Below are 71206 nucleotides of genomic sequence, written 5' to 3'. Positions count from 1 at the left end.
CCAGATACAGTTTACCAACGGATGGGTACAGGACCTTGAAATGCACCGTGTAGAACGAAAGACCATCGTACGAACAAAGGTAAGTTTACCAGTCTCACAAATCGTCGTCATAAATACACATTCGTTAACCGTTTATTAATATAACTTTTGAGCTCAACCGTAATTAATTAGTAGTGGAAATAATTTCTGGTAGCATTACAGAAATGTAGCAGTGACAATAATATTGTATGTTTTAATCGCACTGGACAATTAGTGATACAAAACAACTGTTTTATCCTGTGAATAAAAGTATATGTTTTTGTCAATGTACCATGGTAATAACAGAAGCGAAACACAATATTGTGTCAGGACAATTCACTATTTATGCACAATAAATAAAGGAGCATAGCGCGACAATTTCTGTTCAGCGCCAGACTTGCTTGTAACCTATATCACCAATTATGTTAAGAAAAATGACATATTAACTACTACAAAACTCTGACCTTTGTGGGAATGCTTGGAGCAGACTAACATGTGAGCTGGAGTGTTCTGAGACGTTATATTTGGTATATCCAGACCATCCGTCGGCTCTTACTTCGGAAACATGGCTTAAAAAATTTCTCTTCAATGACATAATCCGATAAAAAAAAAAAGATCTCTTTACCCGTCGGCTTCCCATGGCTGTCATGCGACCGGCTATTGCAGTTAATAATACAACAGCTTCTTGCCATTTTTTGGGTTTCTTTTTATCGCTGTGTAACTGAGTTCAATTGAAAGCCTGCGTGTGCTAGTACCTCTTGCCACAAGTTCCCAGAATCCTTTGCGGTTTTACCCCTGAATGACGTCACATTTTCAATCTTTATCCTGGTGGGCCGGTCTCTAGTCAAAATGCCCGGGCCGATTTTTTGTCCCAGTCCAGCCTTGTACATATGCGTACCGAACCGAAAGCACTGTATCGAACGGTTCAATATCGATACGAGTATAGTTGCACCCCTAATATATAGATATATTCTCTATAGAGAATATAGAGAATTATATATTTTTCTTTAAAGACAGCGTTGTCAAGAGGAAGAGAATGACCTGCCCAGTAGTGATGGGTCGTTCGCGAACGAAATGGCTCTTAGAGCCGGCTCTTTGACGTGAACGACGCGAGCCGGCTCCTTATCGCGAGCCGTCACGTGGGTTTTTTTTTTTTTTCTTTCTCTCAGCCTCTCTCTCGCACTTTTTTTCCGCTTCACTCTGCACGCGAGCCTTGTGCTTTACGCTGGGCAGAGGGGGGAGGGGCGGTAGTTACACTCAGTAGCACAGGAACAGAGCCAGAGAGAGAGAAAGAGAGGCAGGGACAACAACATTAGAAAGGTATAGTAATCATCCACAACTATTTTCGGTTGCAGATGATAAAGGATTGAGAAAGTTTATTCATGCAGGTCCATATGACAGAGAATATGCATGTTCTTTTAGTTTTCATATTATAATTTATATTTAATTGTGTTGTGGTTTGCAGTGTTTTGTGTTCTTTTCACTTTAAATTTGTGAAAGGAAAAAGCTGAAAATTTAAATAGTTAAAACTTGAAATGTGAATAGTTGATTTTTGTATTATATGATTTATTTATTACATTTTATGTGGAGTGAATAAATAAAAGTATATTTACGGTGGCCCCTAGAGACAAAGCACATACAAACTTCAAATCACGTACGAACTCTGAAGCATGTACAAACTCCAAAACACGTACAAACTCCAAAACACGTAAAAACTCCAAAAACACGTAAAAACACGTACAAACTCCGAAGCACGTAAAAACTCAGAAGCATATAAAAACTCAGAAGCACATAAAAACTCAAAACACGTACAAAAGACAACAGAAGTGCTCCAGGATGCTGGGCGCAGTGTTGAGCCTTTGTTATCTTGTGGCTACACAAGCCAGCAAGTACCAACGACCGGATTTGGTGTGTGGTAATAACAGGTAAATGAACTTTTTTTTAAATTATTTGAATATATATATGAGTGCCTGTGTATAAATATACAAACAATACACACATGCTTTCAATTGTGTAATTTAAGTGATCTAGTAGCTCTGCTTTGGAAGTTCAGTTCATGCTAGAAATGTGTTTTGGAGTTTGTACGTGTTTTGTCTCTAGGGGCCACCGCATATATTTATATATAAACATATATAAATAAAACCACTTGTTTTTACGTTAGTAATTCCTTTTGTGCATAATTTTATATTATTGTTAATAATAAATTAATTAAAGCAACAAAACAACCTGAAGAGCCGGTTCGGAGCCGAAAGAGCCGGCTCTTTTTAGTGAGCCGAACCGAAAGAGCCGGATCTCTAAAAAGAGCCGGAAATCCCATCACTACTGCCCAGTTAATAGGAAATATACTTTACTATGATATATAATAAGCTCAAGTTATTCATGTACTTTATTATTAAATATTTAAACAATGAAAAGAATGTTACACATGTAGTATATCTGCATATCTGTGTAAATAAAAAAGAATTATGTCAAGTATAGTAAAGTGGTTTTCATCAGGACAAAATAAAAGCCCTTGCTCTTTTTTTTATTTCAATACAAATTTCTTAAAGAAGGACAAAGAAAAGGAAATAAATAAATAAATACAAAAGATCACACTATTGCCCTTTAATTCGTTTTAAAAACCTGACATCTGTGCAGACCACAACTAGGAAGATAAGCACATCGGATTCAGATTTGATTTAAACTCACATCAGTCAGTCTCTAGAAGTCTAAAAAGTCTGTTTCTACCATTAAACATCCAATATACTCAACTTCCCAGTAGAGCAGGGCGATATGGCCAAAAATATTTATCACGATATATATTTGAAAATTTGCGATAACGATATAACTGACGATATAATTGATGCGAGACAAAATACAACTCCACAACATTACTAGCGCAAAAAGACAACCTTCCATTTATTTTCACTTAAACAAGAAGCTGTTTTTTATGTACATTAAAGCTTTATAAAAATGTAACAGTGCAAATGCAAATTCCTTGCTGAAAGTTTAACCAAAAGGCATTTCCAGTAGAAATGGGCTGACATATACTGAGCATAACCATGTATAATATCCACTGAAGTTAAAAAGAGGTGCTTTGCAACATTAAACTGCATTGTGCAGTACGTATTTTTCGGACCATAAGGTGCACGGGATTATAAGGCACATTAAGCGAAACAAAGCAGTCAGATAAATCAAACTTTATTAAACTCATTCTTCTTGCTTCCTCCACTTCTGTACCATTGATTCATTAATGTTGAATTCTCTGGCAGCTGCTCTATTCCCATGTTGTTGCAGTATATTAATGACTGACCTCATATTGTGGATTGATTATCTCAGTTGTTCTCCTGACTGAAGTTTGGTCCGTTTACAGCATCCTGCCATGCGACTGAATTTGTCTCCAACTATCAGGAACCTTAACGTTAACTTTTATAAGTGGGAAAGTGTTAGTGTTCGTCCTCCAGCTTCACTGTTTATGTTATGCTAACATAGCTGTGTCGCTAGCGATCACGTAGCACATCATTATATACCAGCTAGCCCAACTTCAGTAACCCTACAAACGTCACTGCTGTTTAGTTTCCTGTCTTCATTTATGCTGTAAGTGATAGCAGAGCTGTACGTTTTAATTTTTTCAGAAATCTCTCAGTCAGAACATGCAATATCATGCTTAGGTAACTAGCGAAACTAGCGAGCTAACTTCCGCTAGCTTCCTGCTAACTTCTAACTCCGTTAAATGTAATAAATTTTGTTTTCATGGATGCCTGGAAGTTAAACTTCATAGTTACACCTGGTAAAGCAGCATTGCTGATCGTTTTATTAAAGATGAAAGAATTTAGACAGTTTTTAACTCTCAGTGATGCTGCAGTGTTGTTTGACCTGAAGCATACGGAGTTTAGGACCCAGATTACTCCCAGATTTAAGAGCATCTTAGTCCGACAAATACGACAATAACGACAGCCGCTTGCATGTTCTGCAAAAAAATGTGCTTTGTTGTGTATCTGACGGACAAACACCAAACCAGTTCCACATCACGGAAGTTAAACCATTTTTACAAACCAATTCTGGTTCATCTGTTTCACTCAACAATCGGCCATGTGCGTATGAAAACAAAGGCACTGCGCATGCGCGTTTTACTCATATTCTATCGCGATATTTCATTTTCCTATCGTTGCCTAACATTATACCGGTATTACCGTGAACGGTATAATATGGCCCAGCCCTACTTGCAAGCCTTCGTTGTGTTTCTCAATGTTCCTCAGCTTGCAATCCATTTCTTCCTGTTGTATTTTCTGTTGGTCTTTCTCGTGAAGCAACTCTTTATTTTTGAGCAGTGTTTCCTCAAGAGTTATTTGGAGCATTTTGCATTTTTCCTCCACGCCTTGGAGTTTTCTCTGCATGTCTCTCTGCTCTGTGGACTGTTGTTTCTTGTCTTGGAGGATCTCTTTATTTCTTTTCAGAGCTTCATCAAGAATTACTTGCAAGCCTTCGTTGTGTTTCTCAATGTTCCTCAGCTTGCAATCAATTTCTTCCTTTTGTATTTTCTGTTGGGCTTTCTAGTGAAGCAACTCTTTATTTTTCTGCTGTGTTTCCTCAGAGTTATTTGGAGCATTTTGTATTTTTCTTCCAAGACTTCAAGTTTGCAGTCCATTTCTTTCTTGAGCATTTCCTGTTGCTCTCTCTCTTGGATAAACAATTTCTTTCTGTGCACTGTTTTATCTAACCTTACTTGGAGCCCTCTGTGTTTTTCCTCCATCTCTTCAAGCTTGGAGTCCGTTGTTTTTTGTTTCATTTCCATTTGCTTCTTGTCTTGAAGCAACTGTTGATTTTTGTGCAGAGTTTTATCATGCTTCACCTGCAGCGCTTTGTATTTTTCCTCCATGCCTTGGAGTTTGCTCTGCAGGTCTCTCTGCTCTATGGGCTGTTGTTTCTTGTCTTGGTGAATTTCCTTAAGTTTCTCTAGAGCTTCGTCAAGCTTTTCTTGGAGCTCCTGATTCTTCTTGACCATATTTTCCTCTTTTATGCTCTCTTTTCTCTCCTTTTGGAGCAGATCTTTAATTTTTTCCAAAGCTTCATCAATCTTTTCTAGGAGCTCTTGATTCTTATCCTGGAGAGCCCATTGTTTCTCCTTAATAATACCCTCTTTTTCTTGAAGCTGGTAGGATAATTTTTCTACGTAATTCACCGCTCTTTCTCTCATTTTCTTCCGTCAGGATCTTAATCTTCTCTCTGTTCATGAGATTTTCATTTTGCATTTCTTCCAGTCGCTTTTCCTCTAATTCTACCTGTTAAACTGTTCTATGTGAAAATGTTGGGAAATGAAATATCACAGCTGGAAATCAATGAAAGTCTAAATTCAGAAGAAGTTTTGTCCTTTTCCTCATTAATGCACATCATAGATAACTATGTAATGTGTCTGTTGCACACTTTGTATGTCAGGAATAACCATAAATGTGTTGTCTTACAAACGGCTGCATCAGGTCTTTGCATCCAAAATAAGCGAGGATAACAGAACTCCTGGGAAGCAAAAAGAAAAATCTGGTTCTTGTTTTTAAGACAGTCACCTTTAGTTTCACACTGAGTAATGCTGGATTGTTGCAAACAAACCTTTCCCACTGGGTTTTATACTTCGGAGGCAACACAGAGTAAAGAGAAGCATTGTTATTCCAGTTTAACTTTAGTCTCAGTTTAGTTTTATCCCCTTGTAAATTTGATAAGAGCCAAATTCAGGAAACAAACTCAGTGTGTGGCCAGAAAATGCCATGGTGGCTTACAAACACATGTCACAACAAAATATGAAGCATAAGACATCACACGTTTAACGGAAACAGACGCAGAAGAATTCATCTCTTAAATTACTCACTTTGTTGAACTGGCGTTTGCCCGTGACCACCGGAATTGGTAGAATGGACACAAAGAAAATCAAAGGTAGACAAAAATCCGTCAGGAGGGATCAGAAGAGAGCAACGGTCTGCCAAGCCATTCCCTGTTTCAGAGTTTTGTAGTTTTGTACCTGCTGTCGCTTTAATATTAAACTAACGAGGTTGAAATAGACTCACAGTGGTTTCTGCTTCTTAATTGGACAGATGTATATCCATTAAGTATCCCAGTTCTCCATCACCGTGTCCGATGGGACAAATGAGGTGAATGGCAGAAGATTTTAACAATACCTGGTAGCTTAACACATTTTAAAATTTATTCATGAAGGAGGTCTTGATGCAGATATCTGCTGATTACAACAGAAGCTCTGAAATATTATTTGTCCTTCCTAAAGACTAATTGGGTTTTTAAAATAACTTTGTTCCCATTTTGGCCAAGAAATAAGTCAACAGTCCTTGTGGGTCCAAAGAGGGACCTTTAATCTCAAGTGCAGGGAACAACCTTAAATGGTGCAGAAAACAAGCTGTTGACAGGAATTAAGAAAGAAAAGTTTTCTGATCACTTAAATACTTAGCTTAATTTAAAAAAATTCTTAATGATGTCACTAAATTGAAAGATATGAAAGAAATGTGAAATCTAACAAACTCTACAGCTTTTATAACAGCAAAAAAGTGGCAGGTTCTCGTCCCGGTCACCTCATGCATAAATCTGCCTTGCTAATTCAAACTAATGAGGAGGGTATGAGAAAGACCATCACTGAGTTTGAGCTGAAAGCCACTGATGCAGACACAGAGGTAACACACAGGCTACATACGTTTTCTGCAAATCTTTCACAGCTTTAATTACAGTATGTGCGTGACATCATGACAAGAATCAGGTGTCACCTTCTGTGGCGGGAACTACAACAGAGATGCTTTGAGCACTTCAGAAGGTCTTAAAGTAAAACAAAACAAAAAACTTTTCAAATGTGTAACTGAGGTCAAAATACAGCATTCGAGAACTGATTTCTTCAGCAAGCACACTCATACTTCTTTAATTAATGCGAAACTAAATGAAATGTTGCTCTCCATCCTCTGCTGCATATATTGTAGTGTTAATAATATGTATGAAGTAATTTAAATTAGCTTATTTGCCTTTTTCCTTCTTTAAGCATCTGATTCTCGTTATGAGCTGCACAATAGAAACAGATCATATCTTTGAAGCTTGGTATTTTTGTGAAGTAATTGGCATCATGTTTGGAAACATTCCAAAGTTACCAGTTTAGAAAAGAGCTGGACCTCTGAATGTTTATTTTGAGATCATTACCTAAGTTGGCTAAACTAAGCAGCCAGCTTAAAGGATAATCCAACACTGTTAATCCAATAAATCTGTAATTCTCAGTAAAAACTTGAAAATTAATTTTCTACAGCCTATTGTACAATTTTAGAGAATAAAACTCAAAAGTAATGTTAAGGTTCGCCACTATAGATATTTTGAAGCTGATTCCTGAATTTGAGTTCTCACTATTTTACTGGTTTGTTGGTTGTGCAGAACCAACACTGCTTCTTTATGTAGCTTCATCCTAGGGAGACATTGCAGGCGATATCATTGAGTCGTCCTTCCTTTCCCTGCATTTTCCCTCCTATTACACGACCTTCCTCCAGGCGGAATCCATCGTCTTCAGCGTCATCCAGGCTCCTCGACACGACACCATCGACCGCACCATCAACAGCCAACGCTACCGACAGATCAGCAGCTTCACCATGGATGACATCTACCAGAACCGCATCAGTTACAACCACGACGGCTCCAACTTGCTAAAAGACCGCTTCACCTTCCGTGACCGATAGCACCAACCTGCTCTTCATGGTGGAGGACAACGGAAAAGAGGGGTGTGTGTGTGTGTGTGTGTGGACAGTTTTATTACATTGGGATGATTGAAATGGCAGAGTGAGGGCATCTCTGCAAGAGTGTGCGTGCTCTGACCTTTTGTGAATTTGTGTATTCATGTGCTTCTGTCTTTGTGAGGATAGAAGCTGGGCACTTTTGCAAAGGGCGGGCACCTCCGGAAACAGAGATTGAAAATATTTTTGCAAAGGACATGTTTGGAAGGACAGGCTATTTCTGTAGCATGGAAGGAGCAGCTTTATGTTTGCCGCTCACCACAGGTTGAGCAAAAGAGTGGGTGAAGTTTTGCCTTTTCCCATCCTCCTGTAAGCTTTGATGTTTTTTGCTTTTCTTGCTTCAAATATTCATAAAAAATTAGGATAATTTTCCTTTTGTGTGTCATAGTGAATACTAATAAACCATGTACTACATGTGCATTTTAAAAACTCACATCAATTGGCTGATGGTGTATAATATTAAAAGGAAGTAAAGGCTACTTTTTTATAAGGTATGCAGAAAATGCTTATCTTATCAGGTTAGTGTGGGATCACCGCAGTCATGGTTGGGATATATGGTGTACAGCCGCAGTTAGTGCCAATTTATGTTTCCAAATCAAACCCTTATGACTCCTTAAAATGAAGCCATGGCTTTCTGACTCCCTTCAAGTTCAATCTTTTTTCACTTCTGAGATAGGACTTTTTAATGCCTGAGGATTAGCTATTCCTCAGAGCTGTTGGGACTCACAAATTGGAAACCGCTGCTCCTGAGCTTTCCTTCTAAACTCCCTCACTGGATGACATAAACCACAAAGACTTCTGTATCAGTGTATAAAGAGCCTGCTGTTTCCTTCACTGCATCCAGTTCAGTGTTGCATCGGTGCCCTCTTCTGTTCATCCTGCATCCTTCGTGCTGCTGCAGATAAAACTCTCTTACTGTTGGAAGGTAAAGGAGGGGGAAAAAAAGACTCCTTTACATTTTGCCTTCACAGTGAGAAGGAAAGCTTGACCCCACATTCTTCACTCTGATCATTTCTCCTGAATGACAATGCGTATCTGCTGTATTTTCTGTTGCACGTGTTTACTCAGCTAATTTGCAGTTTAAATCAGCAGTTCTCTCATTATGAGCCTGCTTATGTGCACCTCAACGTTGCAGATGAGGATCAGTGTCAGCCTGATGTTGTAAAATGTTGATCCTCCAGGCTGGAGGATCAACAAACAGCCACTTATTATTGTGGCAACAAGCACAGTAACTAGTTATGCCAAAATCAGGAACACGTTTATCATTACTGGGATTTAGATAGGGTCGTTATTGGTTACTTCTTGTGTTGCGTTCGACTTACCTCGGAAATCAGAACACGGACCTGGGAATGATGTCACACCCGAGTAAACGGCGTTCTGGTTAGGGGATTCCAATATGGCAACGCCCTTGAAAACGGTTATTTTGCTAGCCCTCTACAAAAACAAATTACCAATAAACACATATGCAGCTCATCTGCAGTCTGGGGTTACCTACATCTTCCTACTCGCAAGGCAGAATTTCCGAGTTCCGAGTACAAACGAAAGCACCACGACTGCAGTTTCTGTGTTGGACGTAAAAAGCGCACGTGACGCTGTGACGTAGGCTTAGACCACTGAAGCACTTAATCTACCATCATATTTTATTTATCTACATGGCCTGACTGGAGGAAATATTATTTTGGTTAAATATTGACTATTTATGAGGCTGAAAATACTTATTATTTATTTTATGTTTCTTTGTGAGGCTCAAAATACTTTAAAGTTTGCCCATCATTACTGAACATGATGTCTCCAGTTGGTGCAGTTCAGCTGTTTTCAGTTAAGTTTACGAAGAATGGACAAACCTCACTGTGTTTATGTTGGACCATTTTTGCACTGCATTTTTGCTCTATTTTGATACCTACAGCTCCTAAATGGTCTGAGGCACATTTAATGTTGGCACTGCTAGAAGTATACTTTCTACCCATTTCAATGGCAAAAATAAATATACTTTTCAAAAGTTTCAACACACTGTATGTCGTGTTTTGTCATCCACTGATTCTTCCTAGTGATACTACGTACAATGATTAGATTTATAACACTGCTGCATCAACTCCAAAATGATGTGTTTGCATTTATAGAGCTTTGAAAATACAGGGTGTGAGCTGTGATTGAAATTCAAATTTCCAAAAACTTTATTTATTTAATACAATTTCGTGCCATGCTATTTGAGATAACAGTGTTGTTATTATATTTGAGGCTTTTGCTTTGCACTGAAGTAACAGTACCTTTTATGGACATCTAAGTTCAGAGACGATTCACATTAGCAGTCACTGCATTGTTGCTCTTGCCCTTCATGCATTCATTAGATTGCAGGCTGTTGTGTGTTTTCAGGTGGTTTAGTACGTTTACTGTGTCCGAACAAACTCGATCATGATCTGCTTCTAGAGACAAATTGTTTACCGTCTGCTGTGCCAGACATTTGAATTTTGCTTCGATGGTCTGTTATCTGTAGTTTATCACTGCAGTCAAGCACATTTGGGAAATTTCAAGTTGTGCAGTGCAGGAAGCAGCTGTGACTGACACAGGCAAGCACGTCATCAGGTAGTGACATAGGGAGCACTTCATGTTTGCTTTGTGTTCTGTTGACAGACCAGTATCGATCAATCGATAGTTTTCACGTGATGTGACAGCTACTGGGACATGCCTGCCCGTCCTTTCACTGTGCAGCCATTCTTTTAATCTCTTTCAGTTTAACTTGGCCTAAATGCTATCAAATGCATTAATCAATGTTAGAGCTGCTAGAACAGCGTAGATTATGACACCAACACGTAAGCACATCTCTCCTAACCCCACCTTACAGGTTCAAATCCCACCAATCCCTGCTTCTCAACAGCAACCACGCCTGTCAGTGGCGGCTCATTTAAACTGTAGGAATGATTTAGCTGACATTGGAAAAATACTCGGTTAACTTAATTGATATGGCACGTGTTGCGAAATCAGTTTCACCCCGGTTCTTTTATTCGTCGAGGCATCCAGAGACGGCACCGGAACTCAGTAGTTATTTCACAAAACCTTTGTTCATCTTTATTCATCTTCATTTAAGCATGCACTTCTAGAAGGGAAGACGAGGCCGGTGTGTCCCTCTGCAAAATCTTCACCCCTTTGTTAGTTACAGCCAACTTTATAGAGGCGTCCCCATCATAAAACCCCCCCACAGTGTGCTGCAAACTCTGTGTCTGTGTCTATGTGAGTGCTCGTGTGTGACTGTGTACGCATGTGTGAGTGCACATGAGTGAGTGTGCGTGTGGATGTGTGTACGTGACAGTTAAAACACTGTGGGTGTAGGTGACTCCCTAGAGGTCATAAAACCCATCTCCCTTCCAGACCACAGTTATCCAGTTACAAATGTTGAAACCTTTCACAGTTCAACTGGGGGAGGGGTCTCCTACAATTTACTCCTAAATTCAGTCAGGCCTTTATTACATTGAGGGCAGTGTCAGTGTCTCTAAAATAATTCTACATTCTATGTTAACACATTTCTAAACTCTAAAATAAGCTAAACATTCCTACACACGGCATTAATGTGACAAACTAAAATACCAGAACGTTTCTGGTCCTACACTTTAAATGTCTCAGTCAACAAAACGTAACCTGTAGCACTTAATTTTGTTTTAACCATGAAAAATTTCTTGTTTCTTACATCCCACAGGGCAGCATTATTTACCCATTATTTACCCATCAGGATCAAAAACATACGTAGCTGTTCGCACTTTGAAAACTTTTATCCTGGCAGCAGTGTAAGGTGAGCGATTCTCTACAAAATACCACTAGATGTCACCAAATTGAAACTCTGGGAGACACATCGCCGCTTTCAGGAGTTTTAAATAAAGCTGCCAGGTCAGAAAAGAGATCACAAGTCCCCAAAATTTATAATTTCTCTTCATATCTTTGTTTTTCCTATGATGTTGTACCTGCCAGTGTAGCGAGTCAGTCACATGACTGAAAACTATTAAGAGAACTAGCTCTCTTATTGTGTGTATACAAAATGAAGTGAAATAGTTTGATAAAGATGTTAACAGACTTAAACCTTAATCTTTAAAGTTTTATCATTTTCACAGTCAGAGCTGGGGGGTCACGTTCATGCAAACTGTAAGTGTTAGATCACATCAAGCTCAAAAAAGAATTCATCCCTCTCAAAATAAAACAAACTGAGGTGTCACAGCAGCATACATGCAACATACAACAAAGCAATATATGAGTTATTAATCTTTAACATTAACTAATAATGTTGTTGGTTAAACAGAAGCATCAACTGAGTCTTGATTTCAGTATAGGTGTGGAAAGTTTAGGTGATGCTGACTGGAAACCACAGATATCATGGTTGATAACCGACTATTAGCTCTCTAATCAGTTAGTTTCTAATTCATTTAGTAAAAGTTGTCTGTCTTTACATTTACATTACTATGTGAAAAAGAACATTTAGGCCTGTGTTACATTCTATGGGACTCTTTTGCTCTGTTTGCACATTTCAGAAACAATAAAAATATTGAACCCGCTGGTTTATTTTAACTCTTTTCACCATACTAATATATAATACATATACATGCTAATATGTATAATGCATAAACAATTAAGCATGGACAATATGTAGTTAATAGTAGGACTAGCTGGGGACGGTGGCCCCAAAATCTGCCCAAGGCTCCGCAAAACCTTGGGCTGGCTGCCCTCCAGTACTCTAGGTGGCGCAGAAGTGCAAGCAAATCACTTAAACACTTTTGTCCCTGGACGGCTTCCTTCCACAGCGTGGACGTCAATGACATTCTGAGCTTTCATAAGATTGCTCACTTCTGCTGGATGCGAAGATGTCCTTAACCTTTTTGTTCAGAACATTAACAAGAGATGTCGCAAAGGTAAGGGCATGATTGACGTTTAACTTTAAACTCGTGTTGTTTGTCTCGCTGAGTTAGCCTCCTGCGTTTGTGGGACATCTTCAGTGACTTAACTTTGCTAATTCATTCGCATTTCGTGCATTTCATAGCCACTTGATATCACAGCAGAAGCAAAATTTACTATAAATTTGTATTTACTGTGACCAATGGCATAGAATGGGTCCTCAAATACATAAATGTGGCTGCTTTGTTGAAGTTGTGGTGTGTGCTCCTCTGTGTCTCTAAGGTCAGTGTTGGCCAGCATGTGCAGTCTTTACACACGGGATGTCAGCTGCTGGCAGCAGAGAAAGCCCTCCTCATGAAACTGCGGAAAAGCACCGGCTACACTTTTATTAACTGTAAGAAAGCCCTGGAGAAGTTTGATAATGACGTAGCACAGGTGAGGGCCTCTCGTAATCTGTCAGGTGCTGTTCGGCGTTATGTCTTTGACACTGAGCTGTGGGACTGTTTTCAATGTAATTTGGCAAATGTTCAGGCAGAGACATGGCTGCATGAGCAGGCCCAGAAGGAGGGCTGGAGCAAAGCAAACAAGCTCGAAGGTCGCAAAGCCAAAGAGGGCCTGATCGGCGTGTTTGTGGGGGACAAAGCTGCGGTAATGGTTGAGGTAAGCCCACTGGTGCGGGGATTCATTAGCCATCTCCTCCTAGTTCTTCTCCTTTTTTCTTTTTCTCAACAACTTGGTCTTTTGTCTCTCTGTTTGTTTGTTTGTTTTTGATGCAGGTGAACTGTGAGACAGACTTTGTGGCACGCAATGAGAAGTTCCAGCAGCTGGTTAAGGATGTGACATTTGCCACCTTGGCCCACTTCAGAAATAAAACTCAAAGTCAGTCGGGATATGTAAAGGTAAGGATGCATGCTGAGGCCTGGGAGTAGAAATAAATGTTTATTTTAATTTCATAAATGTTAATGGAAACAGATCATTATTGTGTCACAACTTCACCTACCTCTAAGGTGCATGGAAGTCTAAACTAAAACATGATTTAGCATGTGGCCTTCAGACAAAACATAATAGAGTAGGTATGAACCAGAAAGAATGCACAGCAGTACATCAGCAACAAGGTACATCAACATGCACACCAACCAATGGGGCACCTACAGGGACGAGCATCGCAATTGGTCCTGCAGCTTCAGGCAAACATGAGCTGTGTACAGCCATGACCAAACACTGCTAGTTGTTCATTTAAATTGAATCTGGTGTTTTGAACATCCTGTTATGCCACACCAGTACTTGAACTCTTAAAACTGATTTGTGCAGCAACTTTTTGATACACCAGAGTTTTTAATGTGTCAGTGCTGACAGAGTAACACTTATGACGCGTGCCAGATGAGAATATATTGCAGCTTCCTTCAAGAATGCTTCTGGGAACCTGGGAAACGATGATGATGTTACCCATCTCCTTTATTAGATAGTTCTGTTTCCTCTTGACCAGGTCAACCTGAAGCTGCATAACCATATGTCCCACCAAAGGTGAAATGAAACGCACAGATTACAGAAATTATGGCAGTGCATGCTTTAACAGTGTTATCAGTCGTTCATTGGGTTTGGTAGGTTAAAAGTGCATTACTACTTCAGTGTTTTGGTTTTTTGTTGTTCTTTTTGTTTTTTACTACTTCAGTGTTGCATACTTTTTCTGTGGTCCAACCTTAAATCTTCAATCTAATCAAAATATGAGCTAAAATGTTGTATTTTCTTTAAGAACAATTGTATTTAACAAAAAAAAAAAAAAGAAAATCAACCTCACAGGCCTTTGGCTATACATTTTTTATGCTACCCAGTTATATGCAAAGTATTAGGCTAATGGATGACCCACCTGCCACTGGGACACCAACTTCAATACAAGAGCAGTAAATTTAAGTCAGAGTAATGAGTAGTATTGTAAAGTAACCACATCCCATTACCAGTTTAAATTCCCTTTTTGTATAAATACATTTTATATAAATAGGTAACTGTACATACTTGTGAGTAATTTCAAACTGAATTTGTGTCTGAATTTGTGTGGCCCACCTGCAGAACCTTCATAGCCCACCAGGGGGCTCCCGCCAACACTTTGGGAATCACTGCTCTAGTCACTTAGACACTCCTGAAGAAACGCAAAACTACACATTAGCCTTGTGTAGCAGTCCTTACACTAACAAACTGGCTTTTCTTTCCAGAGTGTCCTGTCAAGCGATGACTTAAGCAAACTCAGCGTGGGTGAAGGAACTTCACTAGCTGATCAGGTGGCTCTCACTATAGGTCAGTACTTTGCCTAAGGGACACTGCTCATTGTAAAGCACTTTTCACACATGGGACATATAACACTGCAGTCTGTTAAAATTATGGTTTTCTGTTATTCAGGCATTTCACTTTTATGCTCACAGCTTAATAGAAATATAAGATGGAGAGAAATGTGGTGCACACTTAAAGTAAACTGCTCAGAAAAATATGTTAAACACATCAGATCTCAATGGGGGGGGGGGGAGAGAGATCATGTTGGATATCTATGTATCTATAAGGATGCCAAATTCTTTGATGGAAAGGAAAATTAGCAGCCTGCAGAGGGCTGAATTTAAAGATGCCCTTGAAATCAAAGTGAAAACATTATGTGGCAGGCTAGTCTGTCTTACAAAGATTTTATTGCAGCAACTCAAAATGGTACTCACTAGTTTGAATGGCTCCCATGTGCTTGTATTGCATGCCTGATAACGTGGGGACATGCTCCTAATTAGGAGTCCTGGGGGATCTCCTCCCAGATCTGGACCACAGCATCACTGAGCACCTGGACAGTCTGAGGTGCAGACTGGTGAGGTTGGATGGACCGAAACATAATGTCCCAGATGTGTTCTATCGAATTTAGATCAGGCGAGTGTGGGGGACGGTCAACTGTATCAAATCTTTCATCCTTCAGGAACTGTCTGCTAACTCTCGCAACATGGCACCGGCCATTTACATGCGCTAGGATGAACCCAGGATCCACTGCTCCAGTGTGGGGTCTGACAATGGGTCCAAGGATTTCAAGGATAGCTAATGGGAGTCAGGGTGGCATTCCTTAGCCATCACTGACCCACCACCAAACCAATCATGCTGAACAATGTTGCAGCCAGCATAACGTTCTCCATGGCTTCAACAGACCCTTTTGCATCCATCACACAAGTCTGTGCTCAGGGGGAACCGTTTCTAATCTTTGAAAAGTACAAGGTGCCAGTGGTGGACCTGCCAATTCTGGTATTGTTTGGCTAATGACAGTTGAGCTCCACAGTACTGGGCAGTGAGCATAGAGCCAGCTAGGGAACGTTGGGTTCTCAGGCCACCCTCATGAAGTCTGTCTCTGATTGCTCAGACACATTAACATTTACACCAGTGGCCCGCTGGAGGTCGTTTTGTAGCTCTGGCAGTGCTCAAGTTCCTTCTTGCACAAAGGAGTGGAGACCGGTCCTGCTGATGGGTTAAAGAACCTTCTGCGGCCCTAGCCAACTCTCCTAGAGTAACTGCTTGTCTCCTGGAATCTCCTCCATGCTCTTGAGGCTGTGCTGCCACGCGGCGGTCCTTCTGGAAATGACACATACGAGTGTACCATCATAGAGGAGCTAAACTACCTGTGTAACCTCTTAGGGTCCAGATATTGCCTCATATGACCATGTTAATTTAATGAACACCAATCAGCTGAAACCGATTAACAACCCCCTCTGCTACTTGACTGACCAGATCAATAATATACTCTGATTAAAAAGTGTAACTTTTTTTGAGCAGTGTATGAAATATTGTAACAATACATTCAGACTTTGGCTGTTAAACTGATGCAGTAGGCTGGAGGTTATTAGGCAGTTAAAGTTTTACAGAAAAGTTGCTAGGCTAGGTTGTTCATTCAAGTGTAAAGCTGACATGTTTAGATGCTGTCAGATTGTCAGGAAGGAGTGCATGCTGTTTGGTTTGAAACAAAATGTAAATAAATAGAAATATAATCGGAACAAAATTTGAAATTGTCAAGTTTTTGAATTGTTGCTTAATAGCATGAAAATGAACAGTCTGTTGCAGCAGGCTTTGGTTTTATATCGGTGCCTCTTGCTCCTCAGGTCGCCTTGGTGAGAACATGTCTTTGAAGCGGGCAGTGACGGTGGGCATCCCTGCTGAGTGGAAAATTGGTTCATATGTACACGGCGGCATCAGCACCCAGACAGAGGTAGCCATGGGCCGTTATGGAGCCCTGGTCGTATTTCAGGGTGGAAAGGAAGGAGAGCAGGAAATGCTAGGTCGTAAACTGGGACAGCATATAGTGGGAGAGTCGCCTTTGTCTCTGGGTAACATGGATGACCTGCCCTGTGGCGAAAGTGAGACACGCCTGCTGCCTCAGACCTTCCTGGCAGACCCCAGCAGGACTGTGGCACAGTTCCTCAGAGGTCAGCAGGCTCGAGTGCTAGACTTTGTCCGATTTCAATGCGGCGAGACGACTGAAGACGCAGAATGAAGAGAGGGAAATTGTACATCCAGCTGAATTTGACATGTCTTCATTTCATGTGTGAATATAATTCAGGTTTTTGTGTACTCTGTAAGACTGAGGCATCACAGTCACACAGCATCATGAATTTGAAAGAGTGTGCGCCCGCAAACACTGGTACCTGATGAAATGACCAATCCAACATTAAAATCTTTTTCCTGAAAAACCTGTCTTAGTATTTCATTTTATACACTATTTGCATTTTAACACATAAATATACTTTTTTTTTTTTTTTAAATGAAAAGGTTTAGTGGTAATTATTTTCTTTCTTTATATATGACGAACCTCTTGCTTTGTAACCTAACTGAACTTACCATCCATCCATCTTCCGCTTATCTGGGGCCAGGTCGCGGGGGCAGCAGCCTAAGCAGAGAAGCCCAGACCTCTCTCTCTCCCCAGCCACCTCCTCCAGCTTGTCCTGGGGAACACCATGGCATTCCTAGACCAGCCAAGAGAGATTATCTCCAGCATGTCCTGGGTCTGCCCCAGGGCCTCCTCCTGATGGGACATGCCTGGAACACCTTACCCAGCAGCCATCCTTGTGAGATGCTCGAACCACCTCAAATGGCTCCTTTCAATGTGCAGGAGCAGTAGCTCTACTCTGAGCCCCTCCCGGATGGCTGAACTTGCTCTAAGGGAGAGGCCAGCCACCCTTCAGAGAAAGCTCATTTTCACCGCTTGTATCTGTGATCCCGTTCCTGACAAATTGCCCAACCTGTTATGCATCCTCATTGCAAAGAACAACATTTTTAGCAAAACCACTTTAAACCTTATCACTAAATTAGGTTAATTTATATAGTACCAAATCAAAACAACATTCATCTCAAGGTGCTTTATACTGCAAGTTAAAGCCAGTACAGTATTGTGGAGAAAACCCTAACAAACAACCCCCTTACGAGCAAGCACGTGAAGACGGTGGGAAGGAAGAACTCACTTTTGACAGGAATAAACACCTCAAGCAGAACCAGGCTGAGGGAGGGCAGCCAACTGCGACTGGTTGGGGATTGAGAGAAGAGAGAGTATCAGATGATGGGGCCAAACAGACTGAAGAAAATAAAATAAAAAAATTTATGATATGCTTCAGTGAAGAAGTGCTCTGTGCACACAGTATATCAAATGCCTCATCAAAAACAAGCCTAGATCACCCTATAAATCATGTCAAAGTCATTTTATTGTGGTCCACATGCATCCCACAATGATCTTAAGTGGGTTGCACCAGTAAAACTACATGATGAATTTGCAAAACTGGGGGGAAAAGCTCTGGCAGTTCAAAATATAAAGTTTTTATTAATTTACAGAAACGTTTACAGAGGTTCCTGTTAATAGAAAAAGCTATACATTCGTTAAGTGCTGTTGCTTCAATAAAAATAGAACTGAGGAATTTCACCCATTTGATAACCTATTGTCAGGGTAAGCAGATGCAATGTAGGCACAAAGCTGTCAAGCTGCCTGATTATTGGCTCCTCACTGAGCCCGGGATTAAAAAGTAGGCGGTGTTAGGTTAAGTCTAAAGGACAGCGTCATCTGTCACAGGTTTATACCATTAATGTGTGGCGATAGCAGGACTCAACGATGGGAATTCCCCGTTAAAAATATTCGATATTACAGCGTTCATGCAGTAGCTGTGCTTTACATTTCTGTGTTAATGTGTCGCATCTTATTTTTTCAGAAAACCGGAAGGGGGTGTGTAGCACGCGTGCAGGTTATGGCTCTGCAGCACCGTGCTGCACCACAAACGAGCTGCAACCCTGCAACTATGCGAGAAATGCAGCTGTTAAATGGAGGCATGTGATTGGCTGTTGCTGCCAAAGCAACGGTGACATCACCGGGGATGTACCACGCAGGAGCCGTTTGAGTCCTCGGAGCTCAGAGGAGGTCCAGCAGCTTGAGCCATCTGTCATCTAAACCCTCTAAAAAAAACAAACATGGTAAGTCAAAGATTCCCGCAGAAAATTTTATGGAAATATCGGCATTTTGCTGTATTTATGGAAAATGATTTTACCATCTCATAATCCAGCCCAGGTAACGCTAAATGCGAATCTGCTAGCCTGCTTCACTCACTCGAGCCTTTAGCTCCGAGCCGTTTCTTGCCTGTAATTGATGGCATTGCGGGATTAAGTCATCTGTAAATCTCACTGAAGTCTCTGTCGTTTTGTCTCATCTAACTGTTTCTCCTCTCTCTCTCTGAACTGTGCCTCAACCAGTCCGACCTAACGGAGGACCAGATCATGGGTGAGTCTCATTATGAAAAGGTGTTAAAGGGGTTTATTATCCATAACATTCATCGGGTTAATGTAACCAGTACATATTTAGAAAAAAAAGAAGAAAGCTCTGACTTCTGGCCCTGTACTTGAGTAGGATCGCTGCAGGTAAATGAGAACTGCAATGTGAAAGTGAGCTAAATTTAACTCACCTCACTGAATGGCATTCACTGTGGGAAACCTGAAGGCGCCTCACGACTCAAACTGGACAAGCGTTTAACTCTGAGTTCATCACTAGTGCTAACCTGCAAAACAGGACTTGGGTGAAACATGTTGATTTGTTTGCATGCTTGAGCTTTTTAAATGTGTGATATGCTAGCAGACACAATAACGACTCACATTTTTGTGGTGTAGGTGTGTCAAACGGCACTGAAACACAGTTTACATTGTTTGCTATGGTACGTTTGCTTTGTAGTGGTTTTTTTTTTGTTTTTTAACAGAACAGAAATGCTTTTCATGCTTTTGTAATTTTGTGCTGCACACTGACCACTGACAGTGAGGAGAGGACTTGGTTTATGTGAAGCGTGTCAGTTTTTGATTCCAGTGGAAAAAACTACATTGTGTATTTTATAGTAATGAAATGCTGTGTATTATTTTTACTGTAAGAGCACCATTGATTGCGAACAAGTATTTACAGCCGTGAGAATTTTATTGGCCCACTTGCTAACCTCTTGCTTTTTTGAAATGAAATGCACAGAAGCTGCTAGCGTTTACTGTCAAAACAACGTATGAAAAATCACGTTTTCCTTCCTACATACAGGGTATCAATAAAGCTTTAGTGCACACGTCATTACCTGTGTCATGAAGGCCTGTCTGTAATTTTTGGGAACCTAACATGCTCTGCCGCTGAACTGGAGTTCTGCATTTGCTTTCCTTCTCACTAGAGTTTAAAGAGGCCTTCCTTTTGTTTGACCGGACGGGCGAGGGGAAGATCACCTACAGCCAGTGTGGCGATGTTATCAGAGCTCTGGGACAGAACCCAGTCAATGCTGAAGTACTCAAAGTCCTGGGAAACCCCAAGCTGGAAGGCTAGTGTCTGATTCACTACTCACAACAAAAGCAGATGACTATCACCGCAGCATTAGTTTGTTTTGGTTAAGAGTGTGGTCAGGTGTACAATTACAAGGTCTCGTTATAACCGCCGCAAAGTAGTACAGGTGATAAGTCACTGCTTAGTGGCTTACTTTGTCAGTGTAACTTGTAAGAGTCACACCTGAACTAAAACACATGTCTGACTAAATTTACTGCTGTGTGCAAACTGAGTTTTGATCATAATAACAATGTGCACAAAACATTATTTATCTGATGCTACTGTTGGCTGTTCCCTTGCCCAAAGGGTCACCACAGCAGGTCCAAAGAAAGTGGCAGCAGAAAAAACATAGCTCTGAATGCAGATGAACAGGTTATTTGTGTCAGCCTTAAATATCATCTCCCACATCCATGTGACTGAACTCTGAATCATCACCATGAATGGGCAAGAAACAAAAGCCTCACAGAAAAACATCACAAAATTCTACTAAATTCAACCCAAAAACTCACATTATCTCAAACGTATTCACTTATTCACCTTCACCATTGAAGGCTCACTGTTGTTTGTCCCCCTGCAGAGATGAACACCAAGATGCTGGATTTTGAGCAGTTCCTGCCCATGTATCAGGCCATTGCTAAGAACAAGGACCAGTGCTCCTTTGATGACATTGTTGAAGGCCTGCGCGTCTTTGACAAGGAGGGAAATGGCACAGTGATGGGAGCTGAGCTGCGTCATGTCCTCACCACATTAGGTAAGACCTGCAGAATACATGAAGTATTAGTCACGATCTATAAATCACAGTTGGCCTGCGTTCAAGTAGTTATCTGTGTAAAGGCTGTGCTTTCTGCTTCTTTCAAATGTCTATTTCTTAATTCTGTGCTTCAGTGCTAATATGTTCTTCTTTATCTTCTAGGTGAAAAGATGACAGAAGAAGAGGTGGAGACTCTTTTAGCGGGACATGAAGACGCCAATGGCTGCATTAACTACGAAGGTAGATCATTGTGCATAAAAACCTTCTTAACAACAAATAAGAATCTCCAAAAGTTTATTCTGTTCATCTGGCCGTAGCGTTTTCAGTGGGAGAAACGTTTCGTCACTCATCCAAGTGACTTAATCAGTGACAAATAACAAATAAGAACCAGTTTATATGAGGAAAAATAACACTACTGCCATTGATTTTTACCCCTGAGCTGTAAAAGGCTGATGGGGTATTGTCATTACCCCGCTGGGCAGGCAGGCGGCATGGACCAGTGGCAGAACTAGGGTGACACATCCCTCTTCAGTGAAGTATGTGAAAATCCCCTATGCATAAATGGAGTCAACAAAATGTCCACAAAAACACAATTATGGGGGGGCAGCTTTTAAGGACATAAAAGTTTCCCCCCTTGCGTGGACACCCAAGTTTGTGAATTCGGTAACGTAATAATAAGGCGACATAGAATTTTGAAATTATACCATAGGTTCATCAATTAAAAATCTTAGATGAAATCAAATCTCAAAGTCAAGTTCAAGTTTCAGTAGCTTTTGTAAATTTCTCACACGTAGCACAGGAGATCGTTTTACAGAGTGTTTGGTTTAGATGTGCTGTGGTGCCAGCTACACATATTTACCTGCTTTATTGTCACATAATCTTAGTGGGACTTTGCGCAGCCTTGTGTCGGGCTAAAAACTGTGTGATATTCATTTCATCAGAGTTGGACATTTGAGTTCTCAGTTGCAGCTTTGTTGGGTATTGCCTAAAATAGATTTCAGGCTGCATTGGATGAATGTAGGGCCGCTGTACACAGTGTTTTTCTGTCTACGGAGGCCCTGAGTCAAACACACTGCAACACTGAAATGCCAGCAGGCAGAATTGGGAAGAGGGGATGCACAAGTGAGAAGCTAGAAGTAAACGGCTAATGGTGTTATATGAATCATAAAAGACATTGCATATTCTGCATATTGTTAATGTCTCCCCAGACACAGTTCTGTCTTGTTTTGTGCACTTTTGCAGTGTTTTTCTGTTTGCTGGTGTTTTCTTAAGTTGCAGTGTTTGACCTCTGAGCCACCGTAGCTGTGCGACTGCCTCATGCTCACTGACTCCTGTCTCATCGCTTTTGTCCATCATATAATATCTGGTTGAACAGAGGGTAGTGAATTAACTTTTTTTTTTTGTTTTTAATTTTTGTTTTAATGAATTGTGATGTTAGTCTGTAGATATTGAGCACTGATGGTGTTCTCTGACCTTTAACCTTTCTCTCCTGCGGTGCTCCTCAGCCCCACCTAAATGTGGCCTGCATGTAGCATCCTTGCACACCTTAAGGCTGCTCCCATGTTTAACGCTAACGATTTTGAGAGGGGGGAAAAGGATTTCAGGGTGAACCAAGTGTAAACATGAGCTAAAATGCGGCAAGCAGACACGAATTGTTTATTTAAATTTGTCTGCAGAACTCAAACATTTCTACCACACTTTTTTTTCCTTCCCTAGCTGTTTGCCTTTTTTCATAAATCTAATTATTCTAAATAAATTCAGGCTTTTGATCCTATTTGCTGATATGGCTGTTTAGGAAATGGCTTATACCCGACTTTATGTCTGTACTCTGAAATGCTGATTTTTCTCCATCACTCTCCACACAGAGCTCGTCCGGATGGTGCTGAGCGGTTGAGAACTTCCGAGGACCACTTCCGGATTATTTTCTCTGTTGTCTTGCCCTTCTATCCATGTCATCCCTTCCCCAATAAGTCTGTTTTGTTTCTGTGACATTTTTGTGCCTTTTCTGTCAAATGTGAAGAGACACTTTCACCTCAATTTCCAAACATTCACCTGCAGGCACAATCAGTAGTATTATCCCCCCGGATTGTTTAACTTTTGTCATCTTTATCTGTCTTGTCAGTTTTCTTGTGAATGGAAATAATAATGGGATTTCTGAAAGTTTGAAATAAAAATGCTGTTTTACAAAGTGTCATCAGGCCTGTGAGTCTGGTTAAAGTCGCATTACAAGCATGATGAAAAATATTTCACAATCATTTAAGTGGATATCAGATGATTTGTGTGTCGTGTCCTGAACTATATGAATTAGTGATGTTAGGTTTACACATTGAGCAAAAATAAAAATCAGTTGGAGATAATTGTCTGATTAGCTAATTAGATACATCCAAATAAAGAGCATCAGCCAGGCGATGCCTCCTCGAGGTCCACCAGGATATACTGTGCAGTCGTTCATCATCAGATACTTTAAGTTAGTAAGTCAACAAACCACTCTGAACAATGTCTCCTCTTCACATCTTTATTTTTTCCCAAACATTTTGTAATTAAAACCAGTTTTGACATTTTTTTTAATACAAACTGCCAGAATAACTGTCAGCACTAATGTGATGATTTACAGAGGAAACTTTTCTACTGTATAATAATCAATGGAACTGCTGCTACCTTCGGCATAGTGAAAAACATATAGAAACTGAACGGACACTTATTTCATATCACAAAATCCACACAATGTAATAATAACACAGATAAAAGAAGTCCATTTATGCTCACAACTGTGGTGAGGACTGCAATACTGGCTTGACGGACATCGACTGTAAAGTTTCACCATCTGACTGGATTATATTTCATGATACTGACATGATGTGCAGAACAACACGTGTTTCTTCTCGTAAGTTCTTCAAACAACAGATGGCACTGGAAAAAATTGTAAAAAAACAAAAAATAAAACTGAACGGTAACATGGTTTACAGATCCTAATGGCATGCGTTCACATACACACATGCTCACAGTCACATCTCAGACAGATCCGGCAGTCCTGTCCAAATCACACACAACTATGGAGAGGGTAAATATCAGTTACAAAGGTAATATACAGTTACAATGTTGACATATCAAAGAAAGAAGATGGCAAAAAAGAGTAAAAAATATATAAATGTATAGGATACAAAGTGAGGATATTGTTGCAGATATTAAGGACACGATTCTCCATTGTCAGCTGTTTAAGGTGCTCCCTTGTGTTTTTACAGCGTCAGCATTTCTTACATCTTTAAAGCGAAATGCACCAAGCTGCTTAAAAACATCCTCCTCACTCACCAAGAAACCACAATGAAACTCACTGAATAAATGTATGATAAACATGATTAGAAAAAACATTTTGGCTTAGCAGTTTACACAAAGTCCAAATCCAAATAAACGCGTGCGTGGTCGCTAACGGTATTAATCCCAGACTTTCTTTTCAAACAGAATTACATTCCTCACAAAAACCACAGCCTGGATGCTTCAAGTTCATTTGCACTTGCAAAACACAAAGCGCCACGGTCACGTTTTTCTCTAAGTGCTGTTGAAATGTGGGAGGGAGTAACCTCCTATAACAAAAAGAGGCCTTTTCAAGACCTCAGGTTGTCATTACTTTCAAATAGTTCCCATATTATTATTAGAGTAACAAGAGAGGTGTTTGTAACAGAAAATCCAGTTTACAGTACACTTTTCCCAAACTGCATCCACTCTGCGTTAAATTTCAGTGTGGCATCTTTTGATTAGAATCGTCTTCATTCCTTTCAGACTTTATACGGGTTTTAGAAACATGACACAATTGAAAACAGAGAAAAAAAATCATTTTCCCAATTAGCTTTCCAAAACCGTATTTAAGACAAGAAAGAGATCATATAAGTGCTCAAGTTCAATTTCATGGTTGCTTCAAGTCTTTCAATGCGACCTACAGAAACATATTAAAAGTGCTTTTGTCTTACATATATTTTAATTAGTACCTACAGTACGAGAGGGGAGGGGGACGCTAGAGAGCGTAGGAAGTACGAGACTTCACTAGCTGTGACAAACTGTTGCAGGAAAATAAATGCAACAATTTCCAAAACACTGAAAACATGAGATGAGTCTTTTCTCTTCTTCTCACTGAGTGCCAGCATGTTGATAAGACCATCTAAGCTTACCAGATCTCCTGGTGTCAAGCTTAAAATTCCAAAGTGAGACGCAGTCGAACACGCAGGATGAAAATCTATTTTCTTCATTAGTCGGTTCAATTTGAAAAAGGACTTCTTTTCTAACAGAGAGTCAAAGGCGGATTGATATTGGCGTTTCTTTTTCTTTCTCAAATCAATTGTCCTCTTGAAAACACACAAGCAAACAAAAAAAGAAATAGAAAATGTAAAATGAGTTCTCTTCCTTCGGTTGATGACTTCTTCATTTTAGATAATACAGGCAGGATTCAAAGTGGTCAGAGTCATTCAGATTCTCAGGAAATTTGCTTTTTCTCACTGTGGAGGAGGGACCGGAGCTGAGGGGTGGAGTGTCTCTCCGGGGAGAGGGGCGGTGGGCTCTGTGAGGGGGCAAACAGGAGAAAAATGTTACGTACGATTTGTAACATAGTATCATTAATTTATTAAATTTAGTCATTTATATTCACAAAATGTGAATTATGCATAATATATTATAATCTATGATATAATCATGATATATTATAATAGTAGACTAGAGTCGTAGTCCAAACAATACTATAACACTGATGTGTACTTGTGAAATAAAAGAATGATTGATCTTCTCCGTGTCAACCTTAGATTCTTCAATTCAGAAATAACTCAAGACTGTGTTGTTTGAAAGCTAGGTTTCAGAACATTATAAGCCGTCCCAAGTCATGGTGGCATGAAATGTTTGGTATTGTTTGATCATTTGCATCATGCCAACAGTATCTCACAATCAAGACAGTGAGAAGTCCTGTTTTAATGAGTGAACTCCGTTTCAGCTTTTTGGTCTTAGTTAATAACTTGTTGACAAAGATAAGATAAACTGTGCAGCTTTTAACTGTCGTTACTGCACCACTGCACAATTTCATGTATTTCACACACATTCATATTATTGAGTTTGCTTCAAGAATAAACATGTCTGTGAACATGTCCACAACTAATGAATGTAATAATTATAAATAAATATTACAACTACGGTGTACGAGGAACTGACAGCAAACGTAAATGTATTAACTACTATTAAAGCTGCTACCTCACCATGGAGTACAGATGTAGTGTTGGAGCTGGAGTGAGCAGCTGGGGTCTGACCCGGGGGACAAGGTGGCGAGGTGTGAGCGCTTGGTGGTGGCTGGGACTCGGGAGCTGGGGCTGAAGCGGCTGGTGGTGCTGGGCTGGGGGCTGGCTGTGGCGCTGGTGTGCTGGGAGCTTGCTGATTTGCGGTCAGGGCTTGAGGTGCCGGGGCCGCGGTGGCCTGAGTGGAGTGAGGGCCCCCTGCCTGGCTATGTTGCTGGTGCTGAATCTGCTGGAAGTGCTGCTGGCGAGCCCTCATCTCAGCGTATTTCAGCTGCTCCATGTGGAAGGACTGACGGTCAGCCAGCAGTTGCTGCCGCTGGTACTCCAACTGCTCACAGAGACAGACAGACATGTCTATGATTTAGGAAAACAGCATACTATACGCACTGCATTGAATGTAACTTAAGAATTTTCTTATTTTAATGCTACATATCCTTAAATTCCCCACTCACAGCCTCCCGCTCTCTGTCCATGATGGTTTCCAGCTCCTCAAAGTGTCGCAGTTTAATCTCAAGCTTCTTCATTTGAGTTTCCACCAGCAGAGCCACCAGAGATTTGATCTTCCTCTCTTCCACTGCAGCCAAATGCTGTGAGGAGAAAGAAGAAGAAGATTAGAGAAAATAAAAACAAAAAAAGCTGAAGATTGAAGATACGACAAGTATCACCTTGACTCAATGAATTTTACCTTGGCCTTGACAGCAGCAGCTGCTAGAGCGGAGGCAGCAGCAGTGGCCAGGTTCCCCTCTCCCACATCACGCTCCACCTTAGCTTTCCTTTCTCCTTCACTCTCCCCTTCCCTCTGTCCCTCCTCTGTTCCCTCTTTTCCATCCTTCTCCTTCTCCCCATCACCTATGAGAAACAAAAGTTTAATGTTTTTCACTGTTGACCAAAACCTTTATGTCTGCAACGTCTTATGAAGACAAAACCCTTTTGTACCCATCTCAGACTCTGTTTTGTCTGCCTCCCTCTCTCCTTCAGGTTCTCTTCCTCTTTCTTCTTCCTTCTTCCCATTCTCTGCCTGCTTTTCCTCTTCCTCATTCGCTCCATCTTTAGTCTCCTGTGTGGCAAAGTAAACAGCACAATATGATCCACAGAACTTTTACAGCAGAGATATATATATATATATATGTTTATAAAATGGCATTCTATTATGTTACAGTGAATTCTCATCATACCTTGGCCTCTCGTTTCTCCTCATTAGACTGGTTGTCACTCTTGCTTTCATCACTGCTTTCATCTGTAGAGAAGGCAAGCCACAACCTTTCAATGCGCTTTTTCTGACTACTCAACTTTTACAATCATTATTTTTAATTTTCTTTGTAGTGCAGCGTTCCAAAATTTATGCTGTGTGCATTTATCCTACCAGGCCTCTCTCCCTCCTCCAGACCGGTCCCTGCGATGCCACTGCCTTCCAGGCCATACAGAGGGTCCTGTCTGCCACTGACCCTCGCTGCTTCCTCCACCCGCCGCACATGAGCCTCCACAAGCGCAGCTGGAACCTCCTCCTTCATACGCGAAAACTCCTCTGAGCAGGGAGCGATAAATCACAATTAATGATGTGAAGCAAAAACAAGGACACTGATGGATTAGTCACCTCTAGTAGATTGAAAATGAACAAAATCGTTGCCTGAACAAAAGCGGTCTTATGAATGGCATGTACAGACATTTGGAGCTTCAATGATACAGGATTTGGTCAAGTGTTGGAAAGGTGTTGTTTAACATTTAATGGTCTCACTGTAGAAAATTAAAATGTATTTTGCTGTCTTCATTTTTATCCTATTGGATTATTTACTGGTTGATGTTTTCAGTGCCCTGTTGCTTCCTCTTTTTCCCATTCAGGCACTTACTATTAGCTCAAACTGTAACAACACAAAGAGACCATTTTTGTTTTCTACAGAGTTGGGTAATTTCAAATGGAGTTACTTCTCACCCAGAGCAGACTTGGCTGCGGCCGAGGCCACACGTGGGTCGACTACAGAGGCGAGGAAGGCCACGGTGCTCATGACAGGGTTTCCTGCTTGGCTGAAAGGTACCGGCTGGTAGGCAAGTGGGCCCAGGGAAGAAGAGCTGTCCTCCAAGTACGGGTCTTCAATGGGCAACCGCAGGAAGTGCAGGATACACTCATCCTGCGTACGGCTGCCCACGTGTTCGGACACTTTGTTCCAGTCGTCCTTATACATTTCCAAACCCTGAGGGAAGTAAAACCTACATTTAGCTCCATCTTTCCATGATGACATTTCCCAGTGTGGTATTACAGTGGCTGCTTTTACACTCTCTGATCATGTTTAAAACACTGAGTGTACCTCAAGTAGTAGTAGTGTTTCTTGCTCTGTCCACTCCCTCATGGAGCTGGCTGCACTCTTGCTCTGCACACAAAACATCACCATCACCTTGTTAACACAATTAAACCACCGATATTATGGTGAGTAAACAGAAACTATTCATTCTGTTATCCACCCTCCTGGACTTGTACCTTTGCAGAGCTTGTCTTCTTGCTGTACATGTCGGTCCGCAGCCCAAAGTTTTGCAGATCTGCTGGCTTGTCCTTCACTTTGTCAGGGAATGACATCATCTGCTGGGTGGCAGGGGTCTACAGGGTCAAAAAGGAACATATGTAAAACAACGTTGAAGATGTGTGCGCACGTGTCCATGCGTGTGTGTATACAAACCTGAGATGTCTTGGGCTGCAGGGGCACCAGGCTGGATGGAGTGTCTGCCAGGACGTGGAAGTGCGAGGTGGGAGGAGGACCCATGGGTGTGGGCCGGCTCTCAGAGTCCACCTGGTAGTTGATCAACCCCCACTGCTCCAGAAAGGCGTGGACTCTGTGGGGGGAGAAAATGTCTGGCGTATTTGTCGCAGGCAGTAAGTGATTTTGCAAACACTGGTTAGAAACACCTATCCTCCCCTTACCTCATGATTGCACACACATCTCCTGCCAGATTCCTACGGCAGGCAGTGGAGGTCAGGTACTCCTGAGGATTCAGTCTGTAGGTGTCAATCATGAAGTTCCTGTATGCTAGATAACTGAAACAACGAGGCTTTTAAATATCTGACAGATAAACAAATTTAAATGATTGAGCACTGTGTTGTGCACTGATCAAACACTTACATCTCAGGCGTTTTGGATTTGTTCTTCCCATTGAAAAACTCTGGCAGGGCTCGGCGCTCAATGGCATGAACACTGGAAGAAAACCAGATGCAAGTATGCAACACAAATTTCCCTCACTCATGGACCCTTAAAACGTTCTAATACTACGTCGTGTGGCGCTGCTTTTCATTTCAACGAGTTCACTTTTCTTTTCCTCATTCTGTTCTCACATGGGAAAAAAGCATTTTTATTCTTACCTGTTATAGTCAAACCAGGCTGCGTAGCTCGGAATGATGATGTGATGGGTTTGCTCAGTCACATTGTCCTCGTGGAGGTCTGAGCCTTTCACTGGCTCGCCCTTCACACTCGGGGAGCCTTCCTCCTCTTCCTGTTGTTCATACAAACATACAGTTGGGCTCACCAACACAGAATTACAGCCATGATTTTGTCATATGTACTATTAATTGTTAAAGTACCTTTCCTGTTGTTTCCATGGACTCGTCTTCTTGCTCATCTGTTAAATCACACAAAAGAGACGCGTGCGTGAAAGGGTCAATAGATTAATCAGCGCTTTATTACTGGAAATTACTGATGAATAACAGCCGAACACAACAAGCCTTTGCCATTTTTGGTGAAGCATTTATTAAACTGGTTGGCGGTGGTTAAATATGATTGTGTAGGTGAAGCTCACCCAAATCTGTCCCTCCTTTAACTGGGGTGGAATCAGAGTCCTTCTTGGTGTTATCTGCAGGGAGACAGAATTGGCTTGATTATTATTTTAAAAGAGGACCCATTAATATCTATATATATCTATATATATGTCAATGTATATATATATATATATGATGTGTTTTCAAAATATATGTAGACTTGTATACTTGTCTTTGCTGGGTTTCCCTCTTCAGATGCTGGAACAGGTGAAGCTTCATCCAAATCCTTGGACAGGTCCTCCTGTTCCTCCTCCCTCTGACCCCGTTTAGACTTGGTGTACGGGGTCGTTGGTCTGTTGACACGCACACAAAGGGAACATATGTGTATTGCATTATTTTTCATAACCCTCTGTTTTTTTTCTCCAACAGGGAGTCGAAGAACATCATCATGCATCAGGACATGACTCTTAACAAACCCTTTTTTGGTGTTCTTCTTCTTGCTCTCCTGAGGTGGTGGGGTTGGGGAGGGTGATGGCGAGCGCTTCCTCTTCTTGGCGCTGCCAGGTTTCTTGTCCCTCCGCTCGTCTGGTGTGGTCACCTCATCTGTCAGGGTCTTGGCGGAGATCCTCTTCCTCTTAGGACAGCCCTCTCCAACCTCATAGTCCTCCTCGTTCATCCACTCGTTATACTGGTCCAGATCTAAAATCCACTTTGCATGGACCTGTAAATAAATAATAAATAAATGATAAATAAATAAACCAATTATTATCTGCCCAGAAGTGAAATATTTTCAGCAATCGTGTCAACCACCAGGATGGTAGAGGAGGAGGTGAAAGGAGGAAGACCTAAACTGAGTTATAATAAAGTTGTAATAAAGTTATAATAAAAGTTATAATAAAAGACTGAAACTCATGATATTAACCTCTGTTATTAAAGACTTCATTTTGCAGAAAAAAACAAGGACAAATTAAAATTCAAGCTGAAATCAAAAAGGTTTCCAAAAACATACAGATGTATCTGTAACATTTAAGTGCTGCACAGTGGACAAATAAAAAAAAAGATCCTTGAATTTAAATACTGCAAGTATCATGTAGCATTAATAAAGCGGTCAAATACTTGATTAAACTCAGGGAGTATTAGAAAATCTGCTGTTTAAATTCATACAGACTGACACAGACAGAAAAAAAGCAACAACAAATACCTTCCTGGGCTTTTCTGGGGAGGGAGGATCTTCTACCGCAGCCTCAATTTCACTGGCTGCGATCCAGGTATCGTAACTAAACAGTGAAGGGAATGAGGTTAAAGCTCGCATTAGGTGGGAAAAGCACAAGTTTCGCCATGTAACACCACAGCAGGAGGGGTAATGTCAGCTTAACCTTCTAAAAACCAAAGATGTATTGAGAAAACAAGACAAGTAGATAAAAGTGAGCTGCACAATGCTCAGAACAAACCTGTCAGGAAAATATCCCCAGTGAAGCAGCACTTGCTTGTCTCTCTTCATCACAGGACGAACCCACTCCTCTGGACCAAGAAGATCGGACGATGTTAGCGCAAATCTGACTCGTGCAGTAAAACTTGTAACAGTGCCTACCGAGACAAAACCTCACCTTCCTCCAGACTGGCAGGAATAGGCACAACAACGTGGGAGCTGGAGGCCTTGTCTTCGGTTACTGAGCCCTGCAACACAAGAAAACATGAGTAGAACCATTTGAATGTAAATTAAATCTGTCTGTAGTAAATGATCTGCCTGAAAGGCTCCTTTTAAAACACACCTGATGTCTTTTGATGATGTCTTTCAGTTTCCCCAGCAGCTTTGGCTCTATGTCAGGACTCAGGTAGATGACGGGCCTAGTCAGACAGTTGTTCTGGAAGAATTGGAGCAGATACATAACTTACACGACTACATTTGCGAGCACTGATTCAAATAATCAAGACGAATCACAAAACAATACAATAATCTAAACTCAGTTCTGCCCAATATTAGTTTTGCTATAAGCTTATTGGTGCAGTCTTCCATAACAGTCCCAGTTTCTCATGTGCCCTCTTTGGAATATTAATTGCCCAGTACTTGATTAAAAGTAGAAATCACCATGCCACAGCAGATGAAGAAATCTAGATGATCTTGGAAAACCGCAGGACTGATTAAGTAGGATTTCTGTGGATGTCTTTCAGTACATCTATGTGTAATGATCAGGCAGCTTGATTCCCAGACTCTTTTGAAATTTAGCGTAACCAAAGGACACGGTGTTCACTTTGCTATCATTTAAATTTAATGCCTGCAGTAGGAAAAACCATCAAAAATTTACTCCTGTTAGATAAATTAATCAAAATATGGCCTGAAATTTTCTACTGTCCATTGACAACCATAAAAGCACTGCTGCAAAACTCACCTGCACTAAGGACTTCTCAATCGTCATGAACATCTCCACATTTCGGTCCATCCTCGACGGATTCTGGAAGTCAAACCTGCGCCTACCAGGAGTTTAGACTGGAGTTACACACGAAACGGCAACATAGCCAATATCCAACTGAGCACCGTAACTTAACAGCCACTAGCCCAGACGTCTAAACTCAGCTAGAAAGAAAGTCTTACCATCCTTGGTCACTTTTGAACTTGTAGGCTGCAGCCAGGATGTGGCAGAGAGCCCCTCCTGACTTAAAGTCCAAGAAGCATTTCATCTGCAGGGATACAACTCAACACATTCAGAATAACAGCAGTTTAAATTAGGTATCTATTTTTGAATGTAACAGATATACAGATGTTTAAGACACGTACCGGCAGCTTGGTGAGCGGAGGGTTACTGACATGTCGACCGAACACCTCCTCCTGGAACTGGAGCAGCTGGACCACCAGGCTGGACAGAGATTTGTTGGTGGGGGGCTCGGCCTGGATGTACTGTGCGCAAACACATGAAAATAAACTCAACTGTGCTGCTGGATGCCTTTATCAGATATCTCAAAGGAAGGAAATTTCCGTGAAAACTGCGACACGGATTGGTAAATGGGGAGGGGATGGAGTCACAAATATCGCTAACCTTTCATTTTTATCACTGTTTACTAAAAGTGTTGTTTTTTTTTATTCGATTATTGTGTTTAAACACCAGCGCAGCGCTCAGTGTTATTCAACACCGGACATTGCTTCAGTCAGCGCGGCGCGCCACAGAGCCAACATCTGGATCCGAGCTGCCTCACCGTTAGCCTATTAGCTTACTAGCTAGCTAGCGGGCTGGCCGGCTAAAGTCACCCTTCAACAAAAATCCATCCTCTGAGGTCAGACTGTGTGCTTGTTTTAGATCGGTTTAACTACAACAGTGCTCAGAGAAGCTGCCGTTAGTGGCTGCATCTGATGCAGCTGTTGGCTCAGCATCCTTTTGTATCCCGGCTCGAGTGAATCAAACAGCTGGACGCTCAGCAGCACCCTCCCTCCTCTCTTTGTCACTGCCTCTGCCCAATAGGTAAGTGGCCATATTTCAACGTGAAAAATGGAAGGTCTCTCTGTAGGATAGCAAAACATGCGGTCGGTACCTTTTTGTAATTCTTTCCCAGCCAGACACGGACATTATCAAACTGAGAAACGGTATCAGACGCTTCGAAATATTTTACATTCGGGCCGCCGTCTTTCTTCCGCACCGCCATCTTTGCCTGCAGACAACTAGTCGAAGTTGCCTGCCGCCCAGCGACCACAGCGCGAAACTGCAGCTCCCGGACAGCACAGAGACTGTAGTGACAACCAAAGTACAACAGGGGGCGCAGCGGTGTAGATAATGTTTTTTGTCCTTCAACAATACTATTATAAAAATGTTTATGCTACCCTCTCAGAACACACAGACAGACAGTCAGCAATTAAATTGAGACCAATTAATAAGGAGACTTTAAAAAAAAATGTCCGGTAATGGATCATTTCGCAATTCGGCTGTCAGTGTTTGAAGGGAGTCTTACATAAGAGAGTCAGGTGGATCCTTAGGTCATCAAAAGCAAACTTCAGCAGATCTTTAAGTTATACTGAAGCCAGTCTATGTTTTTTTGTGTGTGAGTAAAAGCTCAACAAATGTGGAACACACTAATGAACAAATCCCCAGGCGTATGTAAAATGTACAGGAGCTTGCAGAGTATTAATAAAAATCTTATTTAATAACCAGTATTAATAGTTAGTTTGATGCCTGTGCCTGTTTGTAAAATTCACCTTATGCATCCACTCTAGAAGGGATGAGGAGGCTCATTATGCCAAGGCCCTGAATGGGCTACAGGGTGAGTCTAAAATAAAGCACTTACCTGTAAATGTGTGTGGGGGAAAAATGATATGGCAGTGATTGGCCTCCTTAGCAGTTAAATAACCCCCTGCAACAGGATGTCAGTAAGAGTGCTCACGAGACACTCAAGAAAGAAGGCAGGCAAGTGTTTTTTTTTTTTTAAATCTTTTATTGAACTGTGAAAAATAAAAATGGAAAACGACAATTTCTGATTCAGTGCAACAAAAAGTGAGTAAATCTATTTGATGGTAATTCACATGAATCGGATATGTGTTTTATGCACTAAGTCAATGATTTTAACTTAAATCATGAAAGCACTTACATGTTTCCAGCAGGTGTCCGGTCTCTATTTAACCTCTAGTTTTCAGTGTCATCAGAATCAGAATTCTTTAATAGTCCCTAAAGAAATGATGTATATCATGTGTTATGTGATTGTGGACAAATTAAATCAATTCCCCTCCTCAGCCTGGCGATAACTACAGGAAATGCGTTTGGAGGTGTTATCTTAACTTGGGGGTTAGGATCTCTCAATGGATTTTCAATTATCTATAAAAATAAAATTATTTTAACTTTGTCTGTTTGTTGTCCTTTTTTCATCTTTATGTGTGTTTAGTAGGACTTTAAGTTTTTTCTTTCAATCCTCCAAAAACTACTCAAATGAACAATCTCATATAAACTCACTGTGTGGTAAAACTGAGCAGTATTTTGTGCAGTGCTTCATTTAAAAAGGTCATGTGGGGAAAAGGTGGTGAGCATTATCAGAATTTGAAAGTTCAAATTAGATTCCAGATTTGGTTCAGCTAAGTGCCAGAGTAGATATTTTTTTCTGCTATTCCCTATTATGTTGAACACTTTGATATTTTCTGGTCACCTTTTATGTCTTCTTATAAAGTACTTGTTTTAAATCAAAAATACATATGTAAATATGGGTTCAGTTAAATTGCTGCAGTAAAAGAACTAAAAATTGCACACATGTCACAAGTTTAATGTTGTATGGATACAAGACTTTTAATCACAGCATATTCAGTATGTATATATATATATATATATATATGTGTGTGTGTGTGTGTGTGTGTGTATAGATAGATAGATAGATATATACATATTAGGGGTGCAACGATACACAAAATTCACGGTTCGGTTCGGTTCGATACTTTGGTGTCACGGTTTGATATTTTTTCGATACAAAAAAATGTTCATGCCTTTTTAATTTGTCATTTATTAAAATTATAAATATAGATTTCAACTCAAAAGTACAGTTTTTAAATTTAATGTTGCTGAAACAACAAACTAATAATAATAAAAATAAATCTATCTGATCGAGAAATCTTTGGAAAAGAGAGTTTATTACAGAGAAATGGCTCTTTCCAAAATAAAAGCTATACTATCCGCTTCTTCTGGGCTATATTCTCAGCAGCATATTAAACATATCAGGTCCCCATAAGGAGAATCATGTGCTAACGGCTGTCTAAATGACTCGAGTAAAGTTTGTAGCATGCCTACTTGTTGTATATATATATATATATATATATATATATATATATATATATATATATATATATATATATATATATATATATATATGTGTGTGTGTGTGTGTGTGTGTGTGTGTGTGTGTGTGTGTGTGTGTGTGTGTGTGTGTGTGTGTATACAAAAGTCTTTTATGTGGGAGCAAATTCAGCAGCCATTAAAGTTCAGAAATAACTGAGCAAAATATAGATATGTCAGACTGTTTTCATGTTCCTGACCTTTAAACTGGTCCTCGTTTAGTCAGAGGCTGAATTAACCTTCATTAACAAAGAATAGGTGTGTGTGTGTGTGTGCATGTGTGTGAATGTTGCCTGACCCAGACTAATTTGTGAAAGTCCACAGACACCACTGGGCAGAATAGCGCTCCTTGAACTAATATTCCTCAGACTCTTGGTGTGTTTGTATTTGCTCAGGAGCGTGTGCGTGTGTGTGCATATCTTTGTAATGGTGCGTGTTTGTGTGTGTGAGTGTTGTACACAGGGCTGCCTGTGCTGAGGGAGAGAGAGTGAAGCCTATTGATTATTTTAATCCTCCTATTTGTGAGTCTGTGATCCTCTCGGCTCAGCCTTCCACAGGGGGATTGCTAATGGGGCTGAACGCTTCCCTCCTCAGCCCTCTCCTCTCCCTGTCCAATTAACTTAACGCTGGAATCTGCAAGGAGGGAGTGCTGGGACTCAGAGGGAGGGAGACACTGCTGAGATACATGCCCAACAACCCCCCGTGCAGCATTCCCCTTACCTACTGTCCACATTCAGCAAGAACCTCCTCGTTCTGAATAGTATAAGCGCTCACCTTTAATTAAAGATCCATCTCCTTGTTTTTATTCCAGGGAGGTGAGACTCTTTCATGTTTCAATGTTTCACTTTCAGTGGGTGGCTTCGGAAAGGGCCAGAAGCAGCAGCAGGTGAAGAAACAAGTCTGATAATGGGAAAGCTCTCTTCAAGCAGGTTGCTGTAGCAGCAATTAAGACAAATCTTTGACATTTCAATAACTATTTGCAACACTAGTACGTTCAGCTCACTCATGAAGAATTTTAGGCATCAAGCTTTTTGATCATAAACCTGAAACAAAGGTATTCACCAGGCATTGTTTTATGCAATTCAATTTTATATGCAGGCTCCTCTGTCTACACTGGATGTTTGTAGGCAGTGCAAAAGCAACCATGTACAAACCACAGCGCATTTTTCTTATTTATATTATTTTTGATCAATAGTTGAATTTTGTGCTTAGTACAAAAAATGTTAGCATGCTAACATGGATGGAAAAACCTTCAAAACATCAACATGTTAGCATTCTAAGCCTGTTTGGATGTTAAAGTTAGCATTCAGGTCAAAGCAACACTTTAAAAAAATCAGAATATTGTAAAAAGAAACATGTCTACGTAAATACTGCCTGTTAAAGATATGGTTTTTTTTTTTTTTTAACAGAACAAAATAGATCAGAATATCAAATATGCGCCCATTTGTCAACATTGTGTGGCTATGGATGCCTGTGGCTGACATGCTCCTGCTTAACCAACTCACTAAATTTGGAATAACTTATTTTTGTGTATGTTTTGTTTTGGGGATTTACTGCCACTAAAATCCTACAAAGAGAAACGCACAGCTAAAAATGTCCACAAATACATGTAGTTTACAGTAAAATCAATGTTTTTGCACACATACAACGTGTTGCAATTCCACCATTACAGTGCTTATTATCCTGACCAATTTGCACATTGCCAGAAATGTAAATTCAGTTAAATTTAATTTTCCACATTTGCACGATAATTTGCAAAGCTCATAAACCCATAATTTATTCACAATAGAACACAGAGAACTTATTAGATGTAGTTTAGAATTGTCTTGCTGAAATATTATAGGCCTTCCCACCCTGGTGGGAGCACATGTTGTTCTAAAACCTATATATACATTTCTGCATTTTTGGGCCATTCCAGTTGTGCCAGCTGCCAATTCAATAGAAAATGATGCATCCCGTACCATCAAAGATGCAGAATGGTCCCTCTCTTCTTTAGACAAGACCTGTTCTCCATGTTTTCCAAAGAGATTTGTCTGTACACAGACCAGTTCTCCACTTTGTCTCAGTCCAGATCTCAGAGATGATGGTGGTGTTTGAGGATCCTGTTGAAGCTTTAATCTGCATTTGTGTATGGCACAGCAAACTGTGTTCACAGAAAATGATTTCTGGAACTGTTCCTCAGCTTGTGCAGTGATTTCTATGCCTGTATTTAATGCAGTGCTGCCACAGGGCCAGTGATTTCACACAGATTGCACACAGAGATTTCTCCAGATTCTCTGAATTTTTTGACATTATGCAATGTAGATGATATTGAAGAGATATTCAGTCTTCAAACTTTTATGTTTAGGACCATTGTCCTAAAATTGTTCAGCAGTTTGTAGATACCGTTTTGGGTTTTTGTTGCAGATTGATGAACATTTGCCTATTTTTTCTTCTGAGAAACTGTGCCACTATAAAATGTTCTTTTTATACCCAATCATGTAACAGATGAACTAATAAGTTTTATTACTCCAATCTAATTAACTTTTTTTAATTACCACCTACTTTTCCAGCCTTTTTGCTAATATGAGTTAATATTTTTCACTGGGCAGATTTGCTAAACAGAGAAAGTTAAATAGTGCTCATAGGTGTAGTTAGTTTTACAGGTAATTTTAAAAAGTTGCAAAGCTGTATTTTAAACACAGGTGTAGACAGATTATTATTATTGATGCAAATACCAGTAAGCATTAGGAAACCAGTTTGCTTGTTTTAAAGATTCTCCTCTCTCTATTTTGTGCCTTGAGAAAGGAGCATATCAAGTTTTTTGGAGTTAGGGTTGTATATTTTTAAATATACAATATATATAGATAGATAGATAGATAGATAGATAGATAGATAGATAGATAGATAGATAGATAGATAGATAGATAGATAGATAGATAGATAGATAGATAGATAGATAGATAGATAGATAGATAGATAGATAGATAGATAGATAGATAGATAGATAGATTGATTTGCTGTTCTTCTTTTTCATATTTATATACAAAAAGTGCAAGACAGAAAGCCTCTGCATATAATGCAGTCAAGCAGGGACACACACACACACACATTGTTGTTCAGGATTTTGAGAGAGTTGTGCATCTCAAGGCAACTGTTGCAATATTATGTGAGCAAATAACTGAACCTGAAGAATGTGTTAGACCTCAGTGCTGCAAAAAAAAAAAAGGATTTTTTTTTTTTAACATATAAAAAACACCCTGAAAACTTCAAAGACACTTTATCATAACAGGTCTGCAACAGCTTCTTTGTTTTCCTGTGGAAAGAAGACAGAATAAAAGCAATAAAGAAAGCACTGGTTCCGCCTGACAGTAAAATCATCCTGAATCTTCTTTTTTTTAAATTGTATTTCATGGTCTCAGCTCGCAAAGAACAGTAAGAGCAATGCTCGGGAACAGAGGTAGCAGCGCCAGAAAACACACACAGTAGGATGCATCGTGGCGCAGAGGTTAAATGAAGCCACACATGGGGGATGTCTGTGTACAATATACGACATTAAGATGGTTTTTTTTTTTTTCAATTTCACCACAAGACTAATAAGAGTAAGAATAATCCACATCCAAATATCTGGGTATGGTCATGCTACCTCAATAATACCGTCTCCTTCACACGTTTTAAAGTGAAGCCCTCTACTTGCACGGCACTAAACTCTAACAAATGTGTTAAAAAGAGTTTTACGTTCAAGGTATATTATTAAAAAATGTTAAAAAATTAAACGTGAAAATTCGGATCCATTGAAATATTACAATTTTTGTGGATGCAGAGTTTCAATTACACCGTGTCATGCTTCTGTTATTGATTCCCACCATACAGAATTCATCTTGGTCTTAGTTTTGTGGCCTTTTATTTACAAGGGTCAGTAACATCCAGTTACACACAAAGATTCGTAGTCACTATTTGCAACATAAACGTGTGCATTTCATTAAGTGAGTATGCACTAACATTGTAAAGACAATCCCTCTTATAAGTAGTGTGTCTGATTTCGATTTGCATGACGTGGACCATCTTTTTCACTTAGCTTAACAAGGGAAAACCATCTCATGCATAAAAAATAAAAATAAATTGATAGTATAAGGCACAGAGAACCTATAGGTATGGCACATGGCAGTAACATCAAGAGATTTTTCACATGGATACATTCACATTAAAATTAAAAAGAAAAAAGCTTCACATTTTGGGAACTAGACTGGGAAACTGTTTTTCTTGCAATCACACATTTACAACCGCTTCACTCTTGTGATTGGCCTGCTGTGAGGAGGTAGGGAGGCTCTCTCTTTTTTTAAATCCATTGCACAATTTCAGCAGAGCATTGGCTCAGGCAGGCCATGAAGTCAAGCTCAGCTGCAGTCCTGACACATCAGCTGATCTCGGTGCCGGTCAGCATCAACTGATAGTGTTGTAAAAGCTGCTTTAGCTTGCTCATCTGCAAGCCGCTTTGCCACCCACCTCTCATCCCGTCATGCATCAGTGTCCTATCTGTTGTTACTGATGCCTGCTCTGTTCTGTATGAGGGTCTTCCTGCTGCTCTCCCTGCTTTACACTTTCCACATATGTGAGTTGAAGGGTGGAGACACTGATTTCTCGGCAGAGCCATGCCACGAAAAAAAACATTTCTGCAGATAGAAAAAACACAATCTATCGAATTTAGTGGCCATGACTGAAGAAGTGGGTAGAACATTATGGAAGCCTTCATGTGAGACTCTCTAAAAAGAAATAATATCAATTCTAAACCTCACTATGACAGCCGGCTTTTAACACAATCCATCAATCTCAACATTTAAGGTGGGCAGATAGCATGTCAAACTAACTACTTCAGCTATTCGACTGCATCCCATGATCTTCATATGGAAAAATCTTTCCCAAACTATCACTATTTAAAGAGGAAAGATTTGTGTGTCGCCCAACAGGTGAGGCTGTAGAAGAAGCCTCAGCTCATTAGCAGGATATGATGAGGTGGTGTCAGGATAAATCTCGAAGCTAAATCTCAGTATTGACATATTGGGTTTGTTAAAGGTCTGTTATCAACATCTCAAAAGCCCTCCTCCTCCTCCCTCTTGCAGGAGTCAGAGACTGTGCAAGTCATACCATTAGTAACATGATGCTTTTACACCTCAGCACAAAATAAAGGGCAAGCACAGGCGTGTATGCGGCATCAACACAGACATACAACACACCGGTTTATGACCATAAAGTTGGCTCTAATATAAGCTCTGATCAATATATTCATGACTTTTCTTGTTTGACGTCTACGGCCGTATTGAAAATCCATCTCACGGTAAAGGCGAAAGGCCGCACACTTCGGTTGACAATCTACATTCAGATATCATTCCAGTTGATTTCAGAGCGGTGGCCGGGACGATCATCCTCTCTCAGAACGACAAGTAAATTTCACTTAACGCGTGGATACTCACGTGTGTACAGGCAAACGTGTGCATATGAAAAAGATGCATTTAAATTGTGTTTTAGCCATGCTTACACATACTGTACATGGCACATAATAGTGATCACACAAGTGTATTATATTGAGTAAATGTTATCTGGTAATATGTACAATATTATACTCATTTTTACACAAATTCTCTTCAAGCTCTATCTATTAGCTGTGGTCATATTATTACAATGTTTCATTTACTGAAGGGCAGTTAAATGACAAATTACATTATGGCAGTGTTAGATGAAGAAAGGAGATGAAACTTTTTGCTTGATTACAGAGGGGGAGTATAGGAATGTGAGGACATTGTCAGTCAGGGTAGATGAGGAAGCCGGAGAAAGTGCTGTATTTGTTGGTGTTTCCCCCGTGAACTTTGCCCCCGTCCAGCTGCACGCACACTTCATCCCCCACGTCCAGGTGCAGGATAACACTGTTGGAGGCATAGTCGTAGTTCTGATCTGCGTCTTGAGCGATTGCACTGGCCCTCACCTGCGAAAAAGCACAAGTAAGGAATTGATAGGCGGCCAAGATTGAAAAAAGACCATTAAAGAAGGAAATGCCACGTGGAAAGCAGACGTTTGATGTCACGAGTGTGTTTTGCAGACATATTGTTGTCTGCGGTGAGGCTGAATCATGTTTTCGTGGGCGACAATGGTCTGCACGCACTCTCAACAAGGCAGGAAACAGCAACTCTTCTTTCATGCTGACACAACCTGCTTTTTTCAGAGAAATTAAAGATCAGTATTAGCTAAAATGTAACTATGCTGCACATCCATTACCTGAACATTTGTGTAAATAAAAAAATTACTGTTAAAAATATTTTCTGTTTTTCTAACAGCTTTTATGTATATAATCATAAACCTACTTATAGACACCAAATGTGATTTTCAATGGCTATTTTTTAATATTTCATCTTCAGTATCCAGTCTCACCTACAAGTTTCTACAAATCTCTCTTTTTAATTGGAGGTCTCCTCTTATAGCCTTCAAACACTAATTATCACCTGCAGAGGAGACATGTTCACCACTGCCATCTACATGTTAATTAACTAGTCAGCATGACAGAACTATGGACTTCACACTAGTCAAAAATGTGTTATACAGTCCAGTTATCTAATCCAACATGTTAAGAACGCATTTACTTTTATTTATATTTAAATTCGTTGTTGATAATAACTGAAATTCCTCTATTTTTTTTTACATTTTCCCTTTAACACTTTTATCTTTTTCACCACATTATCTCACCTACAACCAGTTTGTTCACTACTGCTGTTTTATTTCCTGTTTCACTCTGTGATCGTGGTGTAATGTAATCAGTGCTGATGCCTTCCTGTCCACTGGGTAGATAAATGAGATGTGCAGTGATCTTTGGCCTCACACTTCCGTCTCAGACCACCAGCTTTTTTAGTCACCATCAATTTTTTTTTTTTTTTCCAGAGGATTGTTGCTGTCACACCTGATCCACCTGTTGCTGAGGACAGTTTGATGGGAGATTAGCAGAAAGGTGTCAAGGAACACATCAGTTCATTTTTTCACACAAACACAGAAAACACAATGAAGGTTCACACATTCTGATCACTGCTATATGTGTTTGCTATTGCTCATCCATGTCAGCATCATTAACTGAAAACAGCTTTCAGTTTTATTTACCTTTTTTTTGGCTTTGCTTGTCATGCATTGACAGTTTGTGTCAGAGGACAGTGCTGCTCTCATCACAAGAAAGGGGTCGTAGACAAACTGTGAATACCACATTGGCTTATTGTGACCTTTCAAGTGGACGTGGTGAACTTGTCTATTTACACATCCAGTAGCTATCTCCACTACCCACTAAAACTATTATTTGCTAAAAGCTCAACTCATCAATCCCTAATGCTGCTTGGCACTGCTAAAAAAACAAGCAAACAAAATAAATAACCCAGAGTCATCAGTGATGACAGTGTTGAGAGTTTACCAAAATATGTATTGCATGAGGCTTAAAGGTGCATGACAGGAGCTGTAACTTTAAATTTTTGTCCCATCTCTCTCACCCGTTATCTTTACCTTCGCCCTAATGCAATAGATAGCTTCTTGTCTCTGAGCCCGGTTCTGCTGAAGGTTTCTTCCTGTTGGGAGTTTTTCCTTCCCACTGTCACCAAGTGCTTGCTCATAGGGGGTGGCTTCATTGTTTGGGTTTTCACTCTATTATTTTAGGGTGTTTACCTTACTTGATTTGGGACTATAAAAATAAAATATAATCGAATTGAATGCACTGAAAGTAATTATCACTCGGCTTTAAGACACTAACTCAAGGAAACGCGATAAAACCATCATTTCAAGACAAGCGAGATGATGAAAATGTCCGATGTTTTGATGAAAACATTCAAAAGAAGAATGTCGTCCCTGTTTGGCGTCAGATATGAATAAAAGGCATAGCCAAGGACATTTGAACGTCAGCACACTGCAGCCTCAGAATCACTAAACAATCTTATCAACACTTCTGTAAGACAAAACTCTGCCACCCACTAACTGCTGGTATACAGAGCTAACACATTATCCGGTGTGAAGGCTGCAAACCATGGAGCCTTGCACAATTTTAAAAAGTAAATCTGCTCAGATGAGGCATTATTTACTCTTCTATCAACATCTGGACAGCTTTGTGATTGGAGAAGGAAATGCAATCCACATGATGCTCTGTCTGTAATGATATGACCAGTCATTTAGGAAGAAGTCATTACATCTAACGATACATATTTACATGCATACTAATATGCAACCACTTAGCACTGCCCTTATATTACACGATGGCAATGATCCCATACATGTTGCAGAAGGGAGCACAATTACCAGACTTAATGTTGTGTACCTAATTCTCGAAGACCAATCCAGTATCCCAGGATTTAGTTGAGCAGCTTTTCTGGTGACAAAGGAGCGTCTTTATTTATGAGGTTGTTAAATGTGCCTGTTATTTCATCCGCTCTCGGTAAAATCTGAGTTGTTTTCGCACTCGGTAAGCAAATCTCCTTATAATAAATTGCACTATCACTGGCTGGGTAACAAACTATTCAAGCAGGCAATCCATTTAATAGTGGAAAATAAAGTGCACATGTGCATACATATTAATGAATGCAAATAGGACGCCCTAACTCTATCCTTGTCTCCTCCTGTGAGTCTGACTAAGGATATGGTCCATCATCTCCGCCAGTCATCAAACTTCACTGATCTCTTGTGATCACAAAGACAAATCAAATCAGACTAAACTTCCCCCTTTCTCCTCCTCCATCCAACATTTTTATTTTGCCCCTTTCATCAATTTTATCAAATACATTTCTCTCTGTGGGGTTTTCTTTCACATAAAGAAGGTGAACATTTTTACTCCCCTCCTTAGGACAGAAATGAATCAATATCTTTCCTTTGTTTTAATTCAACTCACATCACTCCATTAATTGTTGTCTCTCCCTCCACACCTCACGCCCCTTCCATCATCCCTCTCTCATTTGCCACCCCATTCCTTTCTCTTCATTCTGGACCCATCTATCCATCTTTTTGTGTCCGCATACTGGAATAAGATGCAGGTCACGCACACGCTTTCTCTCCCCTGCCATGGCAGTGTTGGCGGGGGCAGCGTCTAAGTGTGTCCCTGTCCAGTCTAAATCGGATTGATTAACGACGTGCTGCTGTGGCAGGTCTCCTGAGAACCCCTACCCAGCATCCCCAACCCCACTTATATCCTTCCCCCACAACCTCTTACAACATCCCCTACCCCTCTTTACCTCGGGGCAGGCTGTACATAGCTGCTGGCTAGTAATTGGTAGGCAGACAGCTATGGCAGCTCCTCGCCTAATAGGTCCAACTCCTCAATAACTCCATACAATCACAATAAGTGGGAGCACAAGATAGGCTAGAGTGGTCAAACGGGCCCACCAAATACTAGCATGAGGTCAGGATACAATATGGCACATTCACAAGCCACCCTGCCCTCTTTGTGCATCTTGATAACCTCACATCTCCTCCTTTTTTGTTTTGCGAATCTCAGGTGAACAGCTAAGGAAAGAACAAGAACAATGGAAGACATTTTGTTACTTTACAGTGCTAGGCTGCTTTGCTCTGAAGGGACTGAATGTCTCCCCTGAGGAGAACAAGTAGGTTTAGGAGAAATATTACAGTAGAGGGATTGTTACATCTTGTACATCCAACATCTGTCTACATGGTTGAACAGCAAGATTCCCCTGACAGTATACTGTCAGCTGAGGTAGAGGCTGGCCGGCTGCTGTGAGGATTGCTGTATAGTACACCAGTGAGCAGAAAACATTATGACCACTCAAAAATGGAGGGAATAAGGATTGTCTCATAAAAACTGTGCATGTGAAGGTCAGTTTTCTTCAGTTTTTCACCACTGGATCAATGAGTAAAGACTGAAGCACCTTTACCTTGTTATGGCCGGAGGGCTGATCGGAGAAAATGTAAATGTACCTACATGTTCAATGGAGGAGCAGGGGATGTGCTGGAAAAGGTGCGGCCTGCTCCTGAAGTCTAGACCCTGTAGGAGCGTCTAGCCCTCTGAACTGTTTTTAGGGTAGTGACAGACCAATAGCACATCAAACAGGAGTGGGGAAACTGTTTTGCTGCGTAAAATTACAGCTAAAGTGAGTTTACCTCTGCATGTACATTGACAATATTATCGTAAGCAAACCTAAACCATGCTTGAAATAAAATAATGTTTACCTGAATCAGCATTTAAGGGTCACAACAAAAGTTGCAGCAGTGATATTCACACCACCTCATTGAATGGCCTTTTAAATGAACACCAGCTAATTATATTTGCTAACCAAAAGGACACACTGTTATTTATGGCTTTTTATGGTTGACTTCTTTATGAGGCACGTAGGTTTACTTAGCCTCTACTCAGACAGTGGAGATGCTGACATTTAATGTGCTACGTTTATGATTAATTCATGGCTCCCTTTCCCCTCCTATATACAGTAAACTAGTGGACAAGTTGCATCTTTGTACATTTTATCTACATATTTACAAGAGTGTGACCTTTTAAATATTATCAATATTAATACGATTGACAGTAGAAGTAATTCATGGATGAACATAAGCTGCTTCACGAATTATATGTTACATTCATAACAACAAACGAACAAATGTATCTGCGTGTAAGTTGAACTCTGACATCACACGATGAAATGTGTGACCTATTTTACTCTGTGACTTGTAAAACCTGAATTGCAAAAAAAATACTTTTTTTAAAAACTGGAGTTTATTGAATGTTTATTCTTCCACATTAAAAATAAATTCTCACTCTCCATATATAAGTTTTAATTTTTAATTTTAGAATTTCTACTTAATTTAAACAAAAAAATTATTTAAAACATTTATTTTTGTGTCAGGAACAAAATCTTTCAGGCACTAAAGTTGCATCTGTCCCCAACAGGGAAACAAAAGATAAAGTTTTGTAATGCCTGTAAAACACCAACTTATTAGACTTATTGGAGACATGAATGGGGTTCAGTAAAATACCCCAAAGACACTTTTAGAAGAAAAATGGTGAGGAAATGTCGACAAATACAACAGCTCACCAATTAAAGAAAAGCATTTCTTAATGGTTTTTTCTTATGTTGCATCATTAAAACATTCAGACAATTCAGAGAAATCTCTGTATGCAAAGAACAAGGTTAACTGGCACTGCATTAGAAATGCAGGATTATGTAGTGAAAAACTGGGTCTGTGCCATATCATGACATCCACAATAATTTACACAATTTAAAAGAAGTGTGATTTCTCCATATTAATGATATAGCAATGCAATGCATTTATGTTCCCTAGAAAAATCAATGAACATAAACCCAAACATGTCTGACAGCAAGAGTCGCGTGTTAGCATCCAGTGATGAATAAATACCTAAAAACAGAGTTAGTAGGAGCTGATCATGTTTTACCCAAAAGTAAACAAATGACTTCATCAAGGATTGTTGGAGTACTTGCTAGTTGTGCTCTATATTACAGGAAAAGCAGGCTGGAAAGTAGCAATGTGGTTACGTGGTTGTAAAGAAGAGCTATGAGCTGGTTAAAATGCTCAACATCAGATACAACATCCCAGGGGGAAATAAATTGTTCAATTTCAATTTATGTGACGATATCGTGCATTTCTTGAAAAGTTTCAGTCTTAAATTACTTTAGTTGGTGTTTTTCACTTCTGTTCTACATTTACTTAAAATTTTCAGGAAAAACTTTACCTGGGCTACCTTTGTGTGTCACTGCTATTTCACTAATGCTGTGTCATCACTGACTGTAAATCATTGGAAAAGAAAAGTAGGAATAAATCAAATTGATGTGAATTTAAAAACTGAACATTCAAAATGTGAAATTCTAAACAGGAGAAGGATCGCCCAGCTCGTTATAGATTAAAAGCCAGCATCAGTGATGGTATTGGGGTGCATTAATCCACACGGAACAGGTAATTTGTGCATCTTTCAAACAACTTATGTTGCAGATGATGTTTTTCCTGGCTTTTTTAATCATGCAATGCCAAACCACATGCATGTATTCCCAATATAACAACTAAGTATGAAGAAAACACTTCATCTAACCCACTGGTCTCCATACAGTCCATAGCCACATGCTTATATTGCCCTGTCCAAGCTTTGTAGATATGTGCTGCATTAATTGAATTGTTATTTTCCCTCCTCATTATGTGAATATTGAATTTTTATTCCACCACTAAAAGGGCTTTATTTTTCCCCCATCGGGCCATACTAAGATCGTATTGTGTTGTGACACTGAAACCGGCACAGATGAGTCTGCAGGTTCAGCTGTCAGTAACAATCACAGTGAAACCTTGTTTTCCTAAAGTGGGCAGGAGGCACTGGGGCTTTGGGAGTGAAAACAAGAAGCAAAGGCAGATCAGGATTATTGTCAACAGCGGCGGAGATTGATAGCGACAAGGGAGTGAATTTCTGTCTGTTGGCCCAACACTGTTCTGACGTGATCTGCTGCTGTTGGGAAGAAGGAAGACCCAAGGGACAATAGAGAAGATTACACTGCCTACACTTTTCATTGGGGCCACATTAAATGTGGAAAGAGAGCCAGAGAGCGGTGGTAGGAGGAGAGAGAGTGAGGAAACTGACAGCATGGAAATAATTCACCGACAGTCCTAAATGCTCAATAAAATCTACATTTTCAGCTGTGTGCCACTCATTCATGTGACATTTTTTTAAGGGCTGACACATGTATTTCACATTTATTTAGCCATAACGCATTCACCATTTTTATAGAGGCGTTGATAAAATGTCTGAGAAAATTGATGCAAGGAGGGCATGGGGCAAAGAGAAGAGAAGTATGCGTAATGAAAAGGTGGGTGTGAGAGCAGAAATTTGGATTAGGTCGCACAGACGAGTAAGCAGCTGCGTGCGCTTTAGTAGTCCGAGCACAGGATGCGAGTAAAGGAAGCCAAAGTTGAGGGAGGCCTTGAGTGATGGAGAGGGAGGATGTTGGATAACAAACTGATCAAGCATGCCTGTTTTAGAGGAGAAGGGGGGCTATAAATGAGGTTTGGGAGGTGCGCTGTCCATGTAGTGTGTTATTTTTTTCTCGGTTTTGTTTTGTTTCGCAGTGGTGCCTTGATCCTTTGGTAATAAAACTGACAGGATTCATTCACTGTGATGTACAGACCTCTCAGAGCAGAGCGAGCGATTGAGACGGGGTCTCTTAAACTTACCTGAGGGACCTCTAAAGGTGAACAGGGAGAGAGAAGAAGGGCAATTGAATTGGCCTTTTTTTTTTTTCATAAAAGCGTCTGTTTTCTCTCAACCTCCACCCATGTGTACCAGCCTGAGGTTTCTTGTTTCTATTATGCAGGTCGACGCGTAACCCCTCTCCTGCACTGCAGACTCAGACACTAATTGGCATACAAAATGCTAATATTTCGCCATGACACTCAGGACCCAAGGTGTCAAGATGTTGATTAGAAAGTCTCTAATTGGCTCTAGACTGAAACCTTTGACAGTAGAGGGGATAGCTTAATTGGATATAAATGTGTTCTCTTGATGGTCTACCTGAAGCACATCAGCTCCCTCAGCTCTGGCATTATTTAATGCCAGAGCTGAGGGAGCTGATGTTTTTTCTGTTTTTAAAACCAGTGTTTACTATCTTGCATTAACTGGAAAAAACTCTCTTATACTCAGAAATAGAAAACAACTAAACACTAATTCACCATGCAAACCCTGGATCACAGATTAGCCCATTCTGATAATTCTGCTCTAACCTCTAAAAATGATAATAACCCAGCGACATTTCAGAATTGTCCCTGTTAGTTATGAAAGCAGAAACACTGTAGCACCCTGCTGCTTATGAAAGAGACAAAATACAGTTTCCTTGATGAGGAGGAATAATGATATAATGGGAGGCAAAAGGAAAGCACAACAAAGGCGCGGCCAAACACAGTAACAACCAGCCATGTCCTTTTAGTCTTTGGAATATAATGGCCTCGGCCATTACAACAAGAAACATATAGTTAAATAATGGCCGTGCACACCGACAAGTGCATAAATACATAGAAGACAAGACAAGAAGAAGAGAAAAAAAGCAAGAAAAGCTGCAGGGTATATAGGACAAATTCTTTAAGTTTGCTCTACAAGAAATCTGTCTGAAAAGATGGACTTTCATCCTTTATCGAAAAATGTTCCCCATTAAAATGTCGGGCCGTTGTGACACTAATGCAATTCAAAACACAGGAGAAAATGTTTATTAATGATTCTATCAAGACATGCACAACTGTTGGAGGAGGAAGAAAACAGCATGCCAGTGTGCCAAAATAAAATTAAATTAAAAGTGCTTAATGAAGTCCTACATGAGCCTCATATTGACACCTTGTCTGGCTCACTGTAATTAGCAGCTTCCTCTTCTCACAGCAGCCGCATCACACCTACCTACTGGAGGCGAATTCATCTTTCTCCTAATTGAGTCCAAGCTTGTCATAATCATGACTTTTAACTGTGTTATTTAATTAACAAGTTAGCTCACAGACCTCATTATAGACACACTTTAGCTGGGCGTTTCAAGAACATTTAAAAAAATAATAATTAAAAAAAGTATTGGGGGCATGCGATGTTTATGAGATTCAAACTGAAAAGCATTTGCAAAAATATCTTTGGTGCTTTACGCATAAGGAAAAACCTCGCTTTTATTGTTGTTGTTTTTTAAATCAAGACCTTTCTTTAAAAGCTTGAAACTGAAATGAAACATTAATCTTTTAATCCAAAGGTTAGGGACAACTTTTAATCAGTTTCTCAGCCTCACACTTCAGCTTTATAAGGGCCCAGTTTGTCCACCAGCCTCATAGATACAACCAGTGGCACTACCAAAGCGAGGTTGTCTGAGAAAGTGAAACGCAACAACTACACAGATGCAATCAGAACCACAGACTGACCAACTGACCAACCCTAATTCCACCATATTGGACCAGCTATAAATATTCATACTCCCACTCCATGCTCATCACTGAAAGGGCAAAGAACATATTGGTGGTGAATTATATATCCATTGAAAAGGTCATCTACCTCAACACCAATCTCTTGATGAGTTATGGGACGCAGCGAGGGAAGAAGATTCTTTGCACTGAGTGCTTAATCTCTGCAAACGTGGCGTAAGCTTATCAGCTACATAATTCATTAGCCATTGTTTGAGATGAAGAACCGGCCGCACGTCTGATATTTTTTTGTCATATACTGTCTGGCTGACTGCATTGCTTTGTGGTTAGTCTTCAGCTCATGTCTTAATTTAGAGAACCTCTGTCCATTCTCCTGCGAATATCCATCCATCTCTGTCTCTCTGTCAGCCCGCTCGTCTGTTCTGTCTCGCTCTGCAGTGATCTCTCCCCAGGATGTGTCTTGTTCTCTGCTCCCTTTGACAAGAAGTGGATCAACACTGTGCCCGTAAGTCTGACGATTGTCGTAGGCCCAGTGCGTGCACACATACACACACGCACGCACACAAGTCACCTCATGCTGTGAAATATGTTAAAGGCAGACTTTAAAGGAAATGCTTTTTTCCCCCTTCAGTACAGCAAGGATGCAGCTGGACCCAGCTGCCAGTGAGATCAGATTTTATCTGGTTTTTTTTAAAAGTGTTCAATTAGCACAGAGTAAAAACAAAAATCTGCAAAACATCTGAATAAAATGTATAAATGTCTACTTTAGCCAAATGTATTGTGCTCTGTAAACAATGACTAGAGACAAATTGCAAGTGCAGAGTGTCTATAGGACGCCTGATCCTAATGATGTTATAGCTTCATTATAGCTGAAGTTAGGGGGTTATAGCTGAAGCACACTTTAATAAAAATGGATAAGTATATTCATCAGTGATACATGGCCTTACCCACAAATGGGTTTTGATGGGCTTTAAAAATAGAGCCGAGCAAAGTAAAAACACTTCAGTCACTTTTTTGACTCATTACTCAGTAATAATGCTGGTTTAAAGAAAGTAGCCTCTGGAAAGTAAAGCTTAAATAAAAAGTCTTAACCTTATGTTCTTTTTAACTGACGAGGGGGGGACAGATTTTCAGGCTAAAAAACATGTCAGGCTGTATAGAAGTCAATACACTACTGTTTATTTGAATTATAACCTCAGTAAACACTTTCTTAATGAGTTTATGATCAATGATCATCTCATCTCTAGTTTCAGGTCTTTTTAACTATAGCATGAAAATACTGGTCCCATTTAGAGAACAACAGGTGACAAACCAGTGTATGATTTATGAATTGGACACCTTGTAGTGTAGTACAAGTCGCTACCGTGTGGATGTGCAATGTCTGTTAGTTTCTCAGCCCGAGCTACCCCTCGCGCCTCACTTTTTACTTCAAATACCTCCATCTTTTACTTACAGTCTGATTAGGTAATGAATCAGTTCAGTGGATTGAATGGATTCAAAGGTCTGGATCCAGTTCAAGTTTAACTAAAGATTTGGTTAATAAACACATGAGCTGCTAGTAACTGATTATTAAACCATTCTTGTTCAGTAACAGGAATTAAGTTCAACATTACACAAAGCATCTGCAGCAACCTCGAACTTTCTCTCCACCCCTCGTCCCCTCCCTCTGATGTACTTATTTCTACTCCTTCCATCGTGGTCACTCCCATTGAAAATCTTAGGATCCTCAGCTCTGCCACCTCCAGATGGCCTCCTGTCAGTTGCACAATCTCAAAACCATACATCAAAGCACATCTCATTACCATTTTCTAAACCTCCCCTTTCACTCTTGCTGCCATCCTTCAGTCACAAATCAGCCCTGACACTCATCTCCGAGCATCTCCACCCTGGCTGCACTCTCTTCCTCACCTCTCCTATGCACTGTACATTGCTTTGGATGGTTGACCATAGGTACTCATCTTCCCCTTACTATCTCTACTCCAGGGTTCACCTTTCCACCTGTCTTCTGCTCATTCGCACACGTATTCTTTCTTCTATCTATCTGGAGACATACTAACATGGTCCACAGTAGCAGTAAACACCCTTTGTTGGTCATGCTTCCATTCAGTGTATGAAAGAGTGTCTGTATTTTATCTAATAGTGTCCTTGTTTATTTTGTTGCCATATTTTACTTATTTTACCCTGAATTGGCTTTAAATGCTGTTCTTTTAGTTTTCATTGGTTTTTAAAAGCACTTAGCCAACAGAAAACTGTTGAAAATCACCCATTTGGCTGAAACTGGCCTGACCTTGAAATGTGCTCTTAAGATTTGTAGTTTTGGGTAGAGTAATTTGTGATATGAAAATCTGTGTTTCAGGAAAGAGCGTACAGGAAAGAGATTGGTATCTATCTTTTCATCTAAAACAAACAAGGATATTTCTTCTTTTTGTGAATATTTTAATTGATCATTTATTTCTCATATAATAATACTGATGTCTTATAAGAAACAGAATTAAATCTTCCTTGAAGAACAACAAATTCACAATAGTTGTAGTGTAGTGTAGTGTAGTAGTGTCTTGGTTATCTCTCAAGAGAGAATTTCTGTATTAAAGTTTTCTCATTGACCTAGCAGCTTCACCAAGGTTCATGAGCACCTGTCTATTAGCAGAAGAATAGAAAAAAAAGGAAGGCGGGTGCAATGAAAAGGGCAAGATCAGCACTGAATTGGGTTTAATAATTTAGTTGTTGGAAAAGATAATTAATGGGGAAGGAGTCAATAGCTAGTGTGGACAGGAAAAGTGCAAGGTGCACGTGTGTATGTGTGTGTATGTGCGCGAGCACATGACTAAAGGAGGGGCACAGGTGAAGGGGAGAAGATCTCATCTAAAAGCTATGAAAGATTTAATAGCAGGAAAAGACAGGAATGACAATGTCTGTGAAGGCACGCTGCAACAAACCAGGTCCCCCCCAATTATATCTGGCATTAAGCTATCTGTCCTTTTTACTCTGCACCTTAGGTACATGCTGTCAAATCAATAATACTGGGAAAAGCTTTCTTTATGGACTCGATCAGTCACATAATGTATATTCAATATACTACATGTCTGGAAGCAGCATGAAACAGACTAAACAGGTCTGAATTTGAAAGTAATGGTTAGCTCAAATGTACGTTTACACAGCATCAGCAAGTAAGATAAGATAAGATAAGACATTCATTTTAACTTACTGTTTTTATTATATGGGCAGACTATGTCGTTTTGGTGGAAAGTATGATAACTGGTTAGCAATATCAGTCGTTGTGCAAGCCAATGAACCAAATATTGTTTTCCAACATTTCAACTTTAAATATTAGGTGCTTTTTTCCTGCAAACAATCATTTGGAAGATATACTATGCTGTTTCCAGGGCTGGGATAAGTTTTTTTTTTTCAAAGTGCATCAATCTTTCACAGGCTGTGATGATCAATTTGTCACAATAAAATATAAAATGTAGGCATAATAATAAATAATCAAACTCGCTGTGGCACTAATTTATGACTATTATCTGTCCTCAGATCTGCAACACACACTGCAATAGAAAATCAGGGGATGCCACATATTTCATTCAAAATCAGTAAGAAAAAGAGAATGTTAGGCTACAACAAGCACATTTCCAGTAAAAAAAACTTTTTTGTGCGCCAATTTTTTATTTCTTGAACTACTTTGCACTACGTCTCAGAGCTTTGTGACACAACCCACTTACCAAAAAAGAAGCTGACATTGGGGAACATGGGCAACTTGTAAATATAGCTTTAGTCCACCACTGCAGTAACCCTGGGTTTGTTTCCTTGTAGCATCCTCCGTGATGTTGCTGCTGCTAAATTTCGGCCAATAGTGGAAAAGCTAGCAAGGTCAGATGTGTTTTCTTGCTGCTGGACAAGTGACTCCCAGTGGTTGACCTGGGGGTAGCTTCAGGTCATAAAAAAGCAACAGCAATCTGCCACAAGCACTTACAGTAGACTGGGCAAGGGCTGCTGACGAGGCCTACAGGGATGTCGGTGCTTCAGTATTGATGAAAACTAGAAATCATTTTGTCCTAATAGTTAAGACACATAATTCGTATGTGCAATGTTTGATTGAAGTAAGAATAAGATTTAACCCTTATGTTAAATCTGCATCTGTCTGTTTCCACAGTGGCGATTCTCAAATTAAAAACTAGCCCGTGTTCTTCTGGTAAATCCTTCTTAGCCTGCTGATTTAGATGTAGATTTAATAAAGCGTACCAATGAACAGCAGCCCAGCACAGTGATGCTCTGCTCAGTAGCATATTGTTGTCAGTTCATGTACCGTGTAATCTGTGTGGACAAACTGTGTTACCATTAAACCTTTGCAACAATGCAAAGCATGCTTCCCCCCCCCCCCCCCCCCCCTTCTTCTTCTTCTTCTCCAGTAATCCCCAGGACATCACTCTTCTGTTCTGTAGCACACATGTCAGAATCAGAGCGCCTCAACAGAGCGAGGGCTTAGTACTTCAAGCTTGTCACTGCTCTCCAGATGGAAGCATTCAAGGCTTTTTCCAGGCATTTTGTACTTGTTTATTTATTAGTGTTAAAGTCAGAGTTTCTCAGAGGACAGTAGCCAGCTGTTACATTTTGGCTTTGCTCCACCGAGACGCAGAGGATTGTTATCCTCTTGATCGCTTGGCTGTCATTCTCTCTCCCTCTTTTTCTCTCTTTTTCCACATGCAAGTTGTGCAAATAACTACAATTTCTTCTAAACCATTTCTTACTCCCACCTCCTTTCCTCTTCTTTTTTGCGTCCTTGAAGTCTCTTACATTTTTAGTGTATTTCAGCTTAATTATCTCTCTCTATATTTGATTTGTCTAAAACTTCACTGTGATTTTCTCAGTGGAGTATTGTTTGGAATTCACTTTTGGGGGATTTCTTTTTAACCATGTTCAAAATCTGAGTGGCAGTCACCACCTGCATAGCACAATGAAGTCCACTTCAATAGTAAATAACACAGCATCTTCCTGCATTTAAACTATATGACAAAATGTTTCTTAAATTAGTGAATTGCATCTGTTACCTGAAGTTCTGATCTAAGCATGTTATTTAGTTATATACTTTTATATTTACTGCTCTTGTATTTGAACTCACTGATGCAAGAGATTCTTACTAATGTTTGTGTGTTGGTTTGATTGCAAGGGGAGGTCAGTCCAGTTCAGAAACACTGCAGCACAAACCCACCTAAACTCGCACTCACCTGTCCATTTTTCTTCAGGTCTGCCCACATGCTCGTCCCATCACCTCCTCTCATCAGGACATGGTAGGTGAAGTAGTAGATACCTGGCAGAGGGCAGGTGAACTTGCCGGTACTCGGCTCATAGTAGTTCCCTACATTGGTCACCACATCGTCAAATTTGAGTATTTCACGCCCTTCGTGTTGCTTCCGGAGGCCGGCGTAGAAGGCAATTTTGGGGCTGTAGAAGGAAGGGCCGTAACCACCAGGTCCAGGCCCTGGTGGGCCGGGCTTACCGGGCTCTCCAGGGGGGCCTTTAGGACCTGGAGGACCAGGAAGTCCAGGGCTTCCTCTGAACCCCTGTTTGCCCCTGCGGTTTGAGAAGTCCGGGGGCTGAGGGGAGACAGCTGTCAGCTCTCCCTGTGGGGGGGTGAAAGTGTCACACACCATCTTGCAGCTACCCAGCATCTCATAGTGCGTGCCTCCTCCTCCGGACCCTCCCCCCTTGGTGGTGTGGACCAATAGGGGAATGGCTACCAGCAGGACCAGAACCATGGCCACGCCGACTCCAGCCCCAATGACACGTTTCTTTCGGCTGAGCCGTGAGGCTGCCAGTGTGAGGAAGTCCTCCTCCCCTTTAGCTGGAATGGTTGTGCCGGCCAGGCTGAACTCTGGGTAGAAAGCAACCACTGAATTGAGAAGGTGGAGCAGGGAAATATGTGATTGTGCGGGACGCACAAAAGAAAGTGCTATTCAAGGACTGGGAAAGACTGACGCATCACACAGGAGGAGAAAAAAATCAAAAGTCAGGGGGAGACTGGAATCTAGGGTTTTCCATTACTTGGCTTTCAGTACACGTGTATCCTTTTTATTTTTCACTTTCCCCTAGATCATTATGTCTTCAGGATTTTATCATCTTTAAAGGTATACATCATATAACACAACTATTCTAAATTACTTGGTTCAAAATGAGTGAAACCGCTGAGATGCTGGATTTTAGGCAAGCTGCTTTTTATACGAATCCACTTCTGTGGTTGTAGAAGCTCCAGTGAAAATCCTTCAGTTGCTCAGGCAGAGAGCTGTCAGGTGGGGTCTACAGTATTCCCACTGGAGTTCATCTCACCCACCACATAGAGGGAAGGGCGCTTTACTTGTCTGTCCAGGAATGAAAAGAGAAGAACAAGGAAACTGCTAAATTTCTGGTCTTTTTTTCTATCTCCCTTACTGCTGGTGCTCCATTATATTTATCGTAAAAACCCATTCCTCCACTCAAACAACAGATTTGTTGCAGCTCATAAGAATGGCTAAGAATCTAAGTTTTCTAGAGGTAAAGGTAAAGCAAAAATATATACCGGTATATATATATATATCACAGAAAATCAGCGAATCCATTGCACTCTAAAAGAAAAAGAACACACACATATAGCCTAATCATAACAGGACTAAGAAAATGTGATCTCCTTATAACACATATTTATAATTTAAATGTTAAATATGGAAGGCATTTAAGAAACATTTCATATTGCAGTAATTTCATATTTAAAGGTGTACTTGACAATTATAAAAAAATGGAACTAGTGTGACCCACACAGGTGGATTGTTTTTGTATTAATCACGTCCAGGTCCTCAAAATTCATGTTAAAACATTTTGTATTATTCATAAAAGCAAACAGGTTAACACTAGTTTAACACAACAGACACAAAAGCTACATGTTGATATTATTCCAGGCCTGCTGCATTGTTCACAAGCTCTTTGCTCACCTAACAGCATAAATGCATGAATTATTTTAGTATTTTCATTTAAATTAAAATTGAAGTGACCAAGCTTCAATATGGCCAGGGTGGGTAAAAACGATTCCGAAAGTTTTTTATAAACTAGTGCAAAAATAAAAGTACACTGCAATAATCAGCTCACCCAGATGTCTTCTTTCTTTGCTCCTTTTTTTTTTTTTAAACCCCGGTCTTCAGTGGGTTTTCATCCCACGGGTTCAGACAGGAACGCCGCAGGAAAGCTGGTCCAGGACCCGAGCGAAAGACTGAGGCGCGTCTACTGGCGCTTCGGCTGAAGTTGCGCTGCGGTCCAAACTCTGCTCGGCGGAAACAGAGTCATAGTAATACTACCAACTTACAACATGTCATCCTGGAGTCCTGCGTGCTGGCGGGACCGCACCGTCCGCCCGAAAAGAAAAAAAACCCAATTTAATTAAAAAAGAAAAGAAAAGAAAAGAAAAGAAAAACGCTCAAGGCAGCGGGAGCAGTGGAAGCGATGCCGAAGTGGTCGATCGCACCTTCAAAGAGAAAACTACATATTCTGACTGCTTACTTTTGCAGACTTTCGCCGTGAATTAATCCGGCGCACGGCGACTTTATTTTCAGAGCAACAGTTCACTCACTTGTTGTTTTTTCCCATATCCTGCTTCTCTCTCTCTTCAGCATCTGCCCGCTACTGCGTCCCCCCCTCATCCTCCCTCCTTAACACCTCCAGCCACACACACAAACACACACCCAGCATCGTCCTATCCAGCATGTGACCTTTTCACAAATCAAATGACTACATCTGTTTAACGGTTTAATCAAAGGTTTTACAATATTACTTGGTAGATTTAAAGCATATTTGTTGGATATTCTGTGATAGTCTTTCTTTTTTCTGCCTGACTGTAACCTTACAGATTTTCAGGTGGCGTTAAGAGGTATAGACACTTGTGGAGTTGTGTTTACGGAGAACAGCAGGTGTGAAAAGACTAAAGTCTAAGTACAAAAACGTGGGCTACAGATGTGAGACTGAAACACAACAGGCAGGCAGGCGAAGTGAAAAGATAAAATGAAAGGAGGAGAGTGGTGTTCTCGGGGTCTGTTGTCAATGTCTGTGTTTTTGTAGCTTTCAGACCTTGTTAGAGATGAAAGATGTATCACTGCTGACAACTCCCCCACCTCCTCCATCTCGTCCTGGTCACTTTCTTTCCATTCTTCTCTGCTTTATTTTACAGTTTTCATCGGTTAATTAATTCTCAGATTGGACAGAATATTTAAACTCTAAATATTCTGGGATTCCCTGCTGACATGGTCTATCCTTGTGTCAGCTCTCATTCAGCTGCATGAGAAATACACCTGACATCTGAAATACATCCGTTATGCAGCTCATCATTATTTCTACACTTGCGTATCAAAAATGTTGGTTTGGGGGTATTTACACATAACACAGCCAAGTAAAGCCATTTAGGCACTCCCAGTCCTATAGGACTGGGAGTGCCTAAATGTACACTATAGTGTACTTGTATGCACTGTCAGTTCTGCTCCTCATTAATTCATCTCCCAACTTTACTGAGCTGGAGAGTGTAGCAGATATTGAATATGGATCAATAGATCACTCCCCGGGATGCATACTGTCAGCTGACTGAGCCCTCAGGCAGATGCCAAGCCTCTGGTCACATTTGCATTTAGAGATAGAAAATAAGTACTGCTTGTCAGAAAGTGGGAAACTGTGTGGTCGCTGCATTTTATAAAACTGGTAAATCAGAAGTATAGAGGCTGAAGAAGTTTCTGTATTTTGGGGTGATGATAATTTACAGTCTTTAATTATTTCTACATCTATATAAGTAGACCTTGCTGGGCTACTCATGAGCCTTTATGGCAAGTGTGAACACCTGCAGGCACACATGTGTGAATACATCCACATGTAATTTAAATGTGGGCTCTGACACGCTGATTAAACACTAAAATAGCTCAGTGAATTTAAGTTAATATTGCAAAGAAGGAAAGAAAACTTTGAAAGAATGTTTTGTATAAAGCCACCTGACTCGATTTCCTTACGATACATGAATTCATGGTCTTGTCTGCACTGCACCATCCTCTGATTAAAACCAAAGAGTTTACAGGAATAACATGAATGTCATTTTCTGTTTTATGGTACAGGATTTTGGCTCATAAAATATTACTTCAAAGTTGTTCTTTAACCCGGTCCTGCATCACATCTTTCTTAGCCTTGACTCTGTAATACAGAGTTTTAGTTTCTGATCTTCAAAAGTCTGAAGCACAGAAAAGATATGAGCTCTATTTAAGGCCAGAAGACCAGACCGTAATAGGAAATAGTTTTAGGTTGGACATATTTTTGTTATTACATTGGGCCACTGATTCAAACCCATGAATAACTTAAACTGAGAAAGCTGGTACATGGTAGCTTCATGTAATCAAGGCATTTTATCATTTGAGGAGAAAAATTGTTTAAATGTCAATTTTTTTTTTCAATTTTATTTATACAGCACCAATTCACAGTCCCCTACAGGTGCTTTAGATCAGGGGTCCCCAATCTCAGGCCACGAGGGCCGGTGTCCCTGCAGGTTTTAGATCTCACCCTGGGTCAGCACACCTCAATCACATGATTAGTTCATTACCAGGCCTTTGGAGAACTTCAAGGCATGTAGAGAAGGTAATTTATCCATTTAAATCATCTGTGATGGATCAAGGACACATCTAAAACCTGCAGGGACACCGGCCCTCGTGGACTGAGATTGGGGACCCTTGCTTTAGATTGTAAGACCACAATATTAGAAAGAAACAAACAATCCCCTATGAGCAAGCACCTGGTGACAGTGGGAAAGAAAAACTCCCTTTTCACAGCAAGAAACCTCTGGCAGAATTAAGCGTTATATACCTTTGTAACAATGTGTAAAACAGAAAAAAAATGAAAGTAAGCTTAGGCAGAGCAACACAAGACATCTTCTATCACAGATCCACCCAACCATCCATGAAATAAGTAAATGGTAAGAACTTTGGTAAATAAATTGCTACCACATATGAAAATTATAATCACACAATTCATCAAGCAACTTACTTTTAATTGCTGTTTAACCCAAAACCCGATGATAGATAACACTTTTGTCCACACAAGAGGCACATTTGGAAAGATTCAAACAATTTAATGATTTTTAGATAGATTTTCACCACTTGCATTATCAATTAAAAGAAAAATCAAATATATACATTGTACATTTGTACACATGCATGCAGATATGCATGCACATGTATCTGCACAAAACATTTGTGTGCAACTGTTTTATATATGGGTGGGCCTTTAGAAAAATCTAATTTTTATTAGAGTATATACACATAGGAACAGATTGTGACATCTACATTGCTCTAATATCACCATTCCCAGAGGTGGTGGGAAAGCTGTGCTTCTGTGAAGTTTCCAATCATGACAATTTGAACCCATGCCTGTGCAGACCAGTTGGCTTTTCCTCTGGATTTCAAAATTAAATAAATAAGTAAATAAAACAGGCTCAGTGTGTTGGAATGACTCATTCCGGTTGATACTTTCTGGTCTTCCAGGAAGTCGCACAGTGAGATAGATAAGCCTGGACAGAGGTAATTTACCAACAGGACAGTCACTCTGTCTGTTTAGAAGAATCAGTAAAAGCAATCAGGGCATGAGCAGAGAGTCACCATGTGATCAGAGAGGTTACCATGGCATTAACTGGCTCATTCAAGGTGGAGGTGCTATCAACGCTGTGAGACACACATATGAGCCAAGTAAGTAGCGGAGGAAAGGGCTTAACCTGACCTACAATCTCGCAGGTCAGGCAGTGAGCAAGAGAGCGAGAGTAAGAGGAGGGAGAATGTAGAGACAGCGGGGCTAATGGAAATGTAAGGGTCAAAGCATCACACTGGCAGTAACATGCAGTTGTTCAGCATCTCTGTTGTGTTTTTACAACCATGTTTTCAAAAAAAAAAAAAAAGCTGGGGCACAGTAAAAGTTTGAAAACAGATTGCAAATGATTGTCAAAATCATTGCATTCAAATGAAGGCATTTTAAAAGTTAACACTGAAATCACGGGCGTGTGACGGATCACTTCTTCTTTTGTTGTTTGGTGACTGAGAAGACCAGATCTGCAATTCTGAAGGTTTGCCATCCTTTGTTGCTGTTGGACTTTAGCTACTCATGTCACGGTGCGGCATGGCACACCGTGGAAGGAGTGGGGAAGGAGGACCCAGGCGCGGTGCTCTACGTATAGACAGTGTTTATTTACAGAGGGTGATATCAAACAACAATAAATCCCCGTGTTTCTCCCCAGACTCCCGTGTCGTGTCCTCCAAGTGCTCTCTGCTCCCGTGTCTGCACTCCCGGTGCTCGCTGCTCCTTAAGCCTTCCACGCTCCTCCTGCGGGAAACAATAGCGGCAGCAGTCAGGACACTGAACAATGGCAGGCATACACTACACGACCAAAACCTAAACTGGGTAACTAACGTGGAGTCCCAAGCAATGATCCCGCGTCGGTGGGAGCTCCAAGACTCTCTTAAGTAGCTCCCCCGACGAGGCCTGATCAGCAGCAGGTGTGTGGCTTCGGGTGTGGCCAGTCCCCTTGCAGGGCCACACCCTCCAGGCCTGACGCCGCCTATAAACAAGTGCTCAGCCACCCACACACACATATACACAAGCACAGGGAAGGGGGAGCAACACCAAAATACACAACAATAATAATAATAATAATAATATAATACATGACTGCTCAGGGATCCTGGGTCGCCCAGTCCCAGGACCCTGACAACTCAACAGTTATGGTCATCTTTTATTGTAATTGTCATTTCATGAAGAGAAAAATGTTTATATCGGACGGCAGGGTTTGGACTCTTTCATGTTGTTGTATTCAAGGAGAACGTGGTTTGGCATTGTCTTGCTGAAATAAGCAAGGCCTTCTGTAATGGTTTCTGGGCACTTTGACCCAGGGTTTTAAGTTTTTTGGGTGTTTAGTATTTGTATTCTCGGGTCTCCTTGGTTTTGTTATCTAGGTTTTAGTCTGTTTGTATTCTGTCTCTTAGTTCTTTTATCTTGGCTCCCGTCTGTTCCCCACACCTTGTGATGAAGCCAGTCTTGTCTCTGTGTTTGGTTCCCTTTCAGTCTTTCATCAGTTCTACATTTCTGTTTTCATGTTCTGTTACTTCCTGTTTTATTTTGATAGTCTCTCATCTCATGTGCGTTACATTCAGTTTTGCTTTCCCTTTTCTCATCATCTAGATTCAATTCAGCTGTGTGTTCCCCAGGTGTCTCCACTCTGCTCTCCTCTTGTGTATTTAAACTTGTGTATTTAAAAAGTTTGCTTGTGTTCTTTGTTGTGGTCTTCCTTATGTGGTCTCCAGTAAGAGTCTGTCTGTCTGATTATTTCTTCCTCACCTATGTTCTTTTTATAAGCTTTCTTCTAAGTCCTGATCTTTGAGTTCTGCTCGCTACACAGTGAGCCTTGATACTTACACCAAAAAATGTAATCTGGATATCACCATATGTTCCTCAAAAGCCTGTATGTATATATATCTAATGTACTGCGTTAATGTATTACAATTATACTGAATCAATATGGCTGTGGCTCAGGGTGTAGACCAGGTCATCTACTAATCATGCAGACTGGAGCAGTCAGTCTGCATGCCAAAGTATCCTTGGGCAAGATACTAAACACTGAGCTGCTCCCAATGCACTCAATGCTAAATTTTAAAAAGTGATGTGTGAATGAGACATGTTGTATAAAGTGCTTTGAGTGCTCGAGTAGAAAAGCACTATATAAGAACCAATCCATTTACCTTTATAGATGAGCAAGTTAGAAGATCCCTGAAGGAGATCTCTTCCTGTATCCAATAGTTCTCATAGGGTCTGGATTCTCCCTCAAATATTGTAGGGTCTTTACTTTACAATGGATTTAAGCAATGTAAACACAATGAGAACTGTTATTGTTCTGAATTGATGCTTTCTGAATAAAACTGAATTGAAGTGAAAAAACTGTAAATGAATAACAACCACAAATCTTCCAGAGGCCTTTGTCACTGTTTGAGGAATTACAAGATCTAGTAATTTAGGTGTGTCAGGATACAGGACATGAATATTTACATTTCTGCACAGTTTTCAGCATTATACTGTTGAAATGTTTGCTTTGTGAATCCTACTAAAAAGTTTAAAAAAAAAAAGACAATCCTGTTTACTTGTACCCTTAAGTGGCCAGTTTAGTGGTAGGATAGTGACTCCAGCAAGGAACATAAGTATCCTAAAAATATGTGTACGTGCACGAACCACACGCCGGTGCATCTACCGCTGTGTGCAAATCTGATTATGGTCCTTGATTGCAAGTGACAGTGTGCAGATTGAGTTGCACAGCCTCTCTAATTCTCTCTATTAATGAGTTGCGCTCCACACTGCTGCCCCGGACCCCATCTATTAATCACAATTTGTCATCTGTCTTGCTCTCCAACCCCCCACCCCCATCCTTCTATCCTTTCCCCTCTCTACCTCTCCTCCTCCTGCCCGAAGCACATTTTGCTCCCTCTGTGTCATTCCTACAATCTTCGGCTTAAATCTCATCCCTCGGTCTCTTCCTGACTTACTTCTCCGTAGATTATCATCACAACATTCATTGCTTAAATCATTATTTTTTTAAAAGCATCTTCTCTCTTCTTCTTTTGGCACCTGTTCCCTTTCTTACCGTTACTACTTGCATTTCCAGCGTAAGTTCATGCGCTCCTTTTTTCCCCTCCCTTGCTCTCCTTCCATAGCATGGTCAAGCATACAGAGTGAGTTTTCCCCTGAAATCCACATTTTAATTCTGCCAGCACTCCAAGGTTAAGTAAGCCCTCTTACATCAGTAAATAATGATTTATCACTCCAATTCATATCCCTATATTGCTTCTTGGTAATTAGACATTTTTATAACACAACCTATGGACATTTGATAAAACTAATGATCAGCTCAGTTAAAGGTTAGCTTTTAACATTTTGAGATGCATTAGTGTCAAAAGTGTAAAAAAGTTTTTCTTTTAATAGATTATATTGGATTCGAAAGCATGGCTAACAATGTGATGTAACTGCTGTACTCTGTCTCTCTGTAACTGTACAGCTGCTGCATTACACATTGAGCAGTCACAACCCATGTGGGCATTGACTGGGATCTTCTGGGGGTGTTCTTAAGTGTCTTTGGATCTTGTGGATCAATCATGTTCTGGTGAGTCCCATGAATGTTCAATTGGAGAGGCATCTGGCAGTTATTTGAATGGTGTTTTTGCTGTGTGGATGGGGTGTGTGCTCAAAAAAGCTGCTGCCAATGGGGAGGGTTGTGCTTGGTTCATGCCAGAGGAACAGCCACAAACTCCCTGCAGATTGCTGCATTTTAACCAGATGGTCACTTTACCTCAGTGATTTCAATGTTGTGGTGAATTGGTGCACTTCCAGTGAGTCCGGTGACTTTCTCTGTGGATAGAAAAAGGAGATAAGAATACTATAAGAGCCAAGTTCATTACTTGAATCGACTGTAACTACTAAATCCCTACTGAGCAACTGTGTCAAATCCTCCCCCCTACACTGAACATTAATTAACGCTCTTGTCTGTCCCAACAACCTGCTGCTCCCACCAGGATATCTGTGTGAGAAACACAGAGTGAAACTACACCCGAGTCATGAAACACAGACACACAAGCCTGGAACAGATGTGAAGCAGTACTGTAAATGCTGTTGGTTAAATAAAACGCTGGCATTTTATATGAACAAAAGCCTAGATGTGTTAGGGGTTTCTGATTTCATGAGTTAAAAGAAAAAATGTCTGTCTGAAACCTTAAATTCTTAGTTTATACCTCTTTTTTTCTATTTCTTTATTCAAATACAAAATGAATGAAACAACAATTAGGGGAATCATCACTAAAACTGTGATATTTTCTTAGCTTTATGGCAGGGATTACTTCCTCCATTGATTAGGCTGATCACAATTAGAGAGACGACGCTGGTGATGTGCTGACATGTGAGCACAGTATGTGTTAGCAGGTTTCACACTTGTGTTTTTTACACTACTGCAAAGAGATGCCAGTGAAATAAAGGAGAAACACTGAGATCTGAATGCGGCATGCTAATGTGCTAAAATAACACTCCACATAAAAACATTGCTACTGGGGAAATGTTTCCAAGAAGTATTAGCATGTAGCCCAAAGCTTGTTGTTCCAACCTGTTTTCATCAAACAGCATCAGATACTGCCATGTTGCTCTTGTCAGCACTAGAACTGCTAGTTGGTTCAACTAAATATTTATGTTTTATTTCTGAATACAACACCAGTAATTTGTTGGATTGGAGATGTATCGCAGTCCCCTGCTACTAGATAAGGGTGTGACCTCTCTCTCTCCAAGATGGGAAGCAATAAGTGGAAACTATGACAGACGAAGGCAGCATAGTTTTGTACTATTTTGATCAAAAATAAATAAATAGTACTGAAACAGAGCCATTCATAAACACATTCTGCAAAGGACGTTTAAGGAAAGAAAACTGCTGGTGCTAGCCTCGTGAAGAGTGGCAACATTCAGCAAAATAAGCTGACAGTGTGTGAAGTGCTGCACAGCAACACATTTCAGTGTCATTTAAAATATGATGTGGTAACTTAAGAATTTGATTAAAAGTTTAATTGCATTTATTTGTTAGTTTGTTTTAGTACACATACAATATTTACACCCACACTCAGAAAAATAAAGGTGCCAACTGGAACCAAAAGTGGTTCTTTAGACTGATGCCATAGAAGAACCTTTTTTGGTGCCACAAAGAACCTTTCAAACAATGGTTCTTTGAAGAACCATTTCTTTCAGTGGTTCATTAAAGAACCATTAAAGGTTCCCCAAAGAACCATCAAGAAATGGTTCTTTGGGGCACCTTTAATGGTTTTTCAAAGAACCTTTTAAAAAATGGTTCTTTAAAGAACCATTTTTAAAAAGGTCCTTCAAATGGTTCTTTAAAAGAACCATTTTAAAGAACCTTTTTTCAGTGGTTCTTTAAAAAACCATTTTAAATCTTTCAAAATAAAATGCATCATAAATTGAATTTGAGTAGGGTAAAATAAATACGAGCACAGCATAGACATATATTAATGGTTTATTGTCATTTTGTAGTTACCAAAAGACAAAAAGGCATTTTAGCCCTCAGCACAACATCACTACTAATACATGTCACATATTAGTGTTTTAAACAGTAATAATTAAATATATTTGCTATACTATAAATAAATATATATAAATACTATAGCTACAGATAACACAACAAATAATACATGTATTGTTTAATTAATAAAACATCAGAAAGTGATAAAACACATTAGAAATAGCAATAGCTTCATAACAGACCAATAAATCAACACATTTTCATCAGCAGATGTTTGCATGTTCAGTAAAAACATTTCAACAACAAGTTTATGATTAAAATGATCAATGAACTTCAGCCTTACGCTATGTAATGTACTTTTCATGTTGTACTCATGGTCCTTTGTTAGTCCAGTTTAGGATAATGTCTCTGACGTATGTATCATATCAAATATATGTCATATCAAAACAAGCCCACACCTGCAGTTGTTTCAGTTTTTCACTGGTGTTTCCTGGTGTTTCCAGTCACTCAGGCGGACATCCATATCAGCCAACCAAACGACAAGCTCCTCCCTTTGTGCTTCAAATCCCTCCCACTCTGAGACAAGGAGCTGAAAGAGAGAGAAAAGAGTCAATTATAAAGAAGAGAGAAAAGTGAAACCCTCCTCAGAAGGTCTGACTCGCATACCTGCAGTTGACCTGTGATGGACTCCAGTTTGGCGTTCACGTCATCCCTTGCTGTTGCCAGTAGCCGAGTCTGCAGGGTGCCCTGGAAGAGCTGAGTTAATGTTCGACTCCTCCTGGTCAGGCTCTCCAGCTGGATGAGCTGAGGTCTCCCCTCTCACCGCTGCCTCTGAACACAGAAACACAAATTGCATCTGAAGGAGGTGCAGATTTTTTTTGCTATTCTTTTCTAAATCCAGGCTAGATCACGTGGAGGTATTTGGAAAACTTTTTTGGCCAGTGGACAACTGTTGTCTTGCAGAAAGTCAAATCAATCAAACATATGCGATACACAATCAATTCACAAGAACACATTGTAAAAAATAAGTCCAGTTCTTGCCTGATTTCAAGTGAAATCTGCATCAAAACAGGGTGACAGAAGTAAAACGAGTGCACAAAGCCTCACTTTGTACAAGCCTGCTATTACAGTTCTCCTCTATGCAGACGACTTTCCTGTTTTGAAGGCACAACTTGGATCTGCTGTACGAATCTTATGGATACACACTAAATGAAACAATAGTGTGCATGACTCCAGATTCTGATCCCTCATCCTAATATGGTCCCAACATAGCAACAGCAATAAAGCAAATGTTGAGGCTTCAAAATACAAAGTCCATAAACCAATGGCTGACATGGGTTTTATCATAAGGGTGATAAATATACAGATTTCCGTCTGTCTTAGAGATTTGATGTTCATTTACCTGCAGATGCACTATACGTACCTGCTCTGTGGTTTTTCACAACATTTTGCACATCACTATTTAATACAGGAAGTAGGTGAACTAAAACAAGTCATCTTTCTTTGTGAGAGGACCATATTAATGAAACAAACCTCAATGACATCATAGGGAGCCCTAAAGATGCTCCTGCTGCTTCTCTTCCTCCTCATCCAAAGCTTCCTTCTCCTTGTCCTCGCCTTCCATCCAATTGTAATTCAACCTAATTGTGTTTCTCCCCCTTCTCTTCCTCATTTTGTTGGAGCTGTGAACACAATTAATGTGAATCTGGATTAATTTGTGCAAACAAGAAAAATCTACAGCTTTTTGGTCAGAGGTGCTCTTGTGATTTAAGCCGGGTAGAGTAGATTTATGTGTTGATGCTGCCTGCTTCAGCTGAGTGATATTTACACCCTGGCTGGATTACAAACTTTAACCATGTGCTGAACTTTGGCCCAGTGTTATAATAATGTATAATGTGTATGTGTTAGTCCCCATAGGGAAATAGTTCCTCTGCATTTAACCCATTCACCCAGTAAAGCAGTGGGCAGCCATCAATGCAGCGCCCGGGGAGCAGTGTGTAGGGACGGTACCTTGCTCAGGGGTACCTCAGGGTAGCCGTTCAGTGGAGTTGAACCCCCGACCTTCCGATCATGGGGCCACCACTCTACCTACTGAGCTATCCCTGCCCATTAGAATAGAATAGAATACTTTTTATTTGTCAATTTCTTCAAATGTACTTGCCATACAAAGGAATTGAAATTACGTTTCACACTGTCCCATGCGTAGACATTGACAACAATAAGGTGCAGATGCACAACAAAAACAGCCCTAACAATAAAGTAATAAATAGTAATATAATAATATAAATAGTGCTAAAAGAAATACTAAAAATATATATATAGTTGCAGGTGTGTGCAATTGCAATGCAAGTCAGGAATGTTTTCAGTTCTTGGTTCAGAGAGTGTTTCTTTGTTGGAGAGTGTGCGTGGGTGAGGGGGAGTAGAGTCCAATCTGTCTTCCTATACTTCTGCCAATCTGGTGATTCTGCTGGCTGGGAGTCGGGAGGGAAGAGAGTTCAGCAGTCTCACAGCCTGGTGGATGAAGCTGTTGGTGAGCCTGGTAGTGCGGGAGTGGAGACTTCTGTATCTCTTTCCAGAGGGCAGGAGGCTGAACAGACAGTGCGCGGGGTGGGTTGCATCGTTGACAATTGTGATGGCTTTGCGGGTGAGGCGAGTGGTGTAAATGTCTTGCAGGGAGGGGAGTGGTACACCAACTATCCTCTCAGCTGTTCTCACAATGCGTTGTAGAGCTTTTCTGTTAATACCGTTAATACCTCTTGTTAGTATAACGACCTCTTCTTAGCTTGTATGTATGATGTATGATGGTGGGTAAATGAAATATACAAAAAAATTAACTATATTACAAAAGAACATCTATCTTGGAAACATCAAATGACCGGAGCATAACTTGTCAACTAGTCCGAAAATAAGTTATACAGGAACAGTCAAAGACACACCTTCTCATGTCACATTTCTATTCATTTCTATATAATTAGATTAGACAATAAAGAGTTATCTAATCTAATTATTCATTCAAAACTCTTATGCATAGCTGTATTTTATACAGCTCATACAGAATTCAAAGTACAGGTTCATGTGAGTATTTAATGTACGGCTCAGATCTACAGAATTTCAGAGTTTCTAGAGCAGACACAGAGCTCACAACAGGCTTCAGGCGCCATTTTAGTGACTTTAACAACATATTAATTTTAATTTCGGTCTAGCTGACATTAGGTTATGTACGCAGCACGCAATTGAACCACATATTTTAGAAGCCAAAGGTTCAAATTAGCTGGGAGCACCTTCACTTCATTATAACAGTGGTTTTGTTAAGAAAACAGTTGGATACTAAATTGCGCTGACGTCAACGGCTAACGTATCTAGCTAATCGCTACTGTTAGCACAACATTAACAGCAAGCTACAATGACGAGTAACAAAAACAAAACAGTAATAAGGTTTTAATGAAAATGTTTTACCTCTTCCAACAGTCCCAGAATCCACAGCTTCAAAGTCCAGAAGGTACTGAAGACTGTTATCCGTTTCGCTGTCACCGTCCGTGAGAAAGTGTTTTTTTCCCCCCCCGAAAGGTCAAGGCCCGCCGCTCGCGCACTCTGTCTGCGCATGCGCATCCCAACGACTGACCCCCTCCGTCCGCTCCCGGGAGGTTATAGTATGACGTGTTCTGACGTCACTCTCTCTCCCTGTCATTTATTTGGCTCGAAACACATATTAACAAATTGCTCAGTGATGAACAACTACTCAGATCATTTACCTAAGCTGTGCGCTTTGTCAAAACGAAGTGTGTGTTCATTACACTGACATTCTGTTCTGCAATTGTTATTTACTTGTATTTTATAATTTGACTTTACATACTGCTGGGTGGTTTGTAAAGTTTACAATAACTAGTATTATCATTATACTATATTTTCAAAAATATATAATAATCTCAAAAGTAATGCCTTGGAGTAGAAAATAGTAATGCTTTATTAAAATTTAAAACTAAAGTACAGTACTTGAATGTGTGTATTGTGTCTACTGCTTGTTAACTCACCATATTCATAATGTGTTTGTGGGGTTAGGGGTGTGTGTCTGTGTGTGTGTGTGTGGGGGGGGGGGGGGGGGGGGGGTTAGGGTCTTTAGGCTTTGGCCCCCACCCCTGCCACCAGTATATTTTTAAGGAAATATTTCTGACTTTTATTTGAATATTCAGTTTCCTACCATCTTCTCTTAAAGGGTAATTGCCAGGTAACCCGCCC

The 71206-nt window shown here is 40.3% G+C and overlaps 4 protein-coding genes and 1 long non-coding RNA gene across 8 annotated transcripts; 2 read left to right on the top strand and 3 right to left on the bottom strand.

The window, feature by feature from the left end:
- Positions 1–12518: 12518 nt before the first annotated feature.
- Positions 12519–17297, top strand: tsfm (Ts translation elongation factor, mitochondrial). Its single transcript, XM_080890993.1, has 6 exons — positions 12519–12649; positions 12915–13067; positions 13164–13292; positions 13409–13531; positions 14843–14924; positions 16742–17297. Exons 1-6 carry the CDS (start codon positions 12602–12604, stop codon positions 17131–17133), a joined length of 927 nt encoding a protein of 308 aa, XP_080747119.1. The 5' UTR covers positions 12519–12601; the 3' UTR covers positions 17134–17297.
- Positions 17298–18974: 1677 nt separating this feature from the next.
- Positions 18975–23399, top strand: myl6 (myosin, light chain 6, alkali, smooth muscle and non-muscle). Its single transcript, XM_080890994.1, has 6 exons — positions 18975–19091; positions 19368–19395; positions 20309–20452; positions 21032–21205; positions 21368–21445; positions 23071–23399. The coding sequence occupies exons 1-6, from the start codon at positions 19089–19091 to the stop codon at positions 23097–23099; spliced, it is 456 nt and encodes a 151-aa protein (XP_080747120.1). The 5' UTR covers positions 18975–19088; the 3' UTR covers positions 23100–23399.
- A 328-nt stretch (positions 23400–23727) lies between these two features.
- Positions 23728–33889, bottom strand: smarcc2 (SWI/SNF related BAF chromatin remodeling complex subunit C2). 2 transcript variants are annotated; one of them, XM_080890991.1, is made up of 26 exons: positions 33737–33889; positions 32988–33107; positions 32805–32890; positions 32602–32683; positions 31984–32076; positions 31819–31888; positions 31663–31732; positions 31413–31488; positions 30688–30932; positions 30440–30564; positions 30253–30306; positions 30038–30075; positions 29819–29949; positions 29583–29654; positions 29384–29497; positions 29142–29295; positions 28946–29062; positions 28776–28838; positions 28403–28661; positions 27836–27997; positions 27648–27709; positions 27409–27529; positions 27158–27321; positions 26925–27059; positions 26432–26800; positions 23728–25754 (listed from the first exon to the last, which is right to left on the bottom strand). In XM_080890991.1, the coding sequence occupies exons 1-26, from the start codon at positions 33845–33847 to the stop codon at positions 25671–25673; spliced, it is 3177 nt and encodes a 1058-aa protein (XP_080747117.1). In that variant the 5' UTR covers positions 33848–33889; the 3' UTR covers positions 23728–25670. The 2 variants fall into 2 exon arrangements, with proteins under 2 accessions (XP_080747117.1, XP_080747118.1); XM_080890992.1 differs by having other exon boundaries at positions 23730–25754; positions 26437–26800.
- A 5515-nt stretch (positions 33890–39404) lies between these two features.
- On the bottom strand, positions 39405–58525 carry c1ql4b (complement component 1, q subcomponent-like 4b). Of its 2 annotated transcripts, XM_080890881.1 has the most exons (4): positions 58408–58525; positions 58000–58171; positions 56109–57239; positions 39405–41968 (listed from the first exon to the last, which is right to left on the bottom strand). In XM_080890881.1, exons 3-4 carry the CDS (start codon positions 56637–56639, stop codon positions 41789–41791), a joined length of 711 nt encoding a protein of 236 aa, XP_080747007.1. In that variant the 5' UTR covers positions 56640–57239; positions 58000–58171; positions 58408–58525; the 3' UTR covers positions 39405–41788. The 2 variants fall into 2 exon arrangements, with proteins under 2 accessions (XP_080747007.1, XP_080747006.1); XM_080890880.1 differs by having other exon boundaries at positions 58000–58509.
- An 8490-nt stretch (positions 58526–67015) lies between these two features.
- LOC308402834 lies at positions 67016–70737 on the bottom strand. 2 transcript variants are annotated; one of them, XR_013972814.1, is made up of 4 exons: positions 70427–70737; positions 68504–68652; positions 67637–67801; positions 67016–67559 (listed from the first exon to the last, which is right to left on the bottom strand). It is a non-coding gene; the product is annotated as an uncharacterized lncRNA (long non-coding RNA). The 2 variants fall into 2 exon arrangements; XR_013972815.1 differs by lacking the exon at positions 70427–70737 and having other exon boundaries at positions 68504–68787.
- Positions 70738–71206: the final 469 nt, after the last annotated feature.

The sequence above is a fragment of the Rhamphochromis sp. 'chilingali' genome (assembly GCF_963969265.1).
Source record: "Rhamphochromis sp. 'chilingali' genome assembly, chromosome: 9".
In the NCBI taxonomy this organism is placed as follows: Eukaryota; Metazoa; Chordata; class Actinopteri; order Cichliformes; family Cichlidae; genus Rhamphochromis; species Rhamphochromis sp. 'chilingali'.
Note: the sequence above shows the minus strand (reverse complement) of the source record. Positions and strands in the feature narration are given on the sequence as shown.

Excerpts from the sequence above, each read along its gene's own strand:
- tsfm (XM_080890993.1), top strand. The coding sequence starts at position 12,602 with ATGTCCTTAACCTTTTTGTTCAGAACATTAACAAGAGATGTCGCAAAG. Across the intron at positions 13,293-13,408 it reads AAGCTGCGGTAATGGTTGAG|GTGAACTGTGAGACAGACTT; the intron begins GTAAGCCCACTG and ends TTTTTGATGCAG. Across the intron at positions 13,532-14,842 it reads GTCAGTCGGGATATGTAAAG|AGTGTCCTGTCAAGCGATGA; the intron begins GTAAGGATGCAT and ends TTTTCTTTCCAG.
- myl6 (XM_080890994.1), top strand. Across the intron at positions 21,206-21,367 it reads TCATGTCCTCACCACATTAG|GTGAAAAGATGACAGAAGAA; the intron begins GTAAGACCTGCA and ends TTTATCTTCTAG. Across the intron at positions 21,446-23,070 it reads TGGCTGCATTAACTACGAAG|AGCTCGTCCGGATGGTGCTG; the intron begins GTAGATCATTGT and ends CTCTCCACACAG.
- smarcc2 (XM_080890991.1), bottom strand. The coding sequence starts at position 33,847 with ATGGCGGTGCGGAAGAAAGACGGCGGCCCGAATGTAAAATATTTCGAA. Across the intron at positions 31,733-31,818 it reads TCCTGCCAGTCTGGAGGAAG|AGGAGTGGGTTCGTCCTGTG; the intron begins GTGAGGTTTTGT and ends TTCTTGGTCCAG. Across the intron at positions 30,076-30,252 it reads TAAAGGAGGGACAGATTTGG|ATGAGCAAGAAGACGAGTCC; the intron begins GTGAGCTTCACC and ends GTGATTTAACAG.
- c1ql4b (XM_080890881.1), bottom strand. The coding sequence starts at position 56,639 with ATGGTTCTGGTCCTGCTGGTAGCCATTCCCCTATTGGTCCACACCACC. Across the intron at positions 41,969-56,108 it reads ACCTGAAGAAAAATGGACAG|GTGAGGGCCAGTGCAATCGC; the intron begins GTGAGTGCGAGT and ends GCTTTTTCGCAG.